General features: G+C 31.9%; 3 protein-coding genes, 1 long non-coding RNA gene and 4 other non-coding genes across 9 annotated transcripts in view; 5 read left to right on the top strand and 3 right to left on the bottom strand.

Moving 5' to 3' along the window:
• The window catches only part of mspo (M-spondin), a 243016-nt gene extending 236513 nt beyond the window's left edge, over positions 1 to 6503 (bottom strand). For both annotated transcript variants that reach the window (XM_088260082.1, XM_088260083.1), the window contains exon 1: positions 5500 to 6503. In XM_088260082.1, the coding sequence (XP_088116208.1) occupies positions 5500 to 5701 (202 nt within the window). In that variant the 5' untranslated portion in view covers positions 5702 to 6503. The remainder of the gene's footprint in view (positions 1 to 5499) is intronic.
• Positions 6504 to 13242: 6739 nt separating this feature from the next.
• Positions 13243 to 13314, top strand: TRNAP-AGG (transfer RNA proline (anticodon AGG)). The gene has a single exon. It is a non-coding gene; the product is annotated as a tRNA-Pro (tRNA).
• Positions 13315 to 15594: 2280 nt separating this feature from the next.
• Positions 15595 to 15676, bottom strand: TRNAS-AGA (transfer RNA serine (anticodon AGA)). Its single transcript has one exon. It is a non-coding gene; the product is annotated as a tRNA-Ser (tRNA).
• A 16269-nt stretch (positions 15677 to 31945) lies between these two features.
• Positions 31946 to 39673, top strand: LOC148309442 (gustatory receptor 5a for trehalose-like). The gene is made up of 12 exons (XM_088260081.1): positions 31946 to 32208; positions 32433 to 32494; positions 32784 to 32946; positions 34509 to 34627; positions 34718 to 34912; positions 35406 to 35554; positions 36190 to 36312; positions 36968 to 37122; positions 37209 to 37262; positions 37809 to 37974; positions 39010 to 39099; positions 39188 to 39673. The coding sequence occupies exons 1-12, from the start codon at positions 32114 to 32116 to the stop codon at positions 39272 to 39274; spliced, it is 1458 nt and encodes a 485-aa protein (XP_088116207.1). The 5' UTR covers positions 31946 to 32113; the 3' UTR covers positions 39275 to 39673.
• Positions 39674 to 41821: 2148 nt separating this feature from the next.
• On the top strand, positions 41822 to 44294 carry LOC148309441 (uncharacterized). Its single transcript, XR_015837531.1, has 3 exons — positions 41822 to 41894; positions 43471 to 43529; positions 44132 to 44294. It is a non-coding gene; the product is annotated as an uncharacterized LOC148309441 (long non-coding RNA).
• Positions 44295 to 48437: 4143 nt separating this feature from the next.
• LOC148309440 (gustatory receptor for sugar taste 64e-like) lies at positions 48438 to 51336 on the top strand. Its single transcript, XM_088260122.1, has 4 exons — positions 48438 to 48484; positions 48565 to 48730; positions 50439 to 50528; positions 51202 to 51336. Exons 2-4 carry the CDS (start codon positions 48581 to 48583, stop codon positions 51334 to 51336), a joined length of 375 nt encoding a protein of 124 aa, XP_088116248.1. The 5' UTR covers positions 48438 to 48484; positions 48565 to 48580.
• Positions 51337 to 54968: 3632 nt separating this feature from the next.
• On the bottom strand, positions 54969 to 55058 carry TRNAY-GUA (transfer RNA tyrosine (anticodon GUA)). The gene is given in 2 exon segments: positions 54969 to 55004; positions 55022 to 55058. It is a non-coding gene; the product is annotated as a tRNA-Tyr (tRNA).
• A 16693-nt stretch (positions 55059 to 71751) lies between these two features.
• On the top strand, positions 71752 to 71833 carry TRNAS-AGA (transfer RNA serine (anticodon AGA)). The gene has a single exon. It is a non-coding gene; the product is annotated as a tRNA-Ser (tRNA).
• The last annotated feature ends 256 nt before the right edge of the window (positions 71834 to 72089 follow it).

The raw sequence follows: 72089 nt of genomic DNA, 5'->3' as shown, positions 1-72089 counted from the left end.
ATTACCGTCGCTCTCTACCAGATGTGCTAAAAAACATAAGTAAGCGTAAGTAAAAGCATCTGTTCAAATGGTAATTCGTTATGTTCAACGAAATTTTCATATACAATTTGTTGAATTCATTTATTGAATTGGCATTTACTTCGTGGAATCAAATAACGTATTATTATTATAATTAATCAAAATACAATTTAAATTCTTCTAGATTTATTTTAATAATAGCTGTTCCGCCTTACGAATACGTAGTCAAACTGTGTAAAACAAAACATAATTAAAAGTTAATGAGTGAAGAAAGATTTTTTAAACCCTTATCCGCACGCCAATGGTGCATAGGGCACTGCATCACATAAACGCAGTGTTATCTTGTTCGTTAACATATGAAGGAAAGGTGATCAGCCCTCTGCTTCAGGTACCAGTCCAGGGTAATATTAAATAAATATTTAATAAATTAAATAAATAAACAAAAAGACTTTTATTATTTTGACATCTCCCTGGGACTCTAATCCGGGATCTCCAGTTCGGTAGCCGAGCGCGCTGACCATAACACTACGGAGGCGGATAAAAAGTGTTTGGTATTAGAAGGTGAGGAAGACCGAGGAAAACTTGGTATGATCAAGTATTTCTAATACTTGAATGTAGTCATGTCAGTAGTCGGAATAATCGGGAGGTATGTATGAGAAGATGCATGAATGTAGAAAAGGAGAAGCCTGTTTGCAAAGATAAGAAATATTACGCTATATAAAACAATTCAATACAGTACTCGACTCCTTTTGTCCTTATTTCAGAATTCAAAGGAAACTTATCATTTTAAGTGGGTATTACGTCGACATTCAACAACTGAATCTTGAAATTCGGGTTCCTTGATTTTTCCTTTGTCAAAAATAGATCCTTTTCATTAATAAGTAATTGTGCCTTCGAAGACGGTCTTAACAGGTGTTTCTGTATATTCCAAGTTAAATAAATTTCACCTAATTAATACCAGTCTGGGGTGGCGAGCTGCCTCCATCCACCCCTTAGGGGAGTCATTAATGCGGAATAAGCTGTATTATTTTCCTTCATGTATTTAAAAACAGTAAAAACTCCCTTAAAAATCATAATGTATTATTTAAGGGATTTATTCCTTCGTATTTCAAAAGTAAAATTCACCATTAAATAACTTTATACTCATACTTATAACTTTTTTTGTTGTTGATATTTTGAGATCGTTAGAAATTTTTAATTAGTGCCTAATTTTAATTACTGTTTCGACTTGTGAGTATTTAAAAACATTTCATTTTATTCGCAAAAATGACTTACTTAGTTAAATTTTTTTAAAGTTCTTTGTTGTTACTCATTATTATTATAAAATTTAAGGAAATTGATATTTAAAAAAAAATACAAGTATGTGAAACGAAAGATACCCACAGTTATTGAAAAGGAGACTTTTCTGCTTAAAACTATTTCGCTAGAATTTATAATCAATATTTTTAGTGTAATATTTAAGTATTTTTTATTGCTCTTATTTACAATTGGGGTTCCGAAAAGTCTGAAAATAATTATTTTTTAAATCCCAATTCTCACCCAATGCTGAATAGGGCACCGCATTAGATCGACGACTCAAGCGCTTATTACATGACGGCGAAGGTGATCCGTCCTGCGATTTTTGCAAGTGCAGTGTCATTTATTTGTTGGGATACAGATGACGTGAGTGAAGCAGCTCAGGGTGAATAAAATTACTGGTATATGGGAAATAATCGAGGCCAAGACGTAGGAGAATATCTCTGGGTTGCAAACGCGGACTAACTTGTGTACGTTGCACACTGGAATGTGCACGAATGCGCATCCTCAAGAGACTCGTAGGTACATATTAGCAGTTTACAATTAATGCCAGTACGTGTATTGAACCCTGAGTTTTTTTATCTATTGGCACTATTATTTTTTACCTCATTTTTCCCATATATCAGTAATGTCCTTTATCCTAAGCCCTAGACCTTAGCCATCTACATCCCATCAAATATATTCCACTCCTATATTTATTATCTGGAGCGCAGTCTTGTGTAGGATCGTGAATCCCTTCATACAATCACGATCAATATACACCAAGTCGATTAAATGCGGTGTCCGATGCATCACTACCAGATAGGGCCCAGAAGACTCATTGTTCTCGAGAAAAGTACATTATTTCGAAATACACGGGGTAGATCCTTCACCCAGGAACGTCAAGAACACTTAGGCATTGACAGCCGGGTAAAGAGAGGGGGGGGGGGATTGATTTATATGCCTCATTTATGAGAAGACCTATAAATTGAATAATGGGAATGGGTTTATTCGGGCTCTTTGAATTGTTCCCAGCATCATTATTTATTTCATTATTTATTTGAAAGATATCACGAGGACCACTTTTGAAAGTCATCATTCATCATTACAGCTGATTATCATACTGCCGGTCGGAGCTGGAATGATAAGCATTCGTAATTTGGAGCAGGAATCAATCATGTTCGGAGTCCGATTGATGAATCGCTGATTGATTCCGAGAAGGCAAAAATGTGGACAATGACAGATGACTTCGGGGCCTAAGTAAATAATTAGAAGGGGGAAGAGTAATTTGTGGGGGTGAGAGGCAGACCTGTCAATATGCCAGCAAAATAACAGGTAGAGCGTGTCGATAATAAACGAGAAATGATTTAATTATTAATCAACCGCTTATTTAGAAATTGATGTTTTCACAAGACCCAGCGCCGTGCCTTGCAGGATACCACAAGACACCTTAATTCACCTCCTGCTACCTTTCAATTAACAAATAAAACATTTTCATACACTTGTAATTAATTGTTTTGAAAAGATGTTCGTTGTATTCGCCCTTATGGCTGTTTGTGTAATTTTATTTAGAAAAATCACAGGAAAGCAAAATGTTAACATTTATCATTTTATTTTTTATTAATTAAACGCTTGAATATACCACTTTAATGAGTTTTATTTATATATACGACTAGTTTCGAAAACTTACAGATGTTTTCATCTTCTGGTAAAAATTAAAACAAAGCTGTTTTAATTTTTACCAGAAGAAAAAACATCTGTAAGTTTTCGAAACTAGTCGTATATATAAATAAAACTCATTAAAGTAGTATATTCAAGGGTTTAATATTTAAAAAATAATCAACATATCATTCCATAAAGTTAATACCTAATCAATAAATAGTTTGTTATTTTAGTTAGCAAAAAAATCAGATATACTTATGTATAAAGAGTGTTGCGTTTATTTTTTTTTTATAAAGTCAGAAATGATATTGATATCGTAAAACGTGAGATTTTTATAAAAAAGCACAGTTTATTTTTAAATTGATTATAAGAATATATATTCATTAAATTCATTAAAGTTTGGTTAATTTTTTACAGAAATTAGTTTATAGAGATATACAAATTTAATATTTGTATTGTACTGTTTTATAAAAAAATATAAAAACTGTTGAAAACAATTGTAATTTTTTGCGTATTGCCATGTTTAAAAAGATAATATTTTGGGAAAAATGCTAAGCGCTCTGGATTGTAGGTAAAAAAAACGTTACCCAAGCGAATGTTCAACATAGTTTGGCAGCGACTTTTACTTGACAGCAAACGAGGCGGTAAGTGTAGTTAAAACGATTAAACTAACCTTCATCATAGCTAAATATACAAAATTCACACTAGCAGCATTAAAAAAATTCAGATTGGTATGAGATTAAGACTGGAAAAAATGTAACAATAAAAAAATGAAACACGATTTCAGAAAACTATAATTTTAATATTTAGAATTTTAAAAAAAATTGAAGACGAGACTTGGATAACTCAATGAAAGTGAATTTGTACCACCAGAATAATTTTGAAAAAATAGAGACTTTCCTGTAATCAATAAATAAATTGTGCCATCAGACCAAAAATTAACGGATAATGCAATGCAGTATGAAACGAATATACATATGTAACTTGCATACATGTAGGGATATGTATTTTCCTCATAGGTCGGAAGTACAATGACACTGCATACTACACCGAACAAGTATGATTAAAAAAAACGCAATCCCTACATACAGGCTGATTCTTCTAACTCAGCACAGGAAACATATTTTTTTTTAAACTACAAACTTTACCAATCAATATTGTTTTTGTTAATAACGCTTATGTACGAGTATACATATATTTTTAATCTTTTTGATCGACTGTAAGAGTATGTGGTGTGATAAAATTGTTTATACAAATATTTCAATGTAATATTTTAGATGATTCAACTAGCAATTATTTAGAACTTCGAAAAACCATTAAAATGGATAGAATAATTTGGTAAACATACATCGATTATCAGAAATAATATCGTAGTCGTACAGGAGAAAGTGACCAACTAACAAAACGTAAAATGTTCAAGAGGGCCATTCAAGTCACTTTTGCTTGGCAAGAAAATAAACAAAATAAATGCAGTTAGTCATTTTTACCAAGTCAATACATTATACTTTCAAGTTAAAAACCCTTTGAGATTTTTTCAGGGCAATATTAAGCTAGTAAGATATCAAATAGTCAATGATAACGTTTTTGTACAAAATGCACATGGTCACTTTCTCCTGTATGACTACGATATGTGAATGTAATATAAAATATGTAACAGCATTTTTAAGCATTTTAAAAACGGAGCAACATGTTGACATCTTTGCTCCTTAAGTCTTTTAGAAGATCTTAGAAAAAGCTTTTAAAATCATTATTAAACCGTGAATCCGTCTTGGAAAATCCTTTGAAAAAGTACTCTACATAAATAAAATACCTGTTTGCAAAGAGTTCTTTATTTAACTTCATAAAAGCCTTCTAGGCCATTTGCTTCAATAAAGGTTCGTCCTAAAATTAAATATTCATTTGGTACATTAAAACAAACACAAACCTATATTTTAATGTAGAAATACTTTGATGTTTATGAAAACCTGAATAGAAATTATTTATTAGGGTTCCGACAATCATCGGGAGGTATAAAAGTTGACTCGGGTAATTAAGCAAAATAATTAAATGCCTTATTTTCTATGCGTATATACACACATATATATATATATATAAATATATATATATATATATATATATATATATATATATATATATATATATATATATATATATATATATATATATATATATATATATATATATATATATATATATATATATATATATATATATATATATATATATATATATATATATATATATATATATATATATATATATATATATATATATATTTATAATTTATTTTTTTGACATCTCATAAAAGATGAAGAATATGGAAGTCTGGGCATTTACGGGGCTGCCGACCGTCATAGGCTGGTTTAAACCAGCCTGTGACGGTCGTCAGCCCCGTAAATATATATTTACAACTTCATAAAATACATAAATTCGTTTTCATTAAATATGTTCTTAGTGCTCGAATAAATTTTAAAATCGCAAAAAATATTTATCAACAATTGTACTACTTTGCATTTATTTTTAAAAATATATATTTAATCTTACCGTAAACTTGCGACCATTGAGCGGGCGGTCTCCAGTCTGGATAGTGCTTGGGGAACTTGTCCCTGGTCCAGAAGGTGTGGAGAATCATCTTATAGACCGTCATCTTCTCCGGCTGGCAGCTCTCCCCGGACCCTGGAGGAGACACGAGGGCTCCAACACTCAACACTAATCCTAACACTACCAAAACGCTTAGAGAGCCCATTTCTGATCATCAAAATGAACCACGGAGCATCAACAACAACAAAATCAAACAAAGATCAAACACTCAAAAATGTTACTCGAAAACCTACATAAAAGGTATAAAGGTATCAGTTTTCAAAATGATGAACTGTTTCAATCGCGATTAAATACCAAAAAGAACGTAATAATAGAGTTAATTTGATTCAGTTCAAAATTGTTTTGTTTTGTACTCGTTCCGAATGATCGGTCTCATGAATGAATACCCACTGATCCGGCAAAGCATATCCGAAGTTTTGAGTATTAGCGGTGGTTATAATAACAGTCCCCTCGTGCAAAGTGTTTGGAGAGGGGCCAAGTCCAAAGAGAAGTCCATTACACCGAAGAGCTCATCTTCTCCGTGATGTGAAGCATTCGTGGATCGCGAGATGAAAATAGCACTATAGTTCAAACTGGGTCGACAAGAGGAAATAGTTCCCGGACTCGGCGGCACTACGAGATGATTATAGACCACTAAACATGTGCTCCCAAAATATTCAAAACAATTTAATTATTTTTTATTTTCCAGTTTATTTGACACTCGTCTGCACCTAGTCTAGCATCTCCGGGCTTTTTTCGCACTGTTTATTTTATGAAACATACTCTCAAGGCCCGGCATATAACCGCGCGGAAGGATATGGTGCCGGATGCAGCTTCCGGACAGATATCTGCTTTATCTGACGCAGACGGAAAATAATCGCGCTGATCGGCGACGATCGCGTAAAAAGCCAGAGGGAAATCGGGAAACGGGCGACACGTCCTCTCGCTGCGCCTCCTCCGAACTAACTGAGGTAGTGCATCTATCCACAGCCCCGTCCGCGTAAAGGAAACCTATAGGGGAGAAACTGGTAAAACATAACCACCTAATCAAAAAACCAAACCAATCCAAACAATTTAAAAGTCCCCCACCATCGATACGTAAACTTTTTTGTTTGGTCTAGAGTTACTGTTAGTTTCTCACTTTATTGTATCACGTCCGTTGAAGCCTGATCTGCGCAGCATCAAAGGAAAATATCAGTTTACCGGCTTCGATATAAAAAAGTCAATTAAAAATATTCCGCTAAATGCTCACTTCATTGATGATTCGGACTCTTCTGTTTCTATTTAAAAGCCGGAGTTTTCGAATGAACTTTAAAAGGGCAAATAGGAGCCGGAGGATTCCGGGAGGAAGGGGGTGAGAGATAATTATGTTAGATTGAGAAAGGTTTGAAGAGGCAATATGTAGAAAGTGGCGGAGAAAAGAGGTGGCGAGGAGATGAATGGGATTGGAGGCTTTAGCGGTAGACAGATGGGCGCCACAGCAGAGAAACTAACTGCCTTACTAAATGTAAACAAGTGCCACTAAATATGTAACAATATTTTTTTTGTATATTTAGATACCTACTGAATAAAAACATACAATAAACTCAATATATTATTTACTTATTGTTACAAATGATATCCGGATAATTATACACATAAAATTTTAGTCCACCTCCATAGTTAGCGTGTTTAGCTACCGTACAGGAGGTCCCGGGTTCGATTCCCAAGGAGGGGGAAGATGAAAATAAAAATATGTGATTTCTCACTCTAATATTTATTTAATACATATTAACCTGGACTGTTCCTTGAAGTGCAGGAGTGATCAACTTGCCTTCATGTAAGTAATGATCAAGTTAACACTGCGTCAATAAGATGCAGTGCCCTATGCACCATTGGATGCGGATAAGGGCTTAAAGAATAGTATTTCTCTATACAGAATTTAATATTTAGACCTTTTAGTCATTGGATAATTCATTTTTATTAATTGAAAAAAAAGAGTTAATTTTTAATATTTTATAATTAAATAAAAAAAAAACAAATTTTTATTTATTATTTGAGTCTTTCAAGATTATTATTCACTTGGGGATATACCAACGAGTGCTATTTCCTGTATTTTTGTGTTTTTTTTATGACCGTGAAATAATAATACATTTTTTTTCTAGCAAAATAAAACCCAGCTGAATAAATTAAAATCAAAGGTTAACAAACCTTAATACGCGCCTAACGCTAAACCCGTTCTTTTTCTGCGAATTAAAAATTGAACCAAATTAACATAGAGTTAAAAAAGGCGGTCAATTTATAGATTTAAAACTATATTACGATTTATTTCAGAACATCGCATGTACAATTTGAGGAAGGAAAATTGTACATTAATTTGGTGTTTAATTTGTAGATCTCCATTTTAATTTAAGTATGTTTAAATTGTTTTTTTTTTTAATTTTATTTATTTAATATATTTACAGATTTATTTATAACATAATACATTTTGAATCATTTATACATATGGAGAACTTTTATATTTCGATTCGCTGTGCCTCTCCATAAAAGAGACTGTGCTCTTGTGCTTGGAGAGCAAAAATGTTAAATCAAACACTGATTTTTTGAGTCTACTAAGTTCTATTGTTAAAAAAAAACACATAAAAATTAATATTGTAACAGTTTTTTCGCCTAATTATAGCATTACGAAACGAATGCGAAAATGTTAGTTTGAAAATGTTCTTACTAGGCGAAACAGTTGTCACAATATTAATTTGTATGTTTTTTTTAAACAATATAATACAATTTAGTAGTTTTTGTTGTATTTTGTCAAATATTATGTTGCAACATCTATTAAGTAACATTTTTTTTATTTAAAACACATCAGAAAGTTTAAAAAAAAACAAAACTTCCCCCTTTCATTGTAAAGCAGGCTAAATGTAACATATTAAGACGTTGAAACATTATTATTTAATAATAAAGCCCTTATCCGCACCCCAATGGTGCATAGGGCACTGCGTCATATAAACGCAGTGTTATCTTGATCGTTTACACATGAAGGAAAGGTGATCAGCCCTCCACTTCAGGTACCAGTCCAGGGTAATATTGAATAAATATTACAGTGAAAAAATCACTCACATTTCTTTTTACCCCCCCTGGGAATCGAACCCGGGTCCTCCAGAACGGTAGCCGAGCGTGATGACCATTTTTAAAAAAAAAAAATAAAAAAAATAATTTTTTTAATTTTTTAAAATTTTTTTTCGAGAGGTTTTCAAACAATTTTTTTATAATTTTCTCCCGATTGTATGATTTTCTAGCCTCTGACGTTAACACTGATAAAAATATGAACTTTAGCGATGAACGTATATAATTTATTTCGAGAAATAAAAATACTTTGTGTTCTGATCCATTCACATTTTTATTTAACCAACTAGTTTCGGCAACAACCTGTTGCCCTCTTCAGGGTTACATTTATTACTGTAACCCTGAAGAGGGCAACAGGTTGTTGCCGAAACTAGTTGGTTAAATAAAAATGTGAGTGGATCAGAACACAAAGTATTTTTATTTCTCGAAATAATATATCAATATGATCCACAAAGTTAGTTAATACTTTCAATATTCAAAACATGAACGTATATATTCTTTAAAATAAAAATCACAGAATCATTTCAAACAAAGTCAATCATATTATAATTGAAAATTTCAAATATTATGTTTTCAGGCGTATGTAAAATAATCCAAGTTTCGGATCTTGAATACATCTTAATAAAAGCGTCTCTGCAAAATCAAAGCTATCTCAATCAACCCATTGATAACTGTTGTGAACTCAGTGATGAATCGTCATGAGATTGATGATATATCTGATTTCCAAAAAAATGTGTGGTTGTCAATCATGGGTAGAATGGGGAATGTTTCACGTGTGTAAGGGGATCACTTAACCAGCCTATGAAAACTCATAAGCCCTGTAAATACCCAGACTTCATATTTTTAACTAACTAACTAACCATCACGCCGCTTCTCCGCAGCGGTAGGCAGAGAGAATCGAATGCCACATCACTCTGTCTTTGCAAACATTCTTCGCCTATTCTACATTCATGCATCTCCTCATACATTCCCTACGATTATTACGACTCCTGACCCGGCCGCTTCAAGTTTTTGACATACCTGATTTCGCCAAGTTTTCCTCGGTCTTCCTCTGCTTCTTTTTCCAACTACATTCGCCTCATAAATTTGTTTAACCGTTCTTACCTTACTCATACGTTCCACATGTCCAAACCATCTCTACACACCTTTTCATATACTTCTTCATCTATATTGAGATGTCAATATGTCAAACATATTATTTACCTAATAAATTTATTCTTATAAATTTTACCCATAGTAGATAATACTAGAATGGATATTCCAAAACAATGAATCTTAAATTGGCGTGTACAATGGTCTACCTGGGAGGCGATTGTATTGTATAACCGTCTTTGATACTTGAAATAATAATTTACATACAATAATGTATAAGAACCTTTGCGTAAAAAATATCAATAGGCACAACGTTTGAGCCTTTAAATCTTATTTGATTGATTATTCCTTTGAATAAATCCGGTTTCTAAATTGTTTCAAATTAAACAAACCTGTTTTTTCGGTTGGCATATCATATTTTTACATTCAATAAACGCTAGAGGCCTTTGTTTGTTTACTTCATAATTTATTTTGAACAATCTGTAATTTTAAATAAAAATATTTCAAAATAAATCATTGAACTGTGATACCGGCTTGTCATACATTTTAATGTTTGTTTATAATGATAACAATAAATGTTTTTTTTTTGTCCATTTTCGTAAAATACTGCACCAAGGGCGTTTCACTGTGATTTTATTGCGGAAAGGGGGATAGTGGAAATGATATGGCAAAAAAATGCGTTTTTAGTTTTTTTCTAAAGATCTAAAGATCATCTCACTCTCACTATTTCGAACTACTGGTGTAAGAGCATTCCACGCCACAGGTCTGCAACAGCAAATTTAGCGAGCTGGTAAGATCACTTTACCCATAGCAGTTGTTGTAGCCGTCTAGTTGTGGAGACCTCTGTCAACCAATTTGCCTGAAATACACAGCTTTTTTAGACACTTAATAGTACAAAATTCACAGGATAAATAAAATGCCTTTATTTGATCAGTGAATTTTGTTATATTTCGGACTTTCATAAATATATAACAAAAGAACCTTAAAAATTATTTTTATGTGTACAGCAATTATGATAAATTTGATATTTGCCCCGAGTTAACAGTTTTGGGCAAAGTACTACCTTAGTATAACGTAACGAAGCTTTTAGTATAGATTCAGGTTGCTGGCAATCATACTAACACTGCATTAAACCAATGCACAATAAGGTGGGATAATGACAGCAAGAAAGGGATATTATTTATAATAAAAGTGACGAATTATGCCTTGTTTATTTTTTAGCAAAACGTTGAAATTATTAAAAAAAAACACTTTTATAATTTCATCTTCTGTAAATAGTTAACATTTAGACCTGAAGATGAAAGCTTAGCTTCCGAAACTAGTTGTCATAAAACAAACTCATGTGTTAAAAAAAAAACAAGTGTTTTCTTTAATAATTTCAACATCTCTTACCACAAAGTAAATGCCGAAACAATAAATAAAATAGCAAAACGTTACATTTAAAAAATGCATCTAGAAATTCATGGCTTGTCCGTTATGTTGATTCGCAGAATGTTAACTTTATATTTATTCCCTTTTTTGATTGATCCAGACGTTGAATGGAATATCCGATGCTGGACCGACCTTCGTATCCAGACAGAGTTTTTTGTTCCACTGTATTCCTCCATTGTTCTTCTCGACTAACGGTTCTAGCCTGAATACCTACATAATAATATAATTATGTAAGATTTTTAAAAATGTACGCCGCCGGCATGTCAAGATAGAAAAGAAAAGAAATATTTTAATAAACATTTTTCATTGAACCATTCTGAATGGAATGTAAAATGTTTGCCTTCTTAGTTAAGACACAACAAATAAAAATCATTTATATATATATATATATATATATATATATATATATATATATATATATATATATATATATATATATATATATATATATATATATATATATATATATATATATATATATATATATATATATATATATATATATATATATATATATATATATATATATATATATATATATATATGTATATATGATCATCCGGGTTCCTTATGTCTTGTTGGGTGATATATCCAAAATTAAACACGGTTATTGGATTGAATTCTACTTTTATTTTTTCTCAACACTGAGTGTTTGATAATGTCTTAATAAGGCGAAACGCGTCACATATTAACATATAACTAACTAACTAACCATCACGCCGCTTCCCCGCAGTAGGCAGAGAGAATAGAACGCACACCACTCTGTCTAACATATATATGTAAATGTAAGTAGAATGCAATCCAATAACCGTGTTTAATTTTGGATATATGTCACCCAACGATTCAATATGGAATTCTACCAACTGTTACAATAAGTCCTTATGTCTCTCCGGTTATGTTAAGGCCTAGATCTCTAGCATTCAAATTGCAAAGCGAATGAGGGCTGGATGTTTGTTCACACTCAATTTTTTCAATGCATTCTGAATTCGACTTTTTTTAGAACATATATCGAAATAAAATATTTTCAACCCTTACCTTTTAATAACTCTTTTTTTTAAACCATAATTTATTTCGAAGAAAAAATTGTTTTTTCAACACAAAAACGGTGTTTTAAAAAAAGAAGAAAAAAAAAACAATTACGTCATATCGCTCACTCCTTTCAAGAACGTCATAAATAAAAAAACTTGATTTTTCAGGAGAACGTTTGTAAAGTTTAAAAAAATAAAACAATGCATTAAAAATAAATATCAAGCCACTTATTGAACTTTCTACTGTGAAACAGATTTTTTAGGTAAAACCTGAAGGTTTTTTCTCCATTTAAATTTTTTTATTATATTTTTAAAAAATAATTAAACAATACCTTTTCTTCAAAATGCAAAAACAACACTTTCTACCCTGTAGCGGGTAAACATTAATCTAAAAATATGCCGCTTTTGCTGGGATATAGTACATTTTCTAGGCATTCCGAAAACATGCACAACTGAAAATTGACGATTTTTTATTTATGACGTTCTTGAAAGGAGTGAGCGATATGTTACCTGGGTTTAGAGATTAAGTAATTAAGTTGCAATTTATCGTATATTGGCCTTAAATTAGCAAGTACTTATAATGTTTAATTTAAATATCTTTTGCATTTTCGGTATCTCCCTTCTTGATTTTGAATTTATTCAAATCACATTTTGTGATCTAATTCATTTTAGCCACGTTCACGATCTCTGTATGGAGATGGTGTATGATAATCTTATATAAGTTTTAAAAAAATCGTGACCTTTAAAAAAAGTTGTTCATGCCGATTTGATTTTGTCTAATAAATATAGTCCAAGCCAGAGAAGATGTCATTTTCCTTATTTTCATAGTCTTATGTTTTGCTTTATGTTTTTTTACAAATTAACTTCTTTTTAACTAGGTATGTATCGGAAAACCGTAAATAAAAAACAAAAATCCAATTATGCGACATTAGCGCCACTGTTTTAGTTAGTCGAAAGTTTTTCAGCAAAGCGCCATCTGTAGGCGTAATAGTATACAGTTGTTAAGTGGCGCTAGTACTGGTTTTAAAATTATTTTTTCGCAATAGCGCCAGCCGGCTCGTTGGTCTAGGGGTATGATTTTCGCTTAGGGTGCGAGAGGTCCCGGGTTCAAATCCCGGACGAGCCCAAGGAACTTTTTTGAATTTTTTTTTATAATTAAATCTGTTTATTTTGTCCATCTTTATCCACTACACAAAATTCCTAGTTTTTTTTCTTAAAGTAAATACCTATTTACATATACATATTTTGAAAATAGTTACCATTAGAATATATTTTTATTATTGCTTCTTACTTATTTACGAAATGATTGAATTCGAATTCCATCGGCATTCGCCGACAATTTAATAAAAAAACTTTGACAGGAAATTTTAAAGAGACAATGTAATATCACAAAAGATATTAAAATTGACGTTGTGCATATTAATTGAGCAAATGTGACTAGAATTTTCCATAAAAATGCTTTCCTATACTTGTACCGGGTCATAAAAAATTTACATATATTTTTTTAATTAAAAATGAATATTTATTTATATTTATACTATTATTGGTACATAACACACGCAAGATCTTTTCAATTAAATCGTAAATATAACGAAATTTGAGTAGTGTGGATATCATCAGTCTTTGACAGATCGAAAGCACTGTAAATGCCCAGACTGACATATTCTTCCTCATCTATGTTAAGATATCAATAAAAATCTCGACATACTTCTATTTAATAGTTTACGCAACCTTATTAAAAATATTAGTTTAATTTTGCATTGAAATAAACGTAAGTGAATAATAATGTAATAAGTTTTCATTCCGCTATATAATTTGTTCAATATTTAATTGGTTGTAAAATCGTTAACTACAAGCCCCAAGGGCTTTAAGTTTTATTGTTTTTAGTGTAATTTTTATTATTATGTCTCTATTGCACTTCAAACTTTTCTCTTTTTGTCTCTTTTGATTGCTGATTTGACTATGCAGTTTTCAAAAATATCCATTTATTATAATACGATTTGTGTTGTATCGTTTGAAAGAAACAAGACACTAAAATGTCAAGATGATTTGTACAAAACAGTGCATACTACAATTAAAAAGGGAAGTTTTTTACCAAAACAATATTAATTTTACAATACGTACGTAACGTTTATTTTTTTTGTTATTTTGTGTAATTATTCACCTGAAATAATATGAAATATCGTAGTTATAATGACCTATGCCCTTTATACGTAGATACTAGTGTTAATAAAGACAGTGTAACAACTTGTATGAAACTTTAATAAAAATTAAAAACACTAAACAAGATAAAAGTTTTTGCGCCCTGGCTGCGCCCTGGCTGCGCCACTGTGTATAATATTTTAGCAGACAACGGGAACCGCGCGGAAATTTTTCAAAGAGAGAAAAAACAAAAGAGAATAACAAAAGAAGAATGCACAGGATAACTAGGAAGGGTGCAGTTCGAGGCTTGAATATTTAATTTCCCGCCTAAATGAAATATGGAAGGCATTTTGTAAGGAGGTTGTGATGAATTGTATGCGCGGATTGCATAAATCACCAGTTTTGGCAGACGACCCCAAACGATGTATATAAGTACAAATATTAAATGGTCTTTATAGTAATTAGCATACTTGTTTAGGTATACATTATGATCAGTTGTACACAGGAAGGGAAAAAATGTTGTCATTCATCAAGAATTTTTAAATACGTACCTACATATATCGCTCACTGCTTTCAAGAACGTCATAAATCAAAAATCATGAATTTTGAGTTGTGCATGTTTTCAGAATGCCCAGAAAATGTACTATATACCAGCAAAAGCGGCATATTTTAAACTTAATATTTACCCACTACAGGGCAGAAAATGTTGTTTTTGCATTTTGATGAAAAGGTATTGTTTAATTATTTTTTTAAAAATACTAAATATTTTTCAAATGGAGAAAAAACCTTCAGGTTTTACCTAAAAAGATCTGTTGCACAGTAAAAAGTTCAATAAGTGGCTTGATGTTTATTTTTAATACATTGTGATTTCTTTTTAAACTTTAAAAACGTTCTCCTGAAAAATCAAGTTTTTTTATTTATGTCGTTCTTGAAAGGAGTGAGCGATATATATAAATATTCGGACACTTGATTAGATATTTTTAATATCAGTATTGATGACGATTCTTTAAATAATATTTTATCATGGAGATAAGAGAAAATATTTGTTTTCATGATGTTATAATTATAATAATAAATTTGAATAATATACATTGTGCTATTTTCGTAAAAAAAACCCTTAATAGTGTTATTATTATACCTTGAAATACCTGATTGTTCTGGATTGATTATTTTTACATGTTTATTAAAATAATATAAATGGTAGTTTATTTTTTCAGTTTGCTCTTAACTTAATAAAATATAAAATAATAACAAAAAAATTCTTCGCAGTCGGTAGGATTCGAACCTACGCTCCCAGAGGGAATCTGATTTCTAGTCAGACGCCTTAACCGCTCGGCCACGACTGCTGTTGGCGGCGGAGCCTGTAATACAATATATATAAACAAGAGCAATCAATTTGAATACTTAGTCTTACACTTTTGACCATGGTATTCATAAAAATTTTAATTGTTTAATAGTTAATACACATGTGAATTGTAAAAAAATAATATAAAAAATCTAATGCTTAAATAATCTAGGCAAATCTTTTTTCTTACAACCTTACAGCAATACTGCCATTGACTTAGGACGGCTATACACAGTAACGAAATACCATTTTAAATTCGCAAGTCAGAATGTTTGTATAAACAGTCATTAAAAATATAACTAAATAAGATATAAATAGGTTTTTTTATGGAAAAATCGATTATTATTTTAAAAAATATCAGTAGGCAATTCGTGGTATTTCTGTTGAAATCTTCTAAGTCAGCTGCTAGCTATATTGAGATCAAAAGTGAACGGTTTCTTGTATGCATGTGGAAGATATATGTATTGGGTTGATGCAAAAGTAATGACCGTTTTTTATGATCCCAGGTAAAAAAAAAATTTCCATAAATTATGAATGGTATTTTCTTTTTTTATGATTCCATTGTATAAAGGATGCTTTCCCTCTACTTTCTATTCAGTTTTGGCCTGGTCAGAGTACAGTTATAACCCCTTGTATTTTTTCAAAATGTCGTTCGATAAAGTGCATTTACGTCATTGTTTACTTTATGAATTCACTAACTAAACTTATATAATTTAAACTTATATTTATTTAAACTTATATAATTTCACGAACTAAAATTATATAATTTATTAAATAAATAATACACAAGAAAAAAAATTCAAAAAAAATTTATGTAAAAAACGGTCAAAACTTTTGCATCACCCAATATATAGTTGATGTTTAGCGAGATCGGTTAATGGTTGCCACAATGGTTACTATTTACTTACTAAAAAAAACTAACTAACCATCACGCCGCTTTACCGCAGGGGTATGCAGAGAGAATAAAACGCCACACCAGTCTGCCTTTGCACATAATCTTCGTCTCTTCCACATTCATACATCTCATACATACATGGCGATTATTCCTAGTACTGACTTCTGTCAAATACTTGATCATGACAAGTTTTCTTCTGCTTAACTTGTCCAAGGCCGTACATGTACGGCCGATACAAAACATGATTTATCACATGATTTATACCAAAATATGTTTGAAACATGATTCACGGCGAAATTATCAAATTAGCAAGTTTCGATAAAACATGTTTACTAGTGTCAATAAAAAAAAAAAATAATAATAATAAAACCCTTATCCGCACCCAATGGTGCATAGGGCACTGCGTCATATAAACACAGTGTTATCTTGATCGTTTACACTTGAAGGAAAGGTGATCAGCCCTCCGCTTCAGGTACCAGTCCAGGGTAATATTGAATAAATATGACAGTGAAAAAATCACTTAAATTTATTTTACCCCCCTTGGGAATCGAACCCGGGATCTCCAGAACGGCAGGCGTGCGTGCTGACCATTACACTACGGAGGCGGAGGCGGAGTGTCAATAAAAAAAAAAATAAAAAAAAATATGTTGATTAATTGATTCGGCAGTCACTTTGTGGTAAAATCTATCCATTTTTAATTAATGTTTTACTTAGTAAATACCACTATTTCTTAAAATCTACTGTGTCACGTGTTTCGATGCATTCCGCATCATTTTCAAACACCGTATGTGAAGCTAATTCTAAATTTTACAGTTGGGTGTTCACATACGGTTCACATACGGTGTTTGAAAATGATGCGGAATGCATCGAAACACGTGTCATAGTAGATTTTAAGAAACAGTATTTACTAAGTAAAATATTAATTAAAAATAAAATATGTTGCTCATACCTTATAGCGTCGACTATGATATAAAATTACAAAAACCTGACTCCCCAGATACAGTTTTGTCCGCATAAACTCACTCCCGGATAAGTTAAAGAAGGATAGGCCATGTATCCACCTGCGATGGCAGGGAATCCTGGAAGATACAAAGGGAGAATAAAAATTCCTGACGTCATTAAGTGTGACATAATTACGCTTCTCAACTGCAATACCTGTCAACTACCAAAGTTAATGCATCGTTACTATTACCGTGGAGTTTCGCATTCACGCATTTCATATTTGGGACATATCCTACAGGAGAACTGTGCGGATGATGAGGACATCAAGCGCCAGTATCGTGCTCATTGCGTGCGGTCCAATATGCTGACACGCCGCTTTGCCCACTGCTCCGCGCAGGTAAAAAATAGACTGTTTCAAGTGTTGTGTACACAGCAATACGGCAGCGAGCTATGGTGTAAGGTTACACAACGAAGCTTAAAGAGCATGAAAATATGCTACAATAACGGCTACAGAGCTTTAATGAAGTTACCCCGACACTGCAGCGCGAGTGGTATGTTTGCCACAGCACGCCTACCACATTGGGATGGCCTGTTAAGGCACCGAGTGGCAGGCTTCCGGGAGAGGCTGATGAAGAGCTCCAACCTCATCATAAAGCGGCTTGTGGAGCACAGATGGGGGCTGGACATGTGGCGGCACTGGAGCGCAGTGCTGCGTTTGCCAGCGAGCTAATTTTCGTCTACATCTCTCCAAATTTACTATTATTTTTATTATTATTTTTATTTTATATTATTATTTTTATTTTTCTTTCAATTTCTTATTTCTTTCTTATTTTTAATTTCATTGTTTAAATAAAATGTTTGTAAAACATATATGGCTGACTAAGTATTGCACCCACCACTTAGTCAAGCTGGAATAAAGAGTTAAAAAAAAAAAAAAAAAATATTTGAAACATTTCAAATATAACGTTTCTACCTCTCTAATAAAGGAGATACTTGTGTTTAGAGAGGGAGTTCGTTTTACAATTAATATTATTTTTACAATCAATGAGTGAGGAAAGAACGGTAAAACAAATTTAGGAGGCGAATGTAACTGGAAAAAGGAGCAGAGAAAGACCGAGAAAAACTTGACACGATCAGGTATGCCAAATACTTGAAAGTGGTCAGGTTAGGAGTCGAAACAATCGGCGGGTATGTATGAGGAGATGCATGAACGTGGAAGAGGCGAAGAATGTTTGCAAAAACAGAGTGGTGTCGCGTTCTATTCTCTATGCCTATCCCTGCGGTGAGGGGGCGTGATGGTAAGTTAGTTAGTTAGTTAATAATTTTGGATAATTTATTTTGCACCATTTTCGTTAAATACTACCTCAAGCGCTTCTGACTGTGAATGAGTTGGGGAAAAGAAGATAGTGGAAATGATTTAGCAAACAAACATGTTTTCTTTTGTTCTAAAGATCATCTCACTCTCACTGTTTCTGACTACTGATGGAAGAGCACTCCACGCCTTCGGTCCCGCAACAGTAAAGGCACGTTCGCCAAATTTAGTTTGCTGGTTGCGACCTGGTATGATCACTTTGCCCATAGCAGTTGTAGCCGATCAAAGCGGGAGACGTCTATCAACCAATTCGTAAGGCACATTACTTTTTGACACTTTATATTACAAAATTCCCTGACTAAATAAAATTTGTAATATTTCCTTGCCTTTATTTAATCAGTGAATTTGAATTTGAATTTCAATAATATTTCAATTCATTATAATATTTATTATAGTAAAACAAAATTATTTTTAAAATCTGTTTATTTGTACAGAAATTATGTTAAATGTGATATTCGTCCCAAGTAAACAGTTTTAGACAAAATACTTCCTGTGTATAACGTTTATCCTATTTTACTGGTAGTCAAGTAAAGTTTTATTAATTATTTTAAAATGCGATAAAGCACTAAAGGTTTCGGATTTTCGTATGTAATTTGTTAAAATGTCTTTATAATTCATGTGTATAGTCATCAAAATGACATTTAAATCCCTCTTATTTTCCAACATCAATATAAGTGACGTGTTTAAATCTATTGAACTGAGTAGGGGTAAATATATTGTTAAAAAAATGCTTTTCAGTGTCGATATTTCCGCTCAGATCATGGTAAGTCGGGGTGTAGTTTGTACACAAAGCGCCCCTTCCGGCTGAGTGTATACCCGGATACGGCATTAATCAGTAGTCCCTTTCCTTCTGTTTTCATCCCCCTTCATCCCCGAGGCAGGAATAACTAGGGGTGAGTACTTCTGATTGAGAGCTTCCAGCAACTGTGACCTCCAATCTGAATTTAGTGGGAAAGCGAGACTAAACCAAGTTGAAAATTCATGGAATGTAAATGGATCTGAAAGGTATTTCAAGTCTATAAGACCCGTGGGGCTTCTTCATTTTCTGCGGTGCCTTTCCAATCAAAGACGATTTTGTCTTGGAATATCTTGAATGTTCTTTCATAAGGGTAAAGATGTCTTCAGCATTTGGGTTTTGTTTCAGTCCTCTTGTAAAGTATCATACATGATAAAAATAATGAAGGACATTGGTACCATAAACCAAGCTAGGACACAAAATGCCGCACTCTCTTCTAGTGGAACGGAAGGTCTGCTGATGACAGACAACAGTCCGCCTTCTCCTGAGGAATCCAACGTGATTTTCTCCCAGCAATGAGCAAATGCTGAGAAGTTTCTGATTGGCCCATACAGATTATCCCTCCTATTCCCAACACAGATTAAAAAAGAAGATTTTTTTAAAGTAAGAAGAAAAGAAAATCCACGGATGATCTATAAACCTTGTACATAATAAACAAGGTAAATAGGAAAAAAAAGGCAAACTTGTGAGAGGATATGGAATTCGATAAAATCATGTTAGGGTTCACTATGAATGCTAATTTCAAAGCTTAAGTTTGGTATAGTTGAATGAAGGAAATGAAGTTGATTGTTGATAATGCTTACAGGCTTTCAATATTTTCGATTATTATTTAAGTAATATTTTTTCCACCGTTTCGTATGTGCACCCTACTTCACCAGGTGTAGCTCAGCGAGTTGGGGGAGTTACTTCTTGATTTGCATGTTCATTTGGTTGACGGTGTCATTACTCACCCAAAGTTGCACAATTGCCTCTCCGTCGCAATCCTGATGCCAATGATGGAACCGATTTACATAAATACAGAGACTTGACACACTTCCTGCAACGCGATTCTGTTCTCAGACTATCGAATCCTTGTGAGATAGGTTATTGGGAAGGAGAACTCAAAATCTATTAGGTAACTAATGCTGTGCAAGCACTGCATTTATGATATTATGTATTAATTCATAAATCAAACACAGATTTCTTTATTCTACTAAACTAAGTTGTATTTTATTGTTTAAAAAACACATCAAAATTAATATTCTGACAATTGTTTCACCTAGTTATGGCATTTTCAAACGAATTTGAATTTGAATTCAAAGCACTTGAACTAGCAGACTAAAAAAATAAAAAATATTTGATTTAACAATTAATACATAAATTAAAATGGAGTTTTACATATTAAACGCCATTCAATAAAAAAAGAAAATTCTAAAATTAAAAATTGATGATAATTTGTTGAAAAATTACTATTTTCGATGCATATTTATTAATTGTTTATTTGATCAAATTGGAGGGTAGACCATAGACATCAACAAATAGAGCCGCCAATAATTTAGCAATGTTACCAATATTAAAATAAGTTCATCTTTTCTGTGACGTCATTCATTACCAACTTACGAAAATAACGTTTTTACTAAGGCGAATTTTCCAAAAGAAAACGATAAATGAAAATATTGATTATATCGGCTGTTATAAACACAAAACGAGTCAAATAAATCCTTTATAGGTTGAGTATGTTTAATTAGATATTCCTCCCGTCTGAAAATGATCCATTATGCATCCTTTCAAATTGATTGCCTCATTCGACAATTCAGTAAAAGAAAGTTAAAGAATGTATTTAAACCAATCGTAATCCATCGTCGACTACTTGGCGACTGTGGTTACTGGAAAGTTTTCCTGCCAATAGAAGTTACTCGAACATTTATTGTTCTATTCCCAAGTCTCGGCTTGCATTGACTGATTCGCAAAGACTCGTAGAAGCTGAGAGACGGCTTAATTGTATTCATTACTTCCACACACTTTCGGTAACTAAATCCGCTCTCGATAAGTTCGCGAGTGGAAGGGAAATTTATTATTCGCGGAAAATGTATGGTTCGAGGAAACTTCGTTACATCGAGTTCAAATATTCGATAACACAATGAAACGTTCCAGACACGTCAAATTAATTCTCCAGTGTTTAGCGAAAATTTGAAATTTACTCGAATTAGAGTACATACTTATAAATTTGTTACTGTTTTAATACATGCGTAGATACTCTCGGTTTTTACAATCATCTGATGAAATAAACGTTTATATTGTTCTCAACATAGATGAAGAAGAATATGGAGGTCTGACATTTATAAGGCTTACGAACTGTCATAGGCTAGTCAAGTGTCTTGACGTCTCGAAGTCTGTACTTTCTCAGCATTTCTTCCCCATGTTATAATGGATAAATTTAAACGTTGCGTTAGTGTACTAGGCAAATATATATATTCACAGTATTTGTACATAATGCAAACTGAAGACTGCCCCTGACTATGCCAACTTCCCGCTAAGTTTTGCCAAAAGGAAAATTAGAAGCAGGACCCTCCAACTCTGGAACGATCGTTATTTGAACGAAACCACCGGAAAGGTAACCAAAATGTTCTTACCAACCATTTTCCATGCCTTTGATTTCAGGAGACTGCAGAAACCTGGCTTTGAGCTCACTCAAATCCTTACGGGTCACGGTGGGTTCATGAGCTACCTACATCGTTTCAAGATCTCCGAGATCGACAGCTGTACGTGTGATGATGAGACACCTCAAGATGTCCCTCACCTGTTGATGCTTTGCCCCCTTTTCAGCTTTGAAAGACAACAGCTGGAGGCGCGTTGCAGGAGCCTGGGTGAGGATCTATCCAACATCGAATCCGTGATAGTTCATAAGGAATTGTCACGAGAGGTAGTATCATACATGATAAAAATAGTGAAGGACATTGGTAACATAAACCAAAGTAGGACACAAAATGCCGAACCCTCTTCTAGTGGAACGGAAGGTCTGCTGATGACAGTCAACAGTCCGCCTTCTCCTGAGGAGTTTTACGTGGTTTCCTCCCAGCAATGAGCAAATGCAGAGAAGTTCCTATTTGACCCACACTAGATGATCCCTCCTGTTCCCAACACAGATTCAAATAAAAACATATTTAATTAGCTAGAAGAAACAAAAATCCACTAAATGATCTATAAACCTTGTACATAATAAGCAAGGTAAATAATAAATGCAATTCCCATCTAAAAAAAAAAAAAAAAAAAAAACATAATGCAAACTATGCCATGTTCTCTTCGATTCCGCAGATTAACATGTTAGCAAATGCTTTTGAACGTATATATTTATTTAATATATTGTTATCCACCTTGAAGTCTGTACTTTCTCAGCATTTCTTCTCCATGTTATAATGGATAAATTTAAACGTTGTGTTTCACTCTCTCTCGCTGCTCACTGATAGTGTGTGAAGGAGACGTGTATTTACCAGTGCTTACTATTTGGACTCACCCAAAAATGTGGTCAACTTATAAGCTATAAAAGAAAAAAATTCAATAATGTTTTCAGGCGTTTCTCAGTATTAAAAAAATATCCGGGATTGGGATCTTGCATACAAATTAAATGGTTTCTGCTGCACAAATACTGTCTCAATCCAACATAGATGGCTGTTATGAACTCATATGTACTGTGTCTTGTGATTGATAAATATGGTTGTCAATCATGGGTAGAATAGTGAATGTTGCACGTGTGTAAAATAATCTCTTAACCAGCCTAAGACAAGTCATAAACCCTGTTAATACCCAGATTTCCATATTCTTCTTCGTCTTTGTTGAGATATCAAATTGAAATGATAACTCCTAAGTGGAAAAACCAGATTAATGAACAAGGATTTGGACACCCAAAAACGTAGTGATAAGTATAATTTTCTTTTTAAACAAGGCTTTTCAATCAATTCTGGATTTAATCCAATAATAGTAATGACGTTGATGAACCATCCCTCTGTAAAATAACTAATTGTGTCTGGGGGGGAGGGGGGGATGCTAGGGGTTGATGACGTATTAGGTAATAGGGTAACAGGGTTGTGATGCGACAGACTAATTGTAATAAGATCAACGTTGCAGCAGGGCACGTAATGGAATCATCCCTTAGGGTAAATTTACACGGAGATGTACTGCACGGATTTTAAAAGGTCAAATTGCAGTTGCCGGCTGACTATGATTTTAGGAAAAAGACAGACAACCTGATATCGTGATTCTTATTTCAATTATTTATTGATTCGGCATTAACTTTGTGGAATGACGTGTTGATTTAAAAAAAAACACTTATTTAATACACTTAATGAGTTTTATTTCATTACACCCGCTTCCGCCTCCGTAGTGAAATGGTCAGCACGCTCGGCTACCGTTCTGGAGGTCCCGGGTTCGATTACCAGGGGGGGGGGTCAAATAAATATAAGTGATTTTTTCACTCTAAAATTAATTCAATGTTACCCTAGACTAAGTCTCAAACCTGATAAAAAAAGAAAACCTTATTGAGAAGTAAAATTGCAATTGTTGGACCGAAAACAGCAAATCCTGATATTAAATTTTTTCAATACATTTTTTAAAATGAAAAAACGTATTTCTTTAAAATTAGGTATGAATAATATGATGAGTTGTGTAATATGTAAACCAATATATTCGACATTTGTAAATGAGAACACTTTTTTACTACTTGAGTTATATTTATTTTAACGACTAGTTTTGGAAGCTGCAGTAGATCCACTCGCGAGTAGGTATAGGCTATAAAATTTATAAATTTGAAGCCTCAGTAGGGCCTTGATAAGCGGTGTTGCATAAGCCGTATCTAGATTTCAGAGTCACTTGGACGTTAGGTAATTCAATATTCACGTGTTAATGAAGAAATAACGTCAATAAAAATATACGTTTTTGGTAAATAGTTTGCAATAATAATTTCATTAATTGATTCGACAGCCACTTTGTGGTAAAAAATACATATTTTTAATTTTTTGTTTTACTTAGTAAATATCAATATTTCTTTAAATCTATAGTGACACATATTTATTCATTATCAATCACCGGTGTGTGATAAGGATGCGTAATGCATCTACACACGCGTCACAATGATATTGTGTACATATTACGTAGATTTTAAGAATACTGGTATTTAGTAAGTAAAACTTAAATTAAAAATGGAAAAATAAAAATGCCTGAAATTCAAAATGGCGAATTTAATTATGACGTTGTGAAACTGTTGTGAATTCAATTTATATGACAGATAAATTCGGGATAAGATATGAACCACTCTGTTCCCGCTCAGATAAAACAGAGTCTGCACTTCCGGCTTCCGGAGTCTGAATTACGCGCGCTTCCGGTCACCTATGTTTCGTTGTTTACACGTCCGGTCGTCGTTTGTCTTCGGACGATAAAAAAAACTAGGTATTTCTATAGGTTGTACAATACTAGCGAATTCTGGTGCATTGAATATAGGAATGTTTCATTTTCTAAAATCTCATTTTACAAGTCTTTTTGTAACATTTCAATGGAGGCAAAATGTATTTCTATAAACACGATTTATAAGCCACAAAAAACGAGCTAAGAGTGTCAGAAATTAAGACTCTGAGAAGCATAACAGGCAAGAGTCTTCGAGATAGAATCAGAAATGCCAGGACCAGGGAAATATGCGAGATTGAAGATGTCGTTAGGTGGGGAAGGCAACGAAGGAGACAATGGTATGCGCATGTGAGGAGAATGGAACCATCCAGACTCCCCCACATCGCACTGTACGGCCAACCCCATGGTTGACGACTCCCGGGCAGACCACCAAAGAGATGGGTCGATAGCTGGGAATCGACGTCGCAGGAGGCTAATCCCTCTTAAAAAACAGGCCGCAAGGCCTATAATAAGAAGAAGAAGAAAAGAAGAAGACGATTTATACTTCTACTTAATATTTTAACAGCGTTTCGCCTTAAGCAAGCATTAACGATGTGTTTTTTTTTTAAGAGAAATATTTGAATAATTTATATTTGAAGCACTAACTTTTTAATTTTCCATTTTATAATCAAAATATAACTTTGTTTTAAAATCACTATAAATATTTTATTATAACTTAATTATAATGTCTACCGGTTAGCTTCGAAACCGGTTGATATTATAATAAAATATTTATAGTGATTTTAAAACAAAGTTTCATTATAATTATGGAAATATTTGTGTTTTTAATATTTACACAAATATTTTAATTTCGTACTATTTTTGTAATTCTAAGCGGCTCATTATTAGAAATAGGTAAGAAATTGTGGTAGAGTGGGTTCGAATTAAGAGTCCACGACACTAACCACGGGACCACAACCCGATACAATAAATTTTAAGTTATCAAAAATAATATGGTCACAAAAAATCGATAGCATTATTGGTGTTTTAATTTAATGTAAAAATTCACAAATTAAATATTGGCAACATTTGAGTGTGTCCAAATACTTGTTCACAAATCTGGATTATGTCCAAGGAGAAGTTATTTTTTACAATAGATGAAGAAGAATATGGAGGTCTGGGCATTTACAGGGCTCGCGACCGTCATAGGCTGGTTTCAGCTAGTTTACCCATAATTATATAAAAATAGCACAATAATACAGTACATTTTGATATCAATTTCAATATATAATACAATTTCACAACCAAATTAAGCTTACGTACTCAATAATTTATTTTTTAAGGTTATGGCAACATTGTCTTTAAAAAAGAGCGTTGTTTTTCTTTAAAAAAATACGTAGCATCCATAAAACGAATTTAGTAAGTTTTTGCCAAATTAATTTTGCGAGGCAAAGCAGAATTAAGACGTTGTTTTCTTAAATGTAATGCCCGGGAAGGGAGAGAATTTTATTAGTTTAGCCATAAAGTTTGAGCCGAGTGAACTCAGAAATACATCCCATAAAAGTATACATAATATTATTATACAGTAAAGCGTACACAAATATATATATCTCCCGGTTTAAATTTCGCATCTAAATTTTGATAACAATTTTTAATGATTTTTCAAGTAAGCAACTGTATCTCTTAGTGGTTCTATTCTTTGTGTCTACTCGGTGAAACAGAAACAATGGTTTTTAATGACATTGAAATGTTATCAATATTTTAAGTACTACATTTGTGATTTTTCATTCTACAGTACTATAAATAATTATTTTTAAAAAATGTGTAAAATGCCTTTAATGCTGAGGACTTTGTTATTTTGATGTTAATCTATGTAAATGATTCTTTTCCACTAAGTTTTTTACATTTTCATTACAATTATTGGCCGAGTACAGAAAGGTTGTTTTCAAATTATTGTTCGTTAATTGATCCGATGGTTATATCTATCCATTTTTATTTAAGTTTTACTTGGTAAATTACCACTTTTTACTAAAATCTAGTGTGACATGTGTTTCTATGCATTCCGCATCACTCAGGGTTTGAAAATGATGTGGAATGGATCAAAAAACGTATCACAATACATTTTAAGAAATAGTGGTATTTACCAAATAAAATATAAATTAAAAACGAATTATTTTTATTTGTACACGCCAAAATCGCGTCTACTGTTCTTGGTTTATAATCGTTATTGCATTTCAGAATAAGATTTTAAGAAAATGTAGTTTTAACCATATTCATGAAATATTGTTCAAGTAAGAACGGTTGTAAGTTATCATTGAAAATCTCATGAAACGTAACGAATGGCGACTGCGTTCACTGACATTTTTTGACAAATAAATGTGAAGTGCCGGCAATCGGAGCCTCCGGAACGGATAGACAAATCATCTCCTCATAAAAACCTTATTTTGTCGTTGTTTTTTTTTCTTCCACCCAGTGCAGGCACGTTAGCATTTGCCTTTTACTACCGTTGGAGTAGGGGAGGTGGTTGCGGTGAGGGGAGGGGGGGTTAATGAAGCTTTACGATTGGCTGAAACGGGGAACCGATAAAGAAGGAAACCTAATGTGCCTTAATACTAAAATACGATAAATGTTACTGGCGGTTGGGCATTATTTCACCTGGCGCCGTACCTTCTTTCAGTAGGTACTTAGTAGCCCATTAAATTATTTTTTTTATGTTTATTATTTTTGAATAAAATATTTTATCTCGGCTCGCCTTCCCTGCCTGCTACCTATATCAGGTACTTTCATACAATATACACACAAAGAAATATAATAAATTAAGGTGTATTGCAAATTGCAATATACTTTGTATTTCTTTTGCATTAACTCATTATTTATGAAATGTAAATATACCTTATACAATATTACAATCTATTTATATTTACTTATGAATAATTATGTCGGATTTTACGATTCTTACGAATTTATTTATATTTGTATAATATAGTATATTTTCTGGGCTTTCCGAAAACATGCACAACTGAAAAATGTCGATTTTTGATATATGACGCTGTTGAAAGGAGTGAGCGACATATTTTATGTTTATATTTAAATCATCATGTCATTCAACACATAAACTTTAAGCCAAATGATTTGAATATAACTAACTAACTAACTAACCATCACGCCGCTTCTCCGCAGGGGTAGGCAGAGAGAATAGAGCGCCACACAACTCTGTCCTTGCAAACATTCTTCGCCTCTTCCACGTTCATGTATCTCCTCATACATACCCGCCGATTGTTACGACTCCTAACCTGACCACTTTCAAGTGTTTGGCATACCTGATCGTGCCATGTTTTTCTCGGTCTTCCTCTGCTTCTTTTCCCACTAACATTCGCCTCATAAATTCGTTTTACCGTTCTTTCCTCACTCATTCGTTCTACATGTCCAAACCATCTCAACACACCTTTCTTAATTTTATCGATAATGCTTATCTCAGCTTTGCATTCCTTCCTTATTTCACTATTCGCACATCTATCATACATCGTTTTGTCGCACATTCTTCTGAGAGATCGCATTTCGACTGCATTCAGTCTACTTTCATCCTTCTTTTGCCAACTCCATGTTTCACTTCCATACATTAGAGTTGGAACCAGGACTCCGTTGTGCACTGCCAGTTTAGCTTCCGCTGATAGGTTTAAGCTCATATTATCAAATATACCTAATGACGATATTTGATAATATGAGCTTTGGTAATGGTTTGGAACTGCACACACATTTCGTACCCACATAATCCTCGGCATTCTGCGCTAACGGCTGCAATATTACCAGCGCAACGCTAATAGAACACAATGGCAATGCTGCAGTTGTTAATCCGTGTGCAATAAGAATTTGCTAACGTTTAAATCGCATTAACGTTTTGCTCCAATACTGTTTATTAATGGAAAACTGCTCCAAGGGGAAATCCGGGAATACCAGCGGTTTAATTTAAACTGATTTTCTAACCATCACGCCGCTTCTCTCCGAGGGTTGGCAGAGAGAATAGAACGCCACACCACTCTATACATAAAATATTCTACATTCATAAATACTTGCCGTTGAATCCGTCATCTGACCTGTCCATATGCGAGTATTTGAGATACTTGATCATGTCAAATTTTACTTGGCCTTCTTCTCTTTCTATCACACCAACTACATTCGTTTCATGTTAATATTATTTACTTAATATGTTTTACTTTGCTCAGTCGTCACACGTGTCCAAATCATCTCAACACGCCTTTCTTAATGTTATCGATAATGCTTATGTAATTTTTTCCTCATTTTACCATTTGAACGTCTATCAACACCATTTCGCCGCACGCCCATCTAAGTGATCGTATTTCGTCTACATTTAGTCTACTATAATCCTTATTCTGCCAACTCTATGTTTCACTTTCATGCATTAGAGTTGGTTCCAGTACTTCGTTGTGCACTGCTAGTTTATCTTCCACTGTTAGACTTGTGTTTGTTACAACTGATTTCAGTGCGCCATTCATTATATTCTTAACATCAATTCTCCATTCTATGTCTTTATCAATCTTTCCATCCGTTAAAAACGTAATTCCCTAATATTCTAAATCACCCTAAATTTCACCGTTTACCACTATTTCAGTAGTTTGGAGACCCTAGCTCTAAAATACTACGCATCAAAGCATGCATAAGCTTTTAAATTATTATGTTTAAAAAGTAAAAAGAGTATAAAGATTCTTGTATGAAGGCAAGTTAATGATGAATTATTAATTGTATTATCACGTAGTGATAATACAATTAACAATTCGTAGTGTAATGGTCAGCATGCTCGGCTACCGTTATGGAGGTCCCGGGTTCGATTCCCAGGGGGGGGGGTCAAATAAATATAAGTGATTTTTTCACTCTAATATTTATTCAATATTATCTGGACTGGTTCCTGAAGCGTAGGGCTGATCACCTTTTCTTCACGAGTTAACGATCAAGATAACACTGCATTTATATGATACAGTGCCCTATGCACCATTGGGGTGCGGATAAGGGTTTGAATAAATTAATTATCACTGTGTATAAGACTTTTTAACCTTTTAACTTTTTGTATAAGAAAAATATATTCAAAGGAGTCGTAATAATCGTCGGGTATGTATGAGGAGATGCATGAATGTAGAAGAGGCAAAGAATGTTTGCAAAGACAGAGTGGTGTGGCGTTCGATTCTCTCTGCCTACCCCTGCGGGGAAGCGGCGTGATGGTTAGTTAGTTAGTTAGTTATTCAAAGGTATGATAAATATAAAATTCGAATTTACTGGTTCTTAAGTACTAATACATAATTGATGATACGTCATACATTTAGTAGGTCCACCACATGTAACAATGAAATAGGTCTTTTCAAACGAAAAATTACAATAAGCATTGTTGACAAGTAGGTACCGGATCAATCATGGTTATCGCAACATCGCACAATAATATTTTTGTCATAATAAAATATTCTATGGAATAAAATTTTCCATTGTTGGACGATGACAATAATAACAAATAATGAAAAAACAGTTTATACAAAAAACTTTATTCCGAAACATTCATTGTGTTTTAGAAATAAATATAATATCGTACATTTATTTATACACAAGTTCGTTCGAACACCCATATAAGATATTATTTAACCCCTTCCTACTGTTTTTTTGTTATTGTTATTATAATATGTATTTTATTATAATTGTATTATAATATCGTAGTCGTACAGGAGAAAGTGACCAACTAACAAAACGTAAAATGTTCAAGATGGCCATTCAAGTCACTTTTGCTTGGCAAGAAAATAAACAAAATAAATGCAGTTAGTCATTTTTACCAAGTCAATACATTATACTTCCAAGTTAAAAACCCTTTGGGATTTTTTCAGGGCAATATCAAGCTAGTAAGATATCAAATAGTCAATGATAACGTTTTTGTACAAAATACACTTGGTCACTTTGTCCTGTATGACTACGATATGTATTTGCCAATCAAATTTGAATTGCAAAATTGAAATATTAAGTGTGTATTATACGAATAACAAAATATCGAAATTGGAGTAATATGGATAGAAATTCAAAAAAATATTGTATAAATTTTTCACTTAAACCAATTCTATATACTTAAGTATAAACAGACTTCCATGTTCTCTTCTCAGTACTTGTTCCTTTTTTTTTAGACATGTCAACATTTAATTCTATTATTCTACCCATGGTTGACAACCATACAACTCTAATTTTCAGAACTCCTAGATATATTGATCAACCTCATGACACAGGCTATACATATGAGTTCATAACGGCCATCTTTGTTGGATTGTAAGTTATTATTTAGCAGACTCTTTTATTTGTATCCAAGATCTGAACCCCAGGATTCATACTAGGAAAGGCCTGAAAACATAATAAAAAATTGTAGGTCATAATTTGACCAATTATTTTTATTCACAACATTTTTAGTACAAATATTTGTAAAATATGGAAAAAAACAGATTCTCTTCGTTCGTGTTGAGAAATCAGGAAAAGAAAAAGAATGAGTTATTAAGGTTGCAATTTAAATTATCGATAAAAGTCTTCTTCTCGTTGTTCTTCTTCCTGTTTATAAAGGACTATATCCTGTCATTCTCCGGTCCTTGGAGGTGGAAGACCAGCTATCTCTCCGATGAAAATCACTTATATTTACGTCTGTTGTGAATGTGGCGAACTGATGGAATAGTTCTCAGACTATTGCGTATTGATGACCATAGTAAAATGATTAAAGGTTGAAGTTTTATAAATATTCTTTGAATTATATATCTTACTGAAGATGATCTTAAAAACAAACCACTGTCTTATTTTGCGCGTTAAAGGGTTGAATTTATAAGTAAGTATCAAGACTAGGTGAATCTAAATTGTGTCTTCTGTGTAGTTTCAGTAATGTGTAGAAATTATTTCTTCAGCTAGGATTACAGTTTCAAATTATTACCTATCATCTCTTTATCGCAAAGTTTCAGCTATCGATACAGCAAATATCAAAGCGAAAAATATTTACATTCTTATAATAACGAAAATATTTACTGAAATATAAAAAAAATCCCTGGTGAAAAACATGAGATTTTGGATGAAGAAAAAATCAAGACTATCACAAAATAAGTTAATTCTCAAATGGGGAAAACAAATTCCTAGCCAACATGTCTTACGAAGGTAAATTATTGCACATTTTTATACTTATAAGGTTTTCTTTCTTCATGTTTTTATACAGTACATTGGTTCGAGGTATGAACAATGGTATGAAAATTATATCTTCCCACCACCAATTAATATATTTTAATCAAATAAAAAACAAATTAGGAACATGACACTAACCAAATGGATATTAAATTGAAATATTTAAAAGTTTTTCTTTCAAGTGTTTTTTTTTTTCATAGATCAAATGTTGAGCTGGACATCGAATTTAATGAATCTGATATGTACGCGATGAACAAAAAAGGTAAATTTTATTTCATTTATTGATTCGACAGTCAGGTTGTGATAATACCCATCCATTTTAAGTTTAAGTTTTACTTGGTAAATAGCACTATTTCTTAAAATCTATTGTGACACGTATTTTGATGCATCCCAGATTATTTTCTAACTGAAAATGATGCGGAACCCATCAAAACACGTGCACAAGAGATTTTTAGAAATGGTGGTATTTATCAAATATAATTTATAATAATTTTACTTACATACATAGTTTTAAAAGAGACATTACTTTTTTTTAACCGATCTCTTTCCAGACATTTTCATTACAAACAGGAGTAAGTCTCTGGATGCCATAGTTTCTGAAAGGTTCCTTGTCGATTCATTCCACTACGCCATTGGCCCTTTTTTAGCTATCGGACAGTGCGTTGGACTTCTGCCTATTTCAGGAGTGCTAAAACCAGATCCACGTAACTTAAGGTAAAAGGATATTAACATATGTAATTTAAAAAAAAAAATAAAAAAAAAAATTTATTTATTGACTTGGCGTTTAATTTGTAGAACTCCATTTTAATTTATGTATTAATTTAAATCAAACACAGATTTTTTGAGTCTACTTAGTTGTATTTTATTAACAAAAAACACATAAAAAATTTTATTGTGACAATTGTTTCGCCTTGTTAGGGCATTATCAAACGAATGTGAAGATCAAATGGACTACGGTCCTTATGTAGCTATACAATTCTAAGTGACAGTTATAACATGTGCAGCAATAATTTATGGGAGACAACAGTCGCTAATGGGGGATGTAGGTATGTACTCTTATATCTGTTTTCTGGGAAAGGAAGAATTTATTGACATGGCTATATTTTAGAGATTTTAATACAATTGTTGGTAATATTATTTTTAAGGATTTTTTATATGTAGATGTAATTATTAGATTATCAATAACGCATCATTTTTTTAATGTGTTTTTTGTTAATAAAATACAACTTAGTAGACTCAAAAAATCTGTGTTTGATTTAAATTAATACATAAATATGTAATTTAAAACTAATGTTATAGATACATAAAATATTTCAATATCAAACAATAAACAAAAGATGTGTTATTAATTCTTTTGTTTTTTTTTTTCAAGTCTACTTTCATTCTTATTTTGCTAACTAATCGCTTCACTTTCATATATTAGGGTTGGTTCCAGTACTGTGCACAGCTAGTTGAGTTCCATTAGTAGACTTGTGTTTGTTATTCATTCTGTTACCAGCATTAATCTCTCCATTACATGCCTTTATCAATCTTTCCATCAGTAAAAAACATAATTCTTCAATATTTAAAATCAAAATCTGTTAAATTTTCCATTTATCACTATTCCAATAGTTTGGAGACACCTAGTCTTAAATACTACGCATCAAAGCTTGCACAAGCTTTTAAATTCTTCAGTTGAAAAAAAAAAGATAATACATGTATTTAGATTCTTGATATGAATGTTTGTGAAAATTATTACTTGTACAATGTTTGCGTTTCAACTTTTAATTTTTTAAAGAAAAATTACATAGAAAGGTATGATGAATACCATACTTTCATACTTTGAGGGATGTATTTAATGAAACAGTTCAACATTATAATATTTTGATATAAAAATATGTTATTTTATGTATTAATTGTTAAATCAAACTAAGATTTTTTTTAGTCTGCAAATTTGTATTTTATTTTATTTTTTGACATCTCTTCAAAGATGAAGAATATGGAAGTCTAAGCATTTACGAGGCTGACGACCGTCATAGGCTGGTTAACGTGATCACTTTTAATACGTGTAACAATCACCAATTCTACCCATTTTATTATATTTTTTTGTTAAAAAACACATAAAAATTTATATTGTGACATTTTCAAACGAATGTCTCGCTAACTCTCGAATGTCTCGCCTAATTATGGCATTTTCAAACGACGTGTTTGATTTGACAATTAAAATGGAATTCTACAAATCAAATGCCAAGTCAATAAATAAAGTTGTGTTATTAATTCTTTTATTTCTTTTCAAGGTTCTCATGGACAAGTTGGCGCGTAATGTACTCAATATGCATGGCAATAGTCGCTTTTTTATTTGTATCTCTTTGGTTATTTCGTATTTTTAAAATAGGAATCAGTCTTCCAATTTTTGGTGAGTATGTCACATAATTTTTATAAGATGCCAAAAGATCGGTCGATTTTCGGATGTGAAATTGATTAATTGTATCAATTTTGATTCAAGGAACCTTCATTTTCTATATCCAGGTTCTGTTTGGTTTGTGTTTATTCCTGATTCTGGCCCAGGAATGGAAAGGCGTTATTGAAACCATATCGTCCTCAGAAACTGCTTCTGTAATTGGCTCAAAAGCTTTGAATCCTGGATCCCTCCGCAGAAGATTTTTCATCACCAGCACTGGTCTACTATGTCTTGCCATTGGTAAGTTGTAGAATACAATAACAAACTTTATATTTATGTATAATTTTAAATTAAACACAGATTTTTTGAGTCTACTAAGTTAATAATCATAATAAATTTGGATAACTTATAAAGCGCCATTTTCGTAAAATAATACCTCAAGGGCGCTTCACTGTGAATGAATTGGGGAAAATATTATGGAGGAAATGATTTAGCAAACACATGTGTTTTTAGTCTTTTTTCTAAAGATCATCTCACTCTCACTATTTCCAACCATTCAAGACCAAGATTTCTAAATTGGTTCAAATATATTGAACTTCCGAGAATTTGAGTAGTGTGGTAATGGGTAAAATTGGTGAATGTTACACGTGTGTAAAGTGATCACTTAAACCAGCCTATGACGGTCGTCAGCCCCGTTAATGCCCAGACTTCCATATTCTTCATCATCTTTGATGAGATGTCAAAAAATAATAATTAAATGTTTGTATAAATCAGCCAATTGTTTGCGTTGTAGTGGAACACTCACTAAGCATTGCGAGTCTAGTTGTCACAGGACATGTTTGTTCACCGGAACTACCTCTCTTGGAAGGATACTACACTCGGACATTTCCGGAATTCTTTGATATCATTGAATTTTCACCTTGGATTGGACACATATTACAGGTAAGATTTGATGTTGCTATACTTTAATCTATAATATGTCCACCTCCGTAGTGTAATGGTCAGCACGCTCGGCTACCATTCTGGAGACCTTGGGTTCGATTCAAAGGGGAGGATCAAATAAATAAAAGTGATTATTTCAATCTAATATTTATTCAATATTATTACCCTGGACTGGTACCTGGAGCGGAGGGCTGATCACTTTTACGTGTGTTAACGATCAAGATAACACTGCGTTTATATGATGCAGTGCCCTATATACCATCGGGGTGCGGATAAGGGTTTGAAGATACAATAAACAAAGGTCATGCTGGATAGATTTCTTAATCAAGGTAGGCACTTGTTGTGTTCCTATACGTACGAGTGTACTCGTAATTAGGGTACGGATGGATTTTCTGCCTACATGGAGAACATCCCTATGGTGGTACATATATGTTTCGTGTGAAAAAAAATAATTTCAGGACTCTATTGTTAAAAATATTTAGTATGCTTAGAACAGAAACCTTTGTTTTATAAATGTGATTTTTTTATAAAGCACTTGGGATTATGTACCGTACTGTACAATATTGTGTGAATTGAACTGTGCTTATTACTCATCAGGTAAAAGACTAACTTAAAACTTATCTTCATTTCGTTAGATTTGGAATACTCAAATGGCTTTCATATGGAATTTCGAAGATGTTTTTATAATTCTTGTAAGTGTCGGAATAACTGATCGATTCGAGAAGCTGAATGATTTTTTGATTTCCTCCGAAAACAAGGTATTTGTTTTGTATATTAACATTGTTAACTTTGTGGTATGGTAATATAACACTCACCTCATCATTCTTCGTTCACTTTGTGTAATGTCACTTAAAAACATTTGAGGTCATGAAGTAGTGTTTTAATGATTAAAGAAAATTTCAAAATTTCAAGTGTTTAATTTTAATAAAATAAGATTAAAGAAAACACTTGTTTTGTACCATTTGAGTTTTATTAAAGACTACATGTTTCAGAAGTTAAACTTCCATCATTCAGGTCTGTATAATAACTAAAATATAAAATTGTTCTATAAATAAGGGGAGGGGAAAGTTAGGGGAAGGGGGTTAGCCCGTTGACTAACCCCCTTCCCCTAACTTTCCCCTCTCCTAATTAATAGAACAATTTTATATTTTATATTTAAATTATTATACAGACCTGAATGATGGAAGTTTATCTTCTGAAACATGTAGTCTTTAATAAAACTCAAGTGGTATAAAACAAATGTTTTCTTTAATCACTGTAACATGTCTTACCACAAAGTTAATGCCGAAACAACAAGTAGTGTTTTTAAGTGGTATTACACAAAGTGAACAATGAATGATAAGAATAGTGCTATTGTTTTATTGTTTACACTCTCTCATTATTTCATGCTTAAAGATGTTATAATTATTCCAGTACTCGTCAGAAAAATTTTGGCGGTCTGCCCGAGAAGAGTATCATACACTTTCACGAGTCGTTAAAAAAGTGGATTCGGCTATCAACAAAATTATTCCTCTAACCTTTTCTGGTAATTTGTACATAATCTGTCAACAATTGTTCTTCAGTCTCAGGTGAAATATTATTTTTTCAATATCACAAAGATATTTATTTTTCTGATTAAAATTTGCATAACGTTGTTTTTATTTTCAATTCACAGACAAACAACAGATGATTCTGATGTTGTTAATACTTGTAAGCTTTCGAAAGATAAGTAAGTACCCATATTTTATTTATAATGTACAAACCTTTTTTTCTTCATAAACTGATTGAAAAAATTGTAATATTTTATATTATCAAGATAATTAAATGTTTTAATTAAAACGAATCATATTTTAATACGAAGGGATTGTGGAAGTCAGGCGTTGATTGGCTTACGATCTGGCATCGACTGGATTCAATAATTTCTATATCCACTGTGTAACGTTTCCATCATTACACATCTATATTATCTTAATTCTTGGAAGATGTATATATGGAGAACAGCCGCTTTTCTAACTCCACTTTGGAGAATTTAGTACATGAAGGTTGTACATATATTTGTAGATTTTTATTACTCTCCATTCCCGTTTTCTCTTAACCAGAGTTATTTTATTGTGATTCACAGAATATTTTTTTTGATTGGTGTCACTTACACAATTTGAACCTAACTCAAAATAAGAGCTCTTCATAGAATTAATAGCTGCATTTGGTAAAAAACTTCAATTGTAATAAGTTAAAACATACGTTTATGCAAAATCGTTTTTTTTTCTTTTGCTAGGTTAGTGTGGCCCGTTTTCATTGACATCGCCTATTTGGTGTTTTCTTTTGGTTTGCTCGTAATTCGATTCCTGTATGTTTCACTATCCGCATCACGTCTCTACAGTGTTTCAATAAAACCTCAATATCTTCTGCATTCCTTGCCATCAAAACATTACTGTGTTGAGGTAAGCACATGATTATTATTATCCAGCCTCTTGTATAGAATATATGTACATTGGCCGGACTTGTTGCTAACAAAAACTTAAAATTGACCAAAACAGACTAGGTATACTAGTCAAAGTCTTTTATATTTTATATTTATATGTTTCAAATTAATTGGCATATGGGGCTTGTACGTAAGTAAAACAAAAAAAAAACACAAAATGATTGAACGATACCATAATTGTATATTTTTGAAACTTCAAACTGATGAAAACTAGGAAGGTAAGTGGAGATGGATCAATTAAGGATTTGAGGAGAAAAAGGTAGAGTAACAAAGAAAGTCCGCCTCCGTAGTGTAATGGTCAGCACGCTCGACTACCATTCTGGAGGACCCGGGTTCGATTCCTAGGGGGGGTAAAATAAATATGAGTGATTTTTTCACTGCAATATTTATTCAATATTACCCTGGACTGGTACCTGAAGCGGAGGGTTGATCACCTTTCCTTCATGTGTAAACGATCAAGATAACACTGCGTTTATATGACGCAGTGCCCTATGCACCATTGGGGTGCAGATAAGGGTTTTATTAATTATTAACAAAGAAAACGATGGATAGCCAAGGTTTTGAAGAAAGATAGCATGTCCTTTTTCATGCTTTACTTGAAAGTCACCAGATATTATAATGCATTTTTAGTCTGGCTGCTTGGACAAAAAAGGAATTACTGATTAATTTTGTCTTATGTCAAGGATATTATTATTGAAAATACTTCCAAATTGGTTTTTATTTCTCAAATCCTTAGGAATATTTTGAATAACACAGACTTCGTATAAACCAACATTCAATCATTATTTATTGGAGACTGAGAGGAATATTATGTTAGATATTAAACTCAAAACGTCCTCGAGGTAGTATTTTATGAAAATGGCGCTATATAAATTATCCTAATTTATTTTGATTATTATTAAAATAAAAGTAACTATTTGCATTAAATCAGCTAGTTTTGTGTATAGTTAACCGTACACCATGAGCTATTTTCATTTTTTTGCTATTGTTTTAGGTGCAAAGATTTCTAGACCAAGTGACCACAGACAAAATAGCTTTTACAGGATTAAACATTTTTTCCATAACTAAAAGCCTGATTCTAAAGGTAATAAATGCATTATGGAACTTTTCAACGAAGAAATATGAGTATTAAATCAATCTTTTTTTTTTTACAAATGTCTTATTTTTTTTAGATTGCAGGTACCGTAGTGACCTATGAACTTGTGTTATTGCAGTTCAATGTCCCAACAGTAACGCGCCTGAATGACATAACCAGTTAAAATAATTACTAATTACACCATATTTTGACTAATAAATATTTCACTATATTGCCATCTGGTGTCCACCAGTTGTAGAATGGGATTTTATCCTATATACACTAGATAAGTCTTGCAATGATCCTTACTATTAAATCATGCATTCTGTACAGTACATATTAGTTGGGTAGATGATTGTTTCGTATTGTAGTATTTTTGCCAAGACTTCATTGGTACTTCAACATATATAGATAAAGAAGTGTATGGAGATGTAAATCTTAAAATCTATGTAAAATTATATTCGGTAAATAGCCACCTGTCGCATTGATGCACGCTTCGTCCCATTTTTGGTTAGATTCTATAACGTGATACGGTGTTTCCATGTAATATTTATATTTATAAAGAAAGTCATAAAACAAAAAATGCATTTCTGTTTACTTTTTTAAGGTCTATCGCCCCACAATAAATAAAACGCGTCTGAACATTGAAAAAAATCGCATTGCACTGATATCCGATAAGAAATACGAAAATTGCTGTACTTTTGACGGATGGACCCATCACGCCGCTTCCCCGCAGGTGTAGGCAGAGAGAATAGAGCGCCACATCACTGTGTCCTTGCAAACATTCTTCGCCTCTTCTACGTTCATGCATCTTCTCATACATACCCGCCGATTGTTACGACTCCTAACCTGACTATTTGGCGTACCTGCTGTACTTTTGATCATTCTAAACTGTAGCTCATCATATTTAAATACATGTAATAATCCATTTTCAAGAATTTTTGTAAACGGTTCTTTCACGAATATTAATATTAATAAATTATTATATTTTCATATGTCTTTTGGTTTTTGGTAAATGCTCAATTACCAAATACTACGTTGTCAATCAAACACAGTATTCTCCATTATCATTTCCTTAGAAATGTCCACTTAACTTAAATTGTCTTATAGGTCTGTGCAATTTGTATTTATCATAATATACATTTTTTTTTAATACGTATTTTTATTAGTCCACTTTTTCTTCAACCACAAAATTGTAAGCAGTAAGTAAATCAAACAACTCAGTATTCATTGTAGTACCATTGTTGAAACAGCTGTTTAAACTAATATTAAAATCAAAGCATGTTCGTGAAATATTTGAGTATTTTTTAAGGTCGATGACGGTTAAAATATAATTATGATGTATTTTTGTAGTAGATACTTACTATTTTATGTGTATTTAAATAATGTACGACTACATGTACATTTTTGAGCACTGACATAATGAATTTTTTACTACTTTTTATTATTATTTTTTGCATTTTTTTCTAAATTTTTGCAAAAAAAATACATGTGAAATGTAATAATCGCCATAAATACAAATAAAATAAAGAACAAGTGTTTCTTATTATTATCTGAAGGAAATTGTTGGCATTTGAATTGTGATTCTTTAACGATATTTATAGTAATATTTTTACCCTGAAAATTCTTAAGCGAAACCCAACACCAATTTCTTAGAAAAAAATTTAATGAATTTAATGTTAATATCAATTTAAATCAAAGACTTTAAATTGTGATAATCTAGAGAACAACTATAGTATGTATACTAGATGGACTAATTGATTTTCATTTACTTTATCTGATCGAAAAATAATTGAGACTTTAGATTCCTATGTAAAGTTCTTAGTTAAGTTAAACACCAATTTGCAAGAAAAACTTAATTAAAAGGAAATCCGAAATTCAATCAAAGACTATAAATTGTTAAAATCTAGTGAACAGCTATAGTCAATAAACTGTATGGATCAATTGAATTTAATAAACGAATGAGATTGAATAATAATTGCGAATTTAACTAGGAAATATCCAAAATAAAAATTTTAGTTGAGTTCATAATATGAAGTAAGAGTACCATTATGAAAAACGAAAAATATCTACAAAATTAAGATATTCTAAGACAAACAAGGAAATCGGTAAATAAGGAAATGCGTTTAACGAATCAAACATTTTTAATGGTCCCTTCATATAAAATTATTAGTTTTTGAAATTTTAAATCTTTTTACTGTGAATAACTTCCTCTATATGCTCAAACTCATTATTAGTTTCATTTAATATAAATATATATATATATATATATATATATATATATGTATATATATATATATATATATATATATATATATGTATATATATATATATATATATATATATATATATATATATATATATATACATATATATATATATATATATATATATATATATATATATATATATATATATATATATATATATATATATATATATATATATATATATATATATATATATATATATATATATATATATATATATATATATATATATATTTATATATATATTTGTATATACACATAAAATAACAGGTCGTTTTATTTTATCCGGCGAACGCCGTTAGATTTAAATATATATTTTTTGACAAGAAAGACGAACAAGACAATAAAATAAGCAAAGTAGTAGGAGAAACGGCCGGTCGAGATAAAAGTGAAGAAATAATTCCTCGAGATGAAAAAACACTTATCACAGAAGAAAGACAGAAGAACTGACACACAAAGGAAATTAAGGAGGCAAGAAGAGAGATTAATCCTTAAATGGGGCCACCAAATACCACAACAGCAAGTCTTGAGAAGGTTTTAATACTTTTCTTTACACAATGCTTAATAAAAAACTCATAACCAAACAGGTCTAATTGCAAAATTGAAATTATTATAAACATATGTAACGAATTCAATTGTATTGGAGTGAACAAACATCTGAGTAAATCTATTAGTATTTATAGATTAAATGTTAAAATCAAGCACTGATTTTTTGAGTCTACTAAATCGTATTTTATTGTTAAAGAAACACATTGAAATCAAATAGAATTTAGTAGACCAAAAAAATCAGTATTTGATTCAAACATTTAATATTTAAATTAAAATGGAGTTCTACAAATTTAATATCAAATCTACTAAATTGTATTTTCACTTATTTATTTTTACAAAAATGTCAATAATATTAGTATACAACCACTCACCGTATATTATTTAAAAAACATTAATACATATATGCATATATAAATTTAAATTGTGACAATTGTTTCGCCTTGTTATTTTTAGTAAAGTATATTAGTAGAATCTAAATATAAGTGTTTGATTTTGATATTTAATATTGAAATTAAAATTAAGTTTTATATTAGGTTAAAATAAAACCCCAAATCTATATATAAATATATTATTACTACTCCTAAAGACGAGTGAATGTTTCCACAAATGCCTATGACTCAAGATACATTTTGCCTATATCTTTTGGTATTGTCTTGACTCACGCCATGCATTTTGTGGTTCCGCTCATTGTCGGTTTTTGCCGCACATCAAACTAGCGGAAGTCAGTTGGTCATACTCGTTGGTATATCTCAAGGTAAAGTGACTTTGATGTTATATCACCAGCTTTGCAATTCTCACTATACCCATGGCCGCCAGGCTACAATTTTGAAAATACTGGCTGGTCAGTGTGAAGTTGTTCATAAGCATCTACTAGCCAACAGACATATCTCATTGAAATTTCATTAATTTATTCGGCAGTCAGTTTGTGATAATACCTATCCATTTTCTATTTATTTTGTAGGTACTCGGTAAATACCACTATTCACTTAAATTTATTTGAGACAAGTTTCGATGCATTCCACGTGATATTTGAAAATAATGTACTTAGTAAATAATGCATCAAAACACGTGTGAAAATGCGTACAATACAGTGAAAATTACTGATATAATGTGTGAGTTTTATACTCATGTTTCTCGAAGGACTGCATTTTATTATTATAATATTATTTAAATATAACTCTTTAAAAATATAAAATTATATATAAATAATACAATTGTTTTTTTTCGACATATTTGTGGAAAAAACGTTGTTATTTTATTTTATTAAATACTGATACTTACTGTCAATAACTTGAAATATTTAATTTAATATTTAGTATCTAGTATTGTTATTTTTTATCATAAATTCTTATTATTATGAATTATGTCACTTTGTTTCCTAACTTCTTCTCGGATTAAGAAAAAAGGGTTACGTGAAAAAAAGAGACTTGAGAAAAGATAATAAGTATTTCTGTTTAGATTCATTTATATTATAAAAACAAAAGATTGCTGAGTGATATAATAAGAGATTTTTCTGATGATCCAAAATCTGTATTGTATTATTGTTTGATTGTGATTTCAGCTCTGTAATCGAATTTGATATTGGACTTGCTGAATCAGAGATCAATTCGAAACAGCAATGTAAGTTATTTAACTAAAACACTAAATATTGTAATATCAAACAATACAAATCATTGGTTAGTGAAAAAATGAGGCAAATGCCTTTTAAAATCTTTAAAAAAAGTATATTTTATCTTTGTTCATAAATTCAGTTTGTCGTACATCCCAATACGATTTTTCATATTAAAAAAAGAAATATCTCAATTTAAATGACGAATTGATTTGAGGAGAGAATATGAATGTCTGGATGACTTGGTTGTGTGACTCCTAGATGTTCGCCTCCGTAGTGTAATGGTCAGCACGCTATGCTACCGTTCTGGAGGTCCCGGGTTCGTTTCCTAGTCGGGGAGGGGGGTCAAATAAATATGTATAAAGTGATTGTTTAACTCTAATATTTATTCATCATTACCCTGGACTGGTACCTGAAGCGTATGGCTAATCACCTTTCCTTCATATGTTAACGATTAAAATAACACTGCGTTTATATGATGCAGTGCCCTGTGGACCATTGGGATGCGGATAAGGGTTTGAAGAAGAAGCAGATATATTGATCAATCTCGAAACACAGTAAGTTTTGAATTTTAGTTTCATTGTACTAATTGTTTTTTTTATTTTTTATTCAGGTATATTTCCTTCCTGTAAAAGTTTAAGTTTGGACACTGTGGTTTCTGAAAGGTTGCTAGAAGATACTTTCCACTATGCGATAGGACCAACTCTCGCCTTTGGGAGATGCGTCGGACTCCTGCCGATCACGGGAGTTCTCAGTGCTGATCCATCAAACCTCAAGTTAGTAGAAACAAATCTTAACGAAGAGTGAAAATAATAAAACAAAATTTATGTTTTCTATACGAAAGCATTTGGTGCTTATAAAATACCTGCCCTTCTTATTGTATGGGTCACATTTGATCTTTAACCACCTTTGAAATGTTTAAAAATTGCAAAGCGATTAATAAAAATTCTTTACAACATTTTGAGTGTGTCTAAATACTTACAAAATCTGGATTATCTCCAATTACAGGAGTTATTTTCATATTATTTTTTGACATCTAATCAAAGATGAAGAAGAAAATGGAAGTTTGGGCATTTTCGGGGCTGACAACCGTCATAGGCTGGTTTAAGTGATCACTTTTGAAACATTATTCTTGAATCACTAGAACTTCACTAGAGACATCTATTTTCATCTCACCAATGTCGATGTCTCTAGTGAAGTTCTAGTGATTCAAGAATAATGTTTCAAAATTGGTTCATATATATAGAACTTCCAAGAATTTGAGTAGTGTGGTTGTCAATAACGGGTAGAATTGGTGAATGTAACACGTGTGTAAAGTGATCACTATACTACCCAACGACGATCGTCAGCCCCGTTAATGCCCAGACTTCCATATTCTTCTTCATCTTTGATGAGATGTCAAAAAATAATATGAATATAAATTCTGTTTTTTTTCAGATTCACTTGGAAAAGCTGTGTTATGGGTTACACGTTATTAATGATGATTGGAGGATTTTTATTTTCATTCCTCAGTCTGGTTAAAATGGTCAATTTCGAATTCAATGTGAGGAATTTTGGTGAGTAAAATCAATTTATAAACCTATTGAGAAGTCAGATTACTAGTGTTAACACACTACCTGGTCGGCTGTCCAAACTCAAAACACAGTAAGGGACATCTTTTTTGGAGTACGTTTTTTTTGCATTTTTGGACTAAGTAGATTCTACTTAGTCCAAAAATGCAAAAAAAACGCATTGCAAAAAAAATGTCCCTTACTGTGTTTTAAGTTTGGACAGCCGTGGTGTCCTGGTACCAATCATTGGGTATAGAAGTGAAGTATGAAGTAAGCAAAAGAAAGCAGTGTAAAAAGGCAAAACTTTATACGATAGATGTTGAAACAGTGGAATACGATAAGAAGCAAAGGCTGATTGTAAGCATTATCAATAAGTCAATAAGGTTAAGATCTGAGTCATGAACGAATGCCAAAACATATGTAAGACGCAAATATAGATGAATAAAGAATTCGAGGAATGCCAAAGAAAACATGGCGATATCTTAGAAGTGGACGGGTCTAAATTCGGATTATGAGAAGATATAAACCAAGCACTTTTGTAAAGACATAGACGTGGCAAGAATAAAGACGTGGCACTTTTGTAAAGACAGAAGAGTTGAAGCACTTTTGTAAAGACAGAAGAGTTTGGCCTTCTATCCTATCTGCCTAACTAGTTACTGAGTAATTATTTCTTTTCACGAAGATTCATTATATCAATCAGATCTTCTAGTGTAATTCTCAAATAAGAAAGTTTTAATTCCGATATCTATCTATCCTACGATGTTATTTATAAAAAAATAGTTTTTTAAAAAACAAGTCAGAGATTGATTATTTGACAGCAGTGCCATTCACGGAGATTTCGATCAGGGTAGGGACTACATAAATGGTTATATGAAGCACATATTTAGATACAGTAGGCACTGCATGGAATGCACGCCCCTGATTAATAGTATTCATAAAACTTCTGGTTTTCTTTTTTGCAGGAATGTGGTTCTTTTATTCCGCAGTTTTGTTAAGCCTCAGCTTGTTTTTGCTTCTGGCCAGACAATGGGGAAGAATTATCGCCGAAATATCTTCGTCGGAGACATCTTTTATAAACAGATACAAATCCAAAAACACGATGACTCTTCGGAAGAAGTTTTGCACCATCAGCGCCATTTTTCTGTGTATCGCTGCATGTAGGTACCCTATATACTGTAGTAAACTGTTAGAGACCATGTAGGAATATGACGAACCGTATTGCATTATCTGTTTTTAAAGTATAGTAGTCAGTAAATCGCAAAAAAGACATTATAATAATTAGTATTTTGGCTTATTTATATACCCCGTTTTCGTAAAGAAAAAAACGCCTCAAGGACGCATTACAATGTAAAAATTACGAATTTAAGTTTTTAAATTTTAAAATAGAACCTTAAGAGAATTAAAGAGGCATCGGAAGACATAAAAAAAGATGGTGCCACGACATAGCCGCTGTGGGGGAGTAAAACTGGCTGCAAGCAGCAACCGACCGAAAAAAATGGAAGGATACGGAGGAGGCCTATATCCAGCACTGGAAAAGTCTTAAGAAGATAAAGAAGATATCGTTTTATCGACTAGATCAGCTGGAAAGAAAGATGAACTGAGAAGATGAAATAAATACCATACTAACTTTGTAACAGTTACTCATTATTCACACCTCTATTACTACGTAATTAAGCTACAATATTTGAAATAATATTTAAGCTTTTTTGTTTTTTTTTAGTTGAACATTCCCTCTGTATCATATCTTCGATTTCAACGGTATACGTTTGTTCTACCGTTCGTCCACTGAGTAAAAGTTACTTTCTTCGATGTTTTCCACATTTTTTTGACCACATTGAATACTCCCTATGGATTGCCATGATATTACAGGTAAATCTTTGCATTTCTTTCAATGAAATGTATTTACCTTTTAGGAATAAGGTGCTTTGAGGGGACTCAGTTGTCTACTTAAGATTACATATCATAGAAACTGTTAAAAATTTAACCTTGTGATGAAAAGTTATTAGACACAACGTTTTGAGTTTGTCCATATACTTGTTGACGAATAAGATTTTTCTCCATTGATCAATATATCTCGGAGTTCCGAAAAAATTGTGTGATTGTCAATCATGGTAGAGTGGTGAAATGTTACACATATGTAAAGTGATCACTTAACCAGCCTATGATAGATCATATGCCCTGTAAATACTCAGACGCTTCTTCATATATAGTGAGATGTCAAAATACCAAAGATAACTCCTGTAAAGTGGAGAAAACCCGGATTTGTGAACGAGTATTTGGACATATTCAAAATGCTGTGAAAATGAACTCCTTTTAAAATATATTCAATGCATTCCTAAACCTTTATTTTTTTATAGATTTGGAATATCCTGGCAACCCTTTTGTGGAATTTTGAGGACCTTTTCATAATTTTGATTTGCATAGGTTTGACCGATCGTTTCGAGAAACTAAATGACTCCATAGTCACATCCGAGGAAAAGGTACAACTCATATTCTTATCTTAAAATTACATTCTGGGATGTGATTTTTGAAAATACAAAATAGTTTTTTTTCAGTATGCGTCTGAAAAGTATTGGATTTCCGCAAGATGGGAATATGTAACTCTGTCAAAAGTCGTTAAGAGGGTCGATTTGGCTATTAATAAAATTATGTCACTCACTTTTACAGCCAACCTTTACTTAATTTGTCTACAGATGTTCAATAGTCTAAGGTAATGAATTGAAAACTTATCATTTATTTATTTTAATAATATAAGTATAAATAAACTTTTATTGCTCTCATTCGATTTCTGGACAGAAAGAGCAACACTTTCTTTATCTTTCAATTTAGAATTTAGATTTTACAGGTGTAAATTATGATATTCTAGACATGACACAAATACAATATAATATTTTAATCACACTCGTGAGATTTTTCAATATTCGTTCATTATTTTTTAAATCATTTTGCTTTTTGATGTCTCCCTTTAAAATGCTTTTTTTCTGTTTCCTTCTCTATGTACTAATTTTGTCAGAGAAACGGAGATAGGTTTAATGAAGAAGATAACAATGTTAAAATTGTTATAACTGTTTTTTTTTTACTTTACTAATTTCCTTTTTTTTAAAATCTGACTTAATAATCTATGTAATATCATTTTTTTTTAAATCGATGCACTATTTGCACTTTACGATTGTATGTATCTAGTTGAGTCGATGTCTAAAGCTGAAATTGATACTGACTGAATGGTGACATTCCTTCTTCCTTTTAAACTGGCCAAATAATAAGTGAATTCCGTTATTTAGGAAGGGATAAACGATTTTCAAATGTTATCAAAAGATTCTGTTTAGAGGTGAATTAATATTTGATTTAAAATGACCCATTTCTAGCACTGCTCCGGATATTATTGTGGAAGATCCTTGCAAACTTATCAAAGAAAAGTGAGTGTTTTTCTAGTTTACAATTTTAATAAAAGGGTGATATTTGAATAATTATCTCTTTTGCTGTTTTAATTTTTCAGATTGTTTTGGCCGAATATGATAGACGTTGGATATTTCGTATTCTCTTTCGGATATCTCGTGATTCGGTTCCTCATCGTCGCTTTAACAGCTGCCAGGCTGAACACAGTCTCCAAGCAACCTAGATTTCTTCTCCACGAAATACCCACGCAATATTATTGCGTAGAAGTAAGATAATATACCAATTTAGTGCAAACTCTCATAACTTTTTTTTCTCCATCTTGTTTTCCACTTTTTACTGCTATCCTGATACTACTTTAATTTCTATTACATTTAATATATACGTTTTATAGACCGTTTGAGCTAATAAATTTATTTTGCCGTTTTAAAACTTAGAATTAGATAAAGTAGATATTTTTTATGTACATGGTTTAAAGATAATTGAGATGTGGATTTTTCTTTATTCTAACTGATTTTTTTTTTTATCTGTGTTGGGAATAGGAGGGATAATCTAGTGTGGGACAGTCAGGAACTTTGCAGCATTTGCTCATTGCTGGGAGAAAACTACGTAAAACTCCTCAGGAGAGCGCAGGACTGTTGACTGTCATCAACAGGCCTTCCGTTCCACTAGAAGAGAGTTCGGCATATTGTGTCCTAGCTTGGTTTATGGTTCCACTGTCCTTTTCATCATTTGTGATATCAGGAATCCGATGCAGGATAGTTCCTTACCTAGGCTCCTGCATCGTGCCTCTAGTCATTGTCTTTGGAAGATAACAGCTAAAGTAGATATTTGAGTCTGCTAGCTCTCTGCGCACCCTTGCAGTAAAACGGCGTGATGGTTAGTTAGTTTAAGGCAAATAAATAGTGAAATAAAGAAAAAGTAGATAAGGAAAAAAGAATAGTAGCGTTTTTATATTTTTATTCTATTTATTTATTTTTTAAAACATATTACATACATAAGTCATATATATATATATATATATATATATATATATATATATATATATATATATATATATATATATATATATATATATATATATATATATATATATATATATATATATATATATATATATATATATATATATATATATATATATATATATATATATATATATATATATATATTTATATATATATATATATATATATATATATATATATATATATATATATTTATATATATATATATATATATATATATATATATATATATATATATATATATATATATATAATATATATATATATATATATATATATATATATATATATATATATATATATATATATATATATATATATATATATATAATATTCCCGATGGATAATTTCTATTTTTCATTTTGGGACATGGGATTAAGGTTAACAAGACTGGAATACATATAATAAAGTTACAAAAAATATTTTTTTAAATAACCAAAACTAATACATGACGAAATATAAAAACAATAAACAGGTATAATAAATAGGCATAAGAATCATATTTAAAAGAAATAAATGAGAAAAACATAAGGTAAGAAGCGTATTTAAAATAAAAAAATTAGAAAATATACAATGACATCAGAATTCGTACAAATTTGTGCGACATATTAGTCACTGGGATTTGTGAGTCAATTCAATGTGAGTCAATTCACCCTTACGTATTTCGTAATTCAGTTACGGAAGTACAAATAAAAAACAGAAATATTATAAAGATATGAAATGATAATTTGATTTAGTACACCCGTAAGGAATTATATTCCCCAGCCATATTTAATCCATCACTCGTGTATGTACAATATGTAGTGATGTATTTGATTACTTCTGGGCGAAGACCACATTTGTCACACAATAATGTAAGATGCCCAAATAAAGTGACACGGTAATAACTTGTTGCCACGTGGAATTCTCGGTAACGAGGTGTAACATGACATTGATGGATTTGTTTTAGATACAAAGATTTCTTGACCAAGCAAATACTGACAAAGTGGCATTTACTGGACTCAATCTGTTTTCCATCACTAGAGGACTCATACTCAAGGTGAGAGAATATACTATTTTAAATGAATAATTTTATTTTCAAAATTCTCATCAAATTTTCATTTAATAAATATGCATGTATGTGGAAGAGACGAAGATTGTTTGCAAAAACGTGATTTTTGAGCATTCTGTTCTCTCTACTTACCCTTGCAAGGAAGTGGCGTGATGGTTGTTTTTTAATAATTTAAAGAAAAAAAGTTTTAAACTATAGACCCCATGTTTCAATGTAACTTAATAGTATCGCAAAATGTACGACAAAAAAGGTCTATAAAAAAATTGTGCGATATGTTTTTTGAGATTTTATTTAAAATACTGACATAAAATATCGGTAAAAAATTAAGATGTATGATATGCTTATTGTCAATACATGCTTTACATGTGTTGCTTCGGTGTTCTTCACAAATTGGATGTCCTTCGTAAATTTTACGAATGTCCCGTAATCTAGGGTTAACGTTGGTCACACACTGAACTAAAGCCAAAATTAAAACACTTGAATCGTTAACTGTTTATATTTTTTATCTGTTGATGAGAACATTTGTAGTTCTCGAAACTAGACGTGTTTAAATTATAAAACTTTATTTGGTCCTGTTATTATGTAACAAGGCAATATGCATGACTTCTTACGTTGTATTGAGATGTGATCTTAGTTGAATTTATGTCCCTCTTGATTACAGATTGCAGGAACTGTTGTAACGTATGAACTGGTGTTATTACAGTTTAATACACCGGCCAGTGGTAGCCGAGGTTCAAATATCACAATATTTGCAAGAGATTTCGACAAAAATTTGACATTTAATGCTCTAGTATAGGTGTAAAGGAACTCTTAGTCCATAAATATCCATGTTGTCTTTTGATTTGACCTCTCCAAGATTTGAAATAAGTGCAAAAACTAAATCACCCATATCTTTTTTTAATTAAACAATTTAATTTAGTTTTTTTATGTAATTAAATTATTTGTTAGTTCTTCATTGCGTTTTTTTCTCAAAGAACTCAATAGTGTCAAATTTGCGGATGCTAAAAAAAGTACGAGTAAGGTACTCCGAGTATTTGAGCCATTTCTACCATTTACCCTTACATTTTTCCTATTATTTTTCCTCTATTTCCTTTCCTACTTCACACAATTGTATTCTACGTCTTTAACCAAGTATTTGGAATCCGGGACGAATAACTTTGATTACGTGTGACTGACGGTCAGGTTACCACCATACATTTATTTATTTATTTATTTATTCACAAATAACAATAGGACACTTTCTTTAGATTTAAGGTGATACATTATATGGTTAATTTAAATTTCAATAATTTTAATTAAAAAATGAAACTTAATATTCCTGCAAAACTAAACTACGTTTACACGGTAAGTAATTTGTCAGTAGAGTTAGTCAGTTCTTTTACATCAAAGAATATACATAATGTACCTTTACCTGTATTCTGTTGTCTATAATATCTCATGATAAGTCTTTTATACGCGGATATAGATAATAAAAACGTAGCGAAAGGAAAAATAAATTAGTAACGTGTCTTGTTGAAATTACTCCTAAGAATATGGGAAGGGACATTTTTTTGAAATGTTAAACCACAAATTATGAGAGATCTCACCCTAAAATGGCATTTTCACAATTTAAAAACGGGCAAATTACGACCCTGAACGTTATGGAACGTGACCCAAAAGACGAAAGTCACAACCCATTACCCTCTAAGTATCGCAATAACAAGATGTTCTGATGACGTATCATTTGCAAATGGTAATTTGGACCAAGAAAACGTTTTGTGTAATGAGTTGAATTTAAACCGGGGAATGGTGCACATTCGAGCGCAAAATATTCGCTGGAATAGTCATGGTTTGCATATTAACATGTAATAAATCACGGCCTTTTTTGTTCGCTTGTTTTTGCAATGCGGTATTAAGGTTTTTACCACAAAGCGCTTTTCTGAATTTTATCGACAGTAGGTAGTAAATCTTTCACCGATACCGACTACCATTTCTTTGCTTTAGAGAAAGTTTACAAATTTATCGGGGGTTTACTAATTTCGGGCGAATTATCTGACGGCTCTCGTTTACCGAGCAAAGAATAACAAACTCAGATTTGAGATCGCATTATGTGTGTTCTTTGTACTTTAAAATATGGAAGAACAAAGGACTTCAAAGCAAATTTAACATTAATAATGTACATCTTTTACTGAGCTTTGATCGTTTTATTATGATAAAAGTGAGAGATTGTCAGATAATGAGTTAGTCGAGAAGTTTGATTAATAACATTTTCATGGAGAGAGTAACTTTTTATGTAGTTTTTCAGGAACACTAATGACTGAAAAATAATATCCTCTGGCAAACAGTACCACGAGTCCTCTACAGTAACTTTTATACATAGATCATGGCCTTTCGAAGGTATTCGAGAACTGCGAATGTATTTGAGTATTGTTTAATTTAAGATTTTTACTATTTTTTCTCAACGGAAACAAAATATCTCATCATGCAAAATTAATGTAAAAGTCTGGACATTTACAGGCCTTGCAAACTGTCCACAACATTTTAAGCGTGTCCAAATACTTTTTCACAAATCTTGATTTTCTCCACTTAGAAGATATTTTTCAATAATTTTGTTTACATCTCAACACAAATGAAGGAAAATATGGAAGACAAGGCATTTACAGGGCTTATAACTTGTCATAGGCTGGTCGCACGTGCAATATTCACCATCCTCCCCATGATTGACAATCACACTACTCATTTTTTTTAACTACTAGATATATATGGTTTAATCTTATGACCAAGTACATATGAGTTTACAACAGCCATCTATGTTGGATTGAGAAAAGTTTGATTATACAGAGACTGTTTTTATTTGTATGCAGGGTCCGAATCCTGAGATATTCACATACTTGATCTCAAGTATGTGAGAATTCACAAACTTGAGATCCGTCTGAAAACATGATTTCAAATTTTTAAGTAACTTATAATTGGCCAGAATAGAATGTTTCAGTATCGAGTTATATCTCTTATATAAAGCATTGCCCGTGTTTAAGGTGGAATATCTCAATATATGCCATTCTAACTAAAGACTAGAGACTATGTCTCTGACAAAGAAAAATGCAGAGAAGCTCAAGTGCATACAGCGATCCATGGTAAGATTCATGCTTACTCTTAGCCTGATGGATAAAATAAAAAATTAAGATATCAGGAAAAGAACCAAAGTAGAATATCTTGGATCGCGTGGCAAAACTCAAATGGCAATGGGCAGGACATATTGCAAGGCAGGACCCCACAAGATGGACCCTAAGAATTTTACGATAGAGATCTCGGGAGAACAAAAGAGGTGTCGGAAAACCCTAAAAGAGATGGTCCGACGACATAGTCGCTGTGGGGGGTAAAAACTAGCAGCAAACAGCAACCGACCGGAGGAAATGGATAGAAGAAGAGGCCTATATCTAGCAGTGGAGGTCAGAGGGCGAAAATTGCCATTTTGAGAAGGTTTACTGGTTTAGAAGGTTTCTGGAAAGCTCAAGTCCACCGTGAATGAAATCCATGGTTCCTAAACATCCCTTTATTTAAGGCGTAGGTAATGTTTGTTTAATGAAAATTGTGACAAAGGGTGCGGGATTTTGTTTCAGAATTCATTCGCCCTAATTCCATAGGAGATATTTATTTATGGTAATTAATCGTCGGGTGGTAGATTCATTTTCACAATTTAAATTTTGATTTAATACGCACGCATACATATCACACATTAAAATGATAAATTGATTATCAAAACGACGCGCTTTCAAAATGGTGGATAACCAAAGCTAATCGAATTATTATTGGCCAATCGAAGTATTTAAATATTTTTAATAATTCTCTTTTAATTTTTTTTGTAATTTTTAATTTTAATAAGTCTGGTTTGAGTCTGCTCTATTTCGATTTTCATTTAATGATTTGAGTCACCAAAATTGAGAGTTTATAAGTTGTTTTATTTTAATATACTAGTAACTCAAATCATTGTTTAATTAAATATAATTAAATATAAATATGAATTTCTATAAAATAAACGCAAGTCAATAAAGAATTATTAAGATAGTGGAAATAAATTAGAATATATATTTTATACACATGTCTCCCAATAAACTTCCAATAAGATCAATACAAATATGTGTTGATATTTTACACAAAAAAAAACAAAATTTTATAAAATAAGTACTATATTGTTTTTACCAAATTTATTTTATTTGACCGGTGATGTCAGTAACGACAAAACCCGGACACTAGTCAAATAAAATAAATGAGGAAAATACTACATAGTTCTTATTTTATTACATGAAATACAGTTTCACCAAGAAATGTTAGTACAAAAGTATTTCTTAAAAAAAAATTATCTAAATAATATCTGAACTCAAATCAAATGTATTTCAAGTACCATGTGTAACAATTAAATGTGAAACTTTTGTTTTTTCTTGAAAAAATTCCTTCGAGCCGGATTTGAACCAGCGACCTATGGATTACAATGAAATCATACTCTACAGTCCACCGCTCTACCAACTGAGCTATCGAAGGCACGCAGCGCAGTCCAGTATTTTTTAAACCTATTGTATAAAGCAATATACAAACGACTAAGTATGTAGTATTGATGGCCACATAGTGAACAAATTTGGGTCACATTGCAATAAGTAATTCATCAGTTCCGCATACAAAGTTTCAATTATATTTGATGATGGAAAAAACATGATAAAAATGCAACATTATTATCTATCAGTATATAAATATGTTATTTATTGTATCGGCATTAACTTTGTGGTAAGACATGTTACAATGATTAAAGAAAACACTTGTTTTTTACCACTTTACTCAAGTGGTAAAAAACAAATGTTTTCTTAAATCAATATAAATATGTATTTCGTTAAGGTCCAGTATTCGTTGTGAGTAAGTTGTCGTTCCCAGTAAGTCACAACATAATTTTCTTTAATGTCAAGTTACGTTTGAAGTAATTAATTTTTTTACACCATTTTTGTATCGAAAAAACAAGTTTTTCTTCGAAATAAATATACATTTTTGAAAATAAAAGAATGGGTAAGGTGTTAAAAAAAATAGTTTTTCAATATATACGCGCAGACAGTTGGTCATTTGATGCATATCTCTTAATTTTGTTTAAATATAATCTTTATGTGTCGGTGAAGTAAAAAGAAATTGTTTTCCCTACATTTAAGTGCATTACCTAAATAAAAGCCATTATTTCTGTTTTTCCTTCTTTCTACAAATGTTCGAAATGAAAAGCACAGTACAGCAGAGCTGGCGGGAGCGCCTGGTGGATAGGCAATTAGCTTTACATTCGTGTTCCCATTATGAAGCGAACTGGCGCGTATTGCGATGCTATTTTGACCACTTTCGTATTTCAGGACTCTTCAAGTAACTTTAAAATAAATAAATTAAAATAAGTAATTTTTATTAATATATTGTCTACCTTCGTTAGTCAGTACATTTGGATACCGCATCGGAAGTTCATCAGTTTCTCACTCTAATATTTATTTAATATTACCATGGATTGGTACTTCAAGCTTCAGGCTGATTAGCTTTCCGTCATGTATTTATTAATCATGATAACACTGTTCTTTTAACGTTGCAGTGCCCTTTGCAGCATTGGGTTGGGGATACTGGTTAGAATAAGAAGATATATCTCAATCTCAGTTCAAAGTGGTGCGTTGGCGTTCTTTGTTATAACAGTATTTATGATTTAATATCCTACAAATTTATTAAAATATATGTGTTTAAAAAAAACATGTAATTGTAACTTTTTCGTCTTTTTGATGATGTTCGATACATTTTATATTTCTTTACAGATGAAGTTTTTGATGCTTAAGTTTTCTTCAATATATCAATACAGATCATAAATAAAATATTCTAAATGCATTGCTTTTGCATTGAATTTTAGCATGCACTTTTTTGCATTGATTAATCAATGTATACAGAATAATCAATGAATATATGTTAATATAGAATAACAATGTATTGATGACAAAATGTACTGACTTAAAAATTAAATGATGTTTTCCTAAGTCAAGAAATTGGTTTTTGGGCGTAATTTCCCACCCCCATATAATAAAAGCTGCTCTAATTTTCGTTGGTATTAAAATCTTTAGTAAAATTATTGATTCGGCACTTTACACCCTATAGTACATAGCGCTGAATTATAAGATATTACCGTAAAGTGACTGCCAATTCAATTAATGAAAACTGATTGATTTCCCCTGATGTGTTTGAACCCACGACCCTTCAGTAATGCAGCCTGTAGTCAATTATTTATCAATGCACATTAGAAATTCACCCTATACACACGGAGTGGAGTTAGCTCGTATGATGTGGTTCTGCCATACATCACAGCGGAAATTTCCGCATTTCTGCAGTAAAAGCGATTAGGGACCTACCTTAGTGATTATTAAGCTTAATTCATTTTGATATTTCAATTTAAAAAAAAATTGGTATATCATTTTTCAAATACAACATATCAACAATTTCATCAATTGATTTGGCAGTCTTTTTGTGGTAATTGTCTTTGGAATAAATTTGAACAAAGGCAAACCTAAACTGAAGTCCTCAATTATTTTCGGGCTAAAATATAATCTCATATAAATTTTACTTGGTAAATACCACTTTTCCTTAAAATCGATTGCTTTGAAACTAGTATCACACGTGTTTTAAAGCATTTCGCGTCATTTTAAAAACCATTTACAAATACTGTGTTTGAAAATGATGAGAAATACATCGAAACACGTGTCATAATAGATTTTAAATAAAAAGTGGTATTTACCAAGTAAAATTAATATGAGATTATATTTAAGCCAGAAAATAATTGAGAACTTTAGTTTAGGGTTGCTATTTATCAAAATATTTTCCAAAGACTTGGAAAATTACTCGATGTTTAGAATTATAACCCATTTAATTATTGAAAAAACTGGGATTTATATTTTTTTACGTATATGGAAAAAATAAAGGTACGAAAATTTACTACAGCGATTGTAAAGAATGCAATATTGATTCTGATTCCCCTTCTTCTTCCAACCAACTTCCAAAAAACACTTTTGTGATAGTTAAATAATTCAGAAAATCTGAAAAAAAATTATGGCATGACAATGTACAATTGACAGAAGACGCGTTTGTAACACAGGGATACGTTGTTGGACTAGTTTTCGCTATGTTAAAAATGAATTCAGAGATAAAAGGGTAATGTATTATTATTAACATACGTTGGTTTTATCATGTCATTCTATAAAATTCGGTTTGTGGTCCCGTGGTAAGTGTCGCTGACTCTTGAGTCAAAAATTTTCACGGTTCGAACCCACTCTACCACAATTTGACACCTATTTCTAATAATGAGCCGCTTATGCACACATAAATAGTATGAAATTGAAGTATTTTTATAAATAATAACTACACAAATATATTTTTTTAATAAATTAAAATAAATAAAATAAATAAAATAAATGTTTATACCGATTTAAAAATTGCTTTTAAACCAATAAAATAGTTACGATATAAAACCACAAAGTTTTTACCATAAATAATAAGTTCACGTGATTAGTTTTTGAGTAGAGTTTAGTACTTAAGTTTACTACAGACGTCATAATGTGATATACTTACACACCGTGTACAATTTAATGATCTAAGTTCTGAATCCAGTCTATCTGGAGATAACGTTAAGCGACTTGTCTGTATAAGAATTCTACGTTTCCAAGAGATGATGAAAAATTAATCGATAACCTCTGATTAATGGCAGTTTTCTTTTAAATTGTAATTATTAGCGTTTAACCATTGTACTGGAAGTCCCCGATTCGATTTTCGCGGGGTTCAAAATAAAAAGAAAAGATTTTGTTACTTTTATATTTATTGATTATTACCCTGGAATAGTTTGTAAAGAGCAGAACTGATCACTTTACCCTCATATTATTATCTATCAACATTATGGCGATCAGATGCAGTGCCCCATGCAACAATTTTTGAGGTTATGATCAAAGTAGAAGAAGAAGATAGGGTGATGAATGTTGCCCCTCAGATTTCTGAATCTATGAGTAAAATATGATGAAATATATATAACTTAAATATAGAAGATCAAGGTGCAAGAACATTACTGTGGCTTGGGAAAGAAAATAAAAGAGAAATAGAATAGATCAAATTATTATAAAAAACAATGCCTTGTGCACTCGGAAATGCATACCAGTAGCGTCAATGAAGTTTTTATTATTTAATTGCTATGAAAAAAGAAATCCACAAAAAGAAAAAAAAGGCTTCCTTCATTCATGGCATAATGTTCTTATGGTGCACGTTTTTTGCTTAAATATGATTATTATTGCACATTTTCTGAACAATCACGTTTTTTCCCCAAAGTAAGGAAGGCGCTATTCTTGTGCCTATACGGAATGTATGACACAGTCCATAACTATACAAGCTATTTCGAAAATTAAGGAGTCCCTCAAGCCACCGTTTAACATGGAAACACAAAAATGAGTTTATTTGATATTTTAGAGATTGTGATCGCAGACTCACCTCCTAAGATTTGCAAGTAGTTTAATGGCATTCATCATTAAGATAACCTATAGATAATAATTGTTCCTCCTGCCAAAACAAAGTTTATCCCCATCGGCTGAAATTTCCCTGAATTGTCACCAGGAGGAGTGTAAACTCATCGGTTCTACATATCAGGAGACAATTTTCAAAAACAGACATGTCCGTTCTTTTAAGAAAATTTTCAACGTGCTTCATTCGAAAAAGAATGCTGTCGATAATAAAAAAGCAACATTGTTTTAAATCTTTTTAAATTAACTAATATTTCCTATTTGATCCATTTTCATGTATGCGTAAATAGCTTGTGTTTGAAATTTTTAATTAAAATAAAAGGGCAAAAAAAAATTATTCAACCACTTTAATTTTTCGTACTATTGTTTCAACCGGTTTTGAAAAGCACTTTGTCTTCTTAAGGGGTGGATGTATTTTCATCCCTTTACGTATAATATTCATCTCTGAAGAAGACAAGGTGCTTATCGAAATTGGTTGGAATAATAGTAGATACCAATATGACGTTAAAAATAATGTTTGTGTTCTATTTATTTTCTTAAGTTATAAAAAGAGCTACTCACTACATAATAGACGTATCCAAGTTAATTAACATCATTTAACAAATTGTGTACTTAAAAAGGTGTAACTGATTTTTTCATACTTTGATAACGCATTCTGAAGCAGTTACAAAAATAAATCAACTGTCACGAATCACAATTTGTAAATTTAATTTACTTTTATAATATTATTTTTTGACATCTCATCAAAGATGAAGAAGAATATGGAAGTCTGGGCATTTACGGGGCTGACGACCGTCATCGGTTGGTTTAAGTGGCCACTTTACACACGTGTAACATTCACCAATTCTACCCATCATTGACAACCACACTACTCAAATTCTTGGAAGTTCTATATATATGAACCAATTTAGAAACCTTGTTCTTGAATCACTAGAACTTCACTAGAGACATCTATTGGTGAGATGTAAAGAAGCTTTTTTATTAAGCAGAAACTCTTATATTAGTATGTGAGGTCCGAATCCTGGATTATAATCACACACATGAGAAACGCCAGAAAATACCATTTTCATTTTTATTATTTTTTTGTATTATTTTTTTTATTTTTTTTACTTTTATAATAATATAATATTTATTTCTCAATGCTATTGTAACAAATAATATTGACATAAATGTTTTATAGTTGGTTCCCTTATATTCCCAATATATTACGTCACGAACTCTAGATTAGAGTAAATAATCCATCACTGCCAATCAAAAAATTTTCAATTTGGATTTATCCGATTTTCAGAACTAACTTCTGATACCTATAATACGAGTACATAACTCTGTTTCTAGTAGACTTGTGCTTATGTATCAAGAGCTATGAGTAGGTGAGTAATAATTATTATAGTATAATAGTTTCAGCAATTAAATGAATGAAGGCATTGAACAACTGATTCATCATTCGTCACATGCAAATTATTCGAAAATTTATAATATAAGGAAACGAATAAATGGTGCGATTCTCAAATCCCAAACGTTAATTTGAAATGTTTCTATGGTAAAATAATAAAATAACTACATTCTTCCAATATATTATACTAATTTAGTTAAGATTTCTTCATGTCTTTAGCAAATTTAAATAGTTCTTTAAGCAGTTTCATACATACCAACGTTTTAACAATTAGTTCTTGATAATAGACAGATCGTCGATAATTTATGTTAATACAAATTGTTTATGGTCTCAATCGGTTTTTGAATTAAAAATTTCCATGATTAAAAAATACTTAACCCTAGATAACTAAACATTCGTTCATGTGACGACGCCCTTCTCCAAAAAAGTTAAGCGCACTTACTTCCCTGCACCCCGCACCCGCCAGGCTTTGTTTACAGAAAAATGATTTATTGTTAAATGTCTCTTACATTCATTCCTAATAAACCAAACTTAAGTGTCACGTGACCAGTTATTATTTATAATGAATACTTTTGATAATTTTCACGTTTTTAATTGCGTAGTCCGACTGACAAATAGTTACCATGTATCTACAAATATAGTTTAGTTATCTAGGGTTAACGCGCTGTTAATTATTCAAGTGTGATGTTTTTAATGTGATCAATTAACCAGTCTATGACATGTCATAAACGCTGTAGATACCCAGACTTCCATTTTCTTCTTCATCGTTGTGGAGATGTCAAAAATCAAAAATATTCAGCTCTTGACTCTTCATACGAGTATAGACAGTGTATATTAATTTAAAAGATATTCATTGTTCACTGAAATATACGGAACATTTAGAAATTAATTAATTTTAAGTTTTACAGGGAGTCATAATCAAGCTGGGTGATATACGTCCTCATAGATCAAGGGACAAGATAATAATACAGAATTGAAGTGATTCCAGAAAGATGAACTCGGATTAATCCCGACTCAGCGGAGAGTCCTTCCCTCTTCCCCGACTCCTTTTATCTCCACTTAATCCTGACAAGCGAAACGTTTTTTGTAAGTAACATTCAAAGTTTAATTTTGAAAATACGTTCAAGTTATGCCATCTAATTATTTTATATTATTATTCAGAAGTGAAATGGTAAAAGGGTTTAGAGCCGTAAATATATTTGTGTATAAGTGAGATTCTTACTAAAATTCCTCTGTTTTATATTACGTTAATTATTTTTCAACAACCTTGAGATAAATAATAATAATTATAATCCAGAAGGGTTTTTTTTTATTAAATTTAAAAGGTTCTGTGATCCTGTTCGGATAATAGTTCACTTAGTTTTCAGAATTCCAGTTGATATTAGACCTTGTAAAAAAAAACTTTTTCATATTTTTTCATAGTATTAAAAAAGGTAGATATCTTGATGACACATTTAATAAAAAATACATAATTTTAAGAAACTGTGGTATTAACTGAGTGAAATTTAAATGAAAAAATAAAGTTATTTTCATTAAGTGACTGCCGAATCAATTAATGAAATTAAGAAAAAGAGTTATTAATCCGGTACATTCACACACCTTCTCGTACATTCAGTGAGTATGTATGAGGAAGTGCATGAATGTGAAGAGACAAAGATAATTTGCAAAGACAGATTTGTGTGGCGTTCTATTCTCTCTGCTTACCCTTGCAGAAAAGCGGCGTGATAGCTAGTTAGTAAGTTAGATAAATTATATGAAATGCACTCAAGATCATACATTCTAAAGTCAGCTCATACCTTTCAATAGTTTTTTGGTCAATTTTCGGTGTATTGAGAGAAGAAAAAGATATTTTTAATTTAATTAGTCAGGAATCGAAAAAGGGTAAACAAATATAATTCTGTATTTAAAAAAGAGTGAAGGATCGAACAAGGATCTGACAGATCTAACACAGATAAAGTCACAGTATTTTATTTATTGTTTCGGCATTAACTTTGTGGTAAGACATGTTACAATGATTAAAGAAAACACTTCGTTTTTTACCACTTGAGTTTTATTATAGACTACATGTTTCAGAAGTTAAACTTCCATCATTCAGGTCTGTATAATAACTAAAATATAAAATATAAAATACTAAATACCCTTACTTTCCCCTCTCCTTATTTATAGAACAATTTTATATTTTATATTTTAGTTATTATACAGACCTGAATGATGGAAGTTTAACTTCTGAAACATGTAGTCTATAATAAAACTCAAGTGGTAAAAAACGAAGTGTTTTCTTTAATCATTGTAAGGTCACAGAAATATGTTTTTTTCTTATGTTAAAAATCGTCTGTCACATTTGTAGAACACAATCATTAACATACAAAATAATTTTCTGACTTAAAATGTAAAGCGTACTAGTCATTTTTTATTTATTGTTGTTATAGAGTTTCATAATGTCTTAATAAGACGAAACGCGTCACATGTTGTCATTATATAAATGTAAATAAAAGTAGAATTCAACCCGATAACCTTGTTTAATTTTGGATATATTACCCAAAAACTAGTCATTTTTATTTAAATATGCCAACATTGCGTTGTTTCGTTATATTGCATATAGAGGAAAGAAGAAAAATATGTGTATAGTTCACAGAAACCCATTTTAACACGTTGTTAAAATTATTTCCTTTCCCTTTCTTGTGTGACCACGTAGCAAGGTTGAGCCGTTTACGCGGTCTGATTCCTCACGGGGTGCAAGGAGCCGGCCTGTAGGGGGGTATCCCCTGCAGCATGTACCGATGTACCCCCTTTAGTCCGCACATGAGCCCACCTCCGTCCTGGATCCGTATTCCAGAGCATCTCTCATGCGGTGTGACGTGTCGGAGATTAATATCCCCTGCATGCTCGCCCACTACACAACATGTCACCGTGGCACACTTGGATGGATGCACTATACTTTATTTAATAATATTGAAACCTGTATTAAATATAAATTTAACTTTTTAAAAATCGCAAGAATCAAAATAATGTATGATAATCCTACTTAGAATGATAGAAACAATGTACCCTCGAAAAGCTGATGCCCAGAAATTTTAGAGCTGTCTATGTTCCCACTAATAAGAAAAAAATTATTAGTAAAAAAATTGGAATCAGCTTCACACACGGTGTTTGAAAATTATACGAAATGCATCGAAACACTTATCACAATAGATTTTAAGAAATAGTGGTATTCATTAAGTAAAACTTATATTAAAAATGGATAGAATTTACCACAAAGTGACTACTGAATCAATCAATGAAATGATTGTTTTTCAACATACAAATATAATTTTTTTCTTCTTCTTTTTTTGTTATGTCATGTTGCTCTCGGAGCCTGATCCTAAGAAAAGGATTTCCAGCTATCCCTCCATCAAATCATTGTTGATCAAAAACTAAAATTAGTAAATTGCAAATTTTGAATGGTGACTTTGCTAATCGTAAATTGTAAACTGTGTATTAAAATAAAAAATAACATTACAAAAAGTTATTGTTTTTTGTTTTACATAATTTTACGAAAAGGCCATAACACATCGTGAAAAAGAATCACCAATGACGCTTTATTCATATAATGTTTTTATTTTCACTTGTAAAAAGTGTCAATCGTGAATTACATCTTCTTTCAATTTACCTCGTTCTTTGTATTTTCAACTCATATATTCACATTTGTTGACAATTGTTTCTACTTTGTAAGGTATTGTTTGTAGAATGTTTAACAAAAACTAATACGTGATTATACGTTTTCGTAATATGAACTTACAATATTTAAGAACAGTAATTTTTTCATATTATTTGTTTGACAATTCATCAAAGATGAAAAAGAATACGGAAGTCTGGGCATTTAAGGGGCTGATGACCGTCATAGGCTAGTTTAAGTGATCACTTTACACACGTGTAACATTTTCAAATTCTACCCATTATTGACAACCACACTACTCAAATTCTTGGAAGTTCTATATATATGTATATATATATATATATATATATATATATATATATATATATATATATATATATATATATATATATATATATATATATATATATATATATATATATATATATATATATATATATATATATATATATATATATATATATATATATATATATATATATATATATATATATATATATATATATATATATAATATATATATGAACCAATTCAGAAACATTGTTATTGAATCACAACTTTACTTGATACATCTATTGGTGAGATATTTGATAAGATGTCAAACTAATAATATGAAAAATTAACTCCTGTAATTGGAGATAATCCAGATTTGTGAACAAGTATTTAGACACACTCAAAATGTTGTAAACAGTAAATTTAATTAAGATTTACTTTTAATATATTATGGTTTCAATATATTATTACTTGTCCGCCTCCTTAGTGTAATGGTCAGCACGCTCGGCTACCGTTCTGGAGGTCCCGGGTTCGATTCCCAGGGGGGGTAAAATAAATATATGTTATTTTTTCACTGTAATATTTATTCAATATTACCCTGGACTGAAGCGACGGGCTGATCACCTTTCCTTCATGTGTTAACGATCAAGATAACACTGCGTTTATATGACATAGTGCCCTATGCACCATTGGGGTGCGGATAAGGGTTTTATTATTATATATATTTTGGATACAGAAGATATCGTAGCAATTGTATTCAACGAGTGTAGTATTTTTAGATATCCACTTAAAATCCACATTTTTGAAGTAAAATGAAATTGGTGAAAATATTCGGAATGTGTTTCGATTGTCGGATCTTTTCGGGAATATCGAAACAGAAAACAGTCGGAAATATTTCATCTTTGGGTTGAGACACGTATCCGTTGAAATGCGGAATGTCTGTTCCCCCTTTAAAGTATATTTAACTTCGAAAATAAATCTTATTTAAAATTTGCAAAGCTCAGACGTGCATTCACATATTTGTAAATTGTAAAGGGTGCAATCCAAAAAGTTACTTGATATTTTTAACAAATATATAAAACACACCTGTTAAATTACTTCTTCCACCAATAACGAGTGTTTTTAACTAGAATTTTCACTCATGAATTACATGAAATTATAGTAAACATAAAGAGTAAATCCACTCACGAGTAAGCATAGGCTATGAAAAAGTTGAAGCCTGAGTAGGGTGATGATAAGCGGTGTTGCATAAGCCGTAGCTAGATTTCAGAGTCACTTGGACGTTAGGTAATTTAAAAAAAATACTTTTTCCACAAAATTATATTGCAATTTTTCAAAGCACAAAGATTTTTCTTATGTATATTTAAAGGGAGAAAAATATAATATGTATACTCGAGTAGGCTCACCACTATGAGATCTCGATAGTCAGTATCTCGACCACCAAAATTCTGACGTAGAAATACTTTATGAAGAATTAAGTATTAAAAAAATAGCAGTCGTGATTTCGACTACCGATGGTTTGAACTATTAATAATAGTAAGATATTATTAAAGAGAACACTTTGTTTTGACACTTAACTTTATTATATGACGACTAGTTTCGGAAGCTAAGCTTCCATCTTCTGGTCTAAATGTAAACAGTTTTCCAATTAGACCTGAAGATGGAAGCTTAGCTTCCGAAACTTGTCGCCATAAAATAAACTCAAGTGCTAAAAAAACAAGTGTTTTCTTTAATAATATCATCATGTCTTAATAAATAATAATGGTAAGTACTAGGATTATTATTTTTTAATATATATATATTTTCAAATTTAATAATATTTTCAAATATATATTTTTGATAAATTATTCAAAACAGCTGTACTGATTCCTCACCATATGGAATTTTGTAGTGTTTTTGTAGTTTTTGCTTGATTCGATTGATTAATTTTGAGCAATGATCCGGGGAAAATAATAAATAAATAAATTTAAGTCAAACAACTGACTTTTTTCTTGAATATTCTTCACAAAAAATTGGTGAAATCGACCCCTTGATACCAGTGTCAGAATCGAGTGTATAAAATAATTATTTAAGGCAAGTCTGCGTGAGGAGCGAATGGATAACGAGAGAATGACTAAGAAAATATATGTGGCGAATGTGAGCGGGAAAACAGAACGAGGACGACCGAAAAAGACTTGGCGCGATCAGATCAATAGAACCTAAAATCTGGTGGTGTCAAACGTCTGCGTAATCAGAGAGCATGTATGACTAGATGTATGGATGTGAAGGAGGCGAGGAGTGTTTGTCAGGACAGAAGAGTGTGGCGTTCTATTCTTTCTGCCTACCCCTGTGGGGAAACGGCGTGATGGTAGTTGTAGTAGTAGAAAGTCTTAAATTAAAATATGTTTAACACGCATTTAGTTTTGAGTATAAAATCTTGTGAAACATCAATGGGTGGTTTTAGATTACACCTTATGCTATAAAATAAAATGGCATTGACTCTACTCGACAAAATACCGTCAGGGAGTACCGGGAGAGCAGAAGTCGGGCGGGGTGGGTGACGTGCCGTTACAGGGGGATGAATTGATTACAGATGGCTGTCGGTGTAATGTATTGCCAGAACTGAGAGATTTTCTATCACAACATTAATTTACGAAAAAATTCCGCGGGAATACGTGAGGGAAATTTACCTACATTATTCCAACGCGAATATTTGCAATGTGTAATATAAATGTACGAGTATGTGTCACTCATGAAAAAATTATGCCTTGTATGTATATATCATGATGAGAAACAACATATTTCCTTGTTATTTGAATGTTGTAACAGGTGTATCGATGCCTTCAAAATCATTATCAAATCGTGGGTGAACTGGCAAAAAGCGTTAACTCGAAAATATCCAATTTCGACTTTACGATGCATATTATGAAGTTTTCAACGTTCCATAAACTGGCAAAATACACTGAGTAGTTTAAAATGTCAAATTTATGTGGTTTGAAAAGTAAATTCAACTTTGAGTTTAATTGCGGGTATTTTATTTTGGCTGAAAGTTTCAAATAACGGGGATTATAAAACATAAATTTTGGAATTAATGTTTTTTGCCAGTATACCCACGAAATACTGTATACATGCCGTATATCAATAATCATGTTGAATAGACTGAATCACGTATCATAATAGATTTTAAAATTTTCATTGCAAAATATTTACAAGGAATTTTCTAAAATGATCAAATATACTTTTTTTATAAAAAAAAAAAAATTAATTTATGTTTAGAAGAATATTGAAGTCTGGGCATTAACAGGTCTTACGGCCTATCATAGACTTGGTTAAGTGATCACACACGTGTAACATTCACTAATGCTACCCATGATTGACAACCACACTGCTCAATTTTTGGAACGCATTCGTTTGCTTTATCATTTCCCCTATCTCATATTCTCCAATTCAATCCCAGTGAAGTACCCTTGGAGTAGTATTTTACGAAAATAAGGGTATGTAACTATCCACATTTTTGTTTTATTTATTTTATTGAGTTATAATACAGTTTTATTGAGATTTTGGAACAGGTAGATGATTTCGTGTATTTGGGTAGTATGTTTTCTAGGGAAGAAAAGATTGATAAAGACATAGAAAGGAGAGTGAATGCTGGGAACAAAGTGAATGGTGCATTGAAATCAGTTATAGCAAATAAAAACCTATCAGGGGAAGCTAAACTGGCAGTGCACAACGGAGTCCTGGTTCCAACTCTAATGTATGGAAGTGAAACATGGAGTTGGCAAAAGAAGGATGAAAGTAGACTGAATGCAGTCGAAATGCGATCTCTCAGAAGAATGTGCGACAAAACGATGTATGATAGATGTACGAATGGTGAAATAAGGAAGGAATGCAAAGCTGAGATAAGCATTATCGATAAAATTAAGAAAGGTGTGTTGAGATGGTTTGGACATGTGGAGCGAATGAGTGAGGAAAGAACGGTAAAACAAATTTATGAGGCGAATGTAATCGGAAAAAGGAGCATAGGAAAACCGAGAAAAACTTGGCACGATCAGGTATGCCAAATACTTGAAAGTGGTCAGGTTAGGAGTCGTAACAATCGGCGGGCATGTATGAGGAGATGCATGAACGTGGAAGAGGCGAAGAATGTTTGCAAGGATAGAGTGGTGTGGCGCTCTATTCTCTCTGCCTACCCCTGCGGGGAAGCGGCGTGATGGTTAGTTAGTTATATTCAAATCATTTATTGATTTGGTGTAAAGTTTATGTGTTGAATGACATGATGATTTGAAGAATGGACATGGACAGAGTGGTGTGGCGCTCTATTCTCTCTGCCTACCCCTGAAGGGAAGGGAAGGGAAGCAACGTGATGATTAGTTAGTTAGTTAGAGTTATAAATGAGGAGGAATTTAGGAATCTTGCATATTTGTTTCGATTGAAAACATCATTTGTATTTTTTGCGTCGCCGGCGAAAGTTTAATTCTTCTGCTGAGTATATAACATAGCCCTATACGTAGAGCAAATCCAGCATTTCTAAAAAAAATGGACGAACAAAAATATGTTTAAAGTAATATTTAATATCAAAGCTCTGTATTAACGTAATTTCATATTAAATTACGGCGTCTCTCTCATATAATTATTTTTTTAAATTAATCCCTACATATTTTCGAAGAGAGTATATTTTTCAAAATCTAATTTTAAACTTTTTAAGGATTTAAATTAATGAGAAATTGTATCTTCAAAGCGCGAAAATACGCTGCCACAAAAATTAAAAAGAAAACTTTTTAAACAATTTTAGATATATTTACACATTTCATTTTTATTTTCCAGGGATAAAAATCTGTGTGTGTGTGTATGCTTTGGGAATCATTTTTATTTGAATTATTCTCAACTAACTACTTCACAGACTTACATAATCTACAATCAGTTAGATAAATTAAATTGAAGCTTAAACACTAACTAACTAACTAACTAACCATCACGCCGCTTCCCCGCAGGGGTAGGCAGAGGGAATAGAGCGCCACACCACTCTGTCCTTGCAAACATTCTTCGCCTCTTCCACGTTCATGCATCTCCTCATACATACCCGCCGATTGTTACGACTCCTAACCTGACCACTTTCAAGTATTTGGCATACCTGATCGTGCCATGTTTTTCTCGGTCTTCGCCTCATAAATTTGTTTTACCGTTCTTTCGTCACTCATTCGTTCCACATGTCCAAACCATCTCAACACACCTTTCTTAATTTTATCGATAATGCTTATCTCAGCTTTGCATTCCTTCCTTATTTCACTATTCGCACATCTATCATACATCGTTTTGTCGCACATTCTTCTGAGAGATCGCATTTCGACTGCATTCAGTCTACTTTCATCCTTCTTTTGCCAACTCCATGTTTCACTTCCATACATTAAAGTTGGAACCAGGACTCCGTTGTGCACTGCCAGTTTAGCTTCCGCTGATAGATTTTTATTTGCTATAACTGATTTCAGTGCACCGTTCACTTTGTTCCCAGCATTCACTCTCCTTTCTATATCTAAACATACTACCCAAATACACGAAATCATCTACCTGTTCCAAAATCTCTCCGTTTACCAATATTTCACATTCAGATCTGCATTCTTCTCTTTCAAAAACCATAATCTTGGATTTGCTAACATTCATCAATAAGTCACTTTCCTTGCACACATTATACACTTTTGTCACCAACGCCTGCAGCTTAAACACTGATTAGTTATCATTATTTGTTCTAGCAAATTTATTCTTTTCATCAACAAAAAAGTAATAAATCTCGGCTTCCTGGTGAGATTTCTTTTAATATTTTGAATTTTATATTAGAAACAAAAATCTATACTTGGAAATTGAATAATAAAATTAACAAGTATCGATGGTTTATAAAAGTAGAAATTAAAGCAAAAATACTTTTCCCGTTTTGAATTTTCAACAAAAGTTACAAAAAATGTGTCATTATTTCCTAGCAATAGAAATGGACGACCGGCTTCAAAACATCGATTTTTTCAAAGTTCAAGGATTTTTTCATTGCAGTGGATAGAAAACGAATTAAATACGTTGTGTAGATAAGTAATTAACATTAACATTACTTCTGGGCATTTATTTTATCGAAATTGGCATTATGAAACCTGTGTCGATCAGTATTGCCAGAATCAGTGTTTTCAGCACCTAAATAAAATAAATCGAACTGAAGTAAAGATAAAATTATCAATACTACGTACTTAACGAGTTATCTCTTCCCTGCAATTCGAGCCCCACTGGCACTGTGGTGATTTTTTGCTGAAATTAATTTCTAATTCATGATAAAAGTTATTTAAACTAACTAACTAACCATCACGCCGCTTCCCCGCAGGGGTAGGCAGAGAGAATAGAGCGCCACACCACTCTGTCCTTGCAAACATTCTTCGCCTCTTCCACGTTCATGCATCTCCTCATACATACCCGCCGATTGTTACGACTCCTAACCTGACCTCTTTCAAGTATTTGGCATACCTGATCGTGCCATGTTTTTCTCGGTCTTCCTCTGCTTCTTTTCCCACTAACATTCGCCTCATAAATTTGTTTTACCGTTCTTTCCTCACTCATTCGTTCTACATGTCCAAACCATCTCAACACACCTTTCTTAATTTTATCGATAATGCTTATCTCAGCTTTGCATTCTTTCCTTATTTCACTATTCGCACATCTATCATACATCGTTTTGTTACACATTCTTCTGAGAGATCGCATTTCGACTGCATTCAGTCTACTTTCATCCTTCTTTTGCCAACTCCATGTTTCACTTCCATACATTAGAGTTGGAACCAGGACTCCGTTGTGCACTGCCAGTTTAGCTTCCGCTGATAGGTTTTTATTTGCTATAACTGATTTCAGTGCACCGTTCACTTTGTTCCCAGCATTCACTCTCCTTTCTATATCTTTATCAATCTTTCCATCCCTAGAAAACATACTACCCAAATAGACGAAATCATCTACCTGTTCCAGAATCTCTCCGTTTACCAATATTTCACATTCAGATCTGCATTCTTCTCTTTCAAAAACCATAATCTTAGATTTGCTAACATTCATCAATAAGTCACTTTCCTTGCACACATTATACACTTTTGTCACCAACGCCTGCAGGTCTTCTCTGCTATCGGCAAGAAGAACAGCATCGTCAGCATACAAAAGGCAACAGACAGTCAATTTATTCATTCTGGCTCCAACATTTAAATCTTTCAAGGTTATTTCTTAAAAGTTATTTAAAAAAATAAATATAAAATGAAATCTAATATTAGTGTGTATTGGAACAGGTGTGAGTTATGTGCTTTGTTGCAAATATTGAGAATATACATATGTCTAAATACTTATTTAGTAACGTAATCACTTCTCTCAGCAGCAGTCGTGGCCGAGTGGTTAAGGCGTCTGACTAGAAATCAGATTCCCTCTGGGAGCGTAGGTTCGAATCCTATCGACTGCGGATCATTTTATAAAAATGCTATTTTATTTATCTAATCAATGCGGAGTGCATTGAAATACGTGTCACAATAGATTTAAAGAAATAGTGGTATTTGATAAGAAAAATTAATAATGTATAGATTTTACCACAAAGTGACTGCTAAATCAATTAATGAAAATAGTTTAACTAAGTATTATTACAAGTTAGCATCGTTCAAGTAACCACTTTCTGACCTCACAAAATATCAAAAATTGAAAGACAAATTTGTGTAGCATTA

This window comes from Brachycentrus maculatus, unplaced genomic scaffold (assembly GCF_059751285.1).
Source record: "Brachycentrus maculatus isolate JH-2025_06_01 unplaced genomic scaffold, ASM5975128v1 h1tg000124l, whole genome shotgun sequence".
Lineage (NCBI taxonomy): Eukaryota > Metazoa > Arthropoda > Insecta > Trichoptera > Brachycentridae > Brachycentrus > Brachycentrus maculatus.
The sequence above is the reverse complement of the archived record's forward strand: the minus strand, read 5'-3'. Positions and strand labels throughout refer to the sequence as shown.

Excerpts from the sequence above, each read along its gene's own strand:
- LOC148309440 (XM_088260122.1), top strand. The coding sequence starts at position 48,581 with ATGATAGACGTTGGATATTTCGTATTCTCTTTCGGATATCTCGTGATT. Across the intron at positions 48,731-50,438 it reads CGCAATATTATTGCGTAGAA|ATACAAAGATTTCTTGACCA; the intron begins GTAAGATAATAT and ends GATTTGTTTTAG. Across the intron at positions 50,529-51,201 it reads CTAGAGGACTCATACTCAAG|ATTGCAGGAACTGTTGTAAC; the intron begins GTGAGAGAATAT and ends TCTTGATTACAG.
- LOC148309442 (XM_088260081.1), top strand. The coding sequence starts at position 32,114 with ATGAGATTTTGGATGAAGAAAAAATCAAGACTATCACAAAATAAGTTA. Across the intron at positions 32,947-34,508 it reads CCAGATCCACGTAACTTAAG|GTTCTCATGGACAAGTTGGC; the intron begins GTAAAAGGATAT and ends TTTCTTTTCAAG. Across the intron at positions 39,100-39,187 it reads CTAAAAGCCTGATTCTAAAG|ATTGCAGGTACCGTAGTGAC; the intron begins GTAATAAATGCA and ends TATTTTTTTTAG.